This window comes from Dama dama, chromosome 27 (assembly GCF_033118175.1).
Source record: "Dama dama isolate Ldn47 chromosome 27, ASM3311817v1, whole genome shotgun sequence".
NCBI classification, from domain to species: Eukaryota; Metazoa; Chordata; class Mammalia; order Artiodactyla; family Cervidae; genus Dama; species Dama dama.
Window position 1 is genome coordinate 60370623 of NC_083707.1, and position 71160 is coordinate 60441782.

Genomic DNA, 71160 nt, shown 5'->3' on the forward strand with positions numbered 1-71160 from the left:
ATTCTCAAATATAGTCATGGATGATATTTTATAAAATAAAACCTATGGAAAATCCCTCATTTGTTCTTCTGGGTTGAGTTCTCTTCCTCTTGATTTGACAGAAGGAGCCAAGCTTCTTTCTGTTTTGTTACATGTCAGCATGAATTTTCAGTAGAGCAGAAAAGTAATTTTAGGATTCATAATGCCTTTCAGTACAATTGTGTTGATTAACTGCACGAAAAATAAATATTTAAGTCAATCTTCCCTGCAGGATTCCAAATACAGATCCTCCAATCTCTGCAGCTCCACTCAGAGAAATGTTTTGTTTCTTCAGCTTGGAGTTTTTCAAGATTAGACCCAACATGGCATTGCATTGAGAAACAAATCCAATAAATCCACAGAGCTTTATAAAGACAATTGTGATTTACAATTTATTATCTCCCAAAGCCTCACATAGACTGTAGACATGGTTATTCCAGAGAGTCTGTCAGCCATTAAAATTAAATACTAGCTTGTATGCCCTGAAACAAATATCCAGATGACACAAAACCCAAAAGAAAGTGAGGTAGCAGATGGCCAATATGTTAGATGCATTGTCTTAGCTTCTTTTTTTATTTTAATTTTAACTTCTTTAAGACTGCCCAAGGAATTTTGTATGGGCGGGGGAGAAGAAAGGGGGAAATGTAAAAGATATTTGCTATAAACAGACTAGGGTTTCTTCTACACTCAGGAGCTGTCTGTTAGAAAGCAGAAGTTAGTCGACGTAAGCTCTGAGGGCCAGACGTTGCTTTTGTAGCTTATTGATTAAGACCTGTAATAAGGCCCTGTCGGCACATGAGTGGTTTTTACAAGACTTCTAAGTACCCTGAATCAAAGCATATTCCCCAAGACACAAGCGCTGCAACAGACCTGACGCTGAATTTATGTGACCGTACCCTTTATTCCATAAATAGTTTAGAAGTCGTTCTGCTTTATTTGTTTAATGAAAACAATGAGGGTTCAAAAGCCCTATTGTTTAGAGGGAAACAAATCAATCCTGAAGGCAAAGGAGACAGAAATGTAGATAACTAGAAGTCTGTACCTCTCAAGTCGGTTACCAAAGGCCATCTGTTGCTCCATCTTCAGCAAAGAGACGAGACTGGAGGTGGTTGAAAATCACTCCATTTACTGAAAATCTGCAGCCTTATGCTGAATCCCTGCTCCCCACCCTCCCATTCCCTGGGAGATTGCTTCTGAAATACTTAAGCAGAAACATGTTTTCATCAAACTCCTACCTTATGAGGACTGCTACCAGTGATAAGAGCTGCCACCTTTGGTTTTAGAGGAAGATTGTCTTTCAGTCACTGTGTCCGGCTCTGCGACCCCATGGACTGCAGCACGCCAGGCTCCCCAGTCCTTCACTGTCTCCCAGAGCTTGCTCAAACTCATGTCCATTGCGTTGATGATGCTATCTAACCATGTCATCCCTTGTCGCTCCCTTCTCCTCCTGCCTTCATTCTTTCCCAGCATCAGGGTCTTTTCCAATGAGTCAGCTCTTCGATCAGGTGGCCAAAGTACTGGAGCTTCAGCATCAGAGGACGGAGTCAGGCCCACATTCTGAGCAGTTGGGAGGAAAGGGCCAGAGGACCAGAAGGAGCTTGACAGGCCTGAGGGCTCCCCGCTGCTGATGAGATGAGGGATGTCAGAACTAGGACCTGAAGGAAAAGGAGGGGTAAGACTGGAGGGGCTGAGGGCATCCCCTCATTCATACCAAAAAATGCCACTCTGTGGATGTGGGCCATCTGGGCAGAGGCTGGTATCCAAAAGATCCAGCTCTGACTCGCTGGAAACCAAGCCTAAGAAGGTGGGGTTTGGGGTCGTGGGAGCAGGAAAGCCAGAGGCAGAGCTGGTGTGGCCTGTAGCATCAAGGGACAGGGCCCCAAGGGATCAGTCAGGACATCCAAGGTCTAGATTTCCTACTAGTTACAAACGCGGGGACTGCGGTGCAGAGGGAGAGCCATGGGCTCCTGGACGTGGAGCTTGGGATCAGAGTGAGACCAGCACAAGATGAAGCCAGTTCTGCATGTGTGTGAGCCCCAGGGAGCCGCAGGTCTACTAAGAGGGTTCACCCTAGAGCTGCAAGTGGAGGAAAACACGGGGCTTCTCAGAGGCAAAGAGCAAAGAACAAGGGTCAAGTCAGCTCAGTTGCTCAGCTGTGTCCGACTCTGTGCGACCCCATGGACTGTAGCACGCCAGGCTTTCTTGTCCATCTCCAACTCCCGGAGCTTACTCAGTTTGATGTCCATCGAGTCAGTGATGCCATCCAACCATTTCACCCTCTGTCGTCCCCTTCTCCTCCCACCTTCAATCTTTCCCAGCATCAGGGTCTTTTCCAATGAGTCAGTTCTTTGCATCAGGTGGCCAAAGTATTCGAGTTTCAGCTTCAGCATCAGCCCTTCCAATAAATATTCAGGACTGATTTCCTTTACGATAGACTGGTTGGATCTCTTTGCAGTCCAAGGGACTCTCAAGAGTCTTCTCCAACACCATAGTTCAAAAGCGTCATTTCTTCGGGTCTCTTTATGGTCCACCTCTCACATCCATACATGACTACTGGAAAAACCATAGCTTTGACTAGGTGGACGTTTGTTGGCAAAGTAATGTCTTTGCTTTTTAATATGCTGTCTAGGTTGGTCATAACTTTTCTTTCAAGGAGCAAGCGTCTTTGAATTTCATGGCTGCAGTCACCATGAGCAGTGACTTTGGAGCCCAAGAAAATAAAGTCTCTGTTTCCATTGTTTCCCCATCTATTTGCCATGAAGTGATGGGACCAGATGCCGTGATATCAGTTTTCTGAATGTTGAGTTTTAAGCCAACTTTTTAACTCTCCTCTTTTACTTTCATCAAGGGGTTCTTTAGTTCTTCTTCACTTTCTGCCATAAGTGTGCTGTCATCTGCATATCTGAGGCTATTGATATTCCTCCTGGCAATCTTGATTCCAGCTTGTGCTTCATCCAGCTCAGCGTTTCTCATGATGTACTCTGCATATAAGTTAAATAAGCAGGGTGACAATATACAGCCTTGTCGCATTCCTTTCCCGATTTGGAATCAGTCTGTTGTTCCATGTTCAGTTCTAACTGGACCTGCACACAGATTTCTCAAGAGGCAGGTCAGATGGTCTGGTATTCCCATATCTTGAAGAATTTTCCACAGTTTGTTGTGATCCACACAGTCAAAAGCTTTGGCATAGTCAATAAAGCAGAGGTAGATGTTTTTTTGGAACTCTCTTGCTATTTTGATGATCCAGCGGATGTTGGCAATTTGATCTCTGGTTCCTCTCCCTTTTCTAAATCCAGCTTGAACGTCTGGAAGTTCATGGTTCACATACTATTGAAGCCTGGCTTGAAGAATTTTGAGCATTACTTTACTAGTGTGTGAGATGAGTGCAATTGTGCGGTAGTCTGAGGATTCTTTGGCATTGCCTTTCTTAGGGATTGGAATGAAAATGGACATTTTCCAGTCCTGTGGCCACTGCTGAGTTTTCCAAATTTTCTGGCATATTGAGTGCAGCACTTTTCACAGCATCATCTTTTAGGATTTGAAATAGCTTACCTGGAATTCCATCACCTCCACCAGCAAAGGAGGAAAAAAAGAACAAGGGAGGGAAAACAACAACAACAACAAAGTATATCTTGTCTTCTCCGGAAGGTGCAGGCCTCCTAAAGAGAGTTTTCTAGATTCTTTTTATTTACCCCCAAAGCACATTTCCTTGGGGCTTCCCTGGTGGCTCAGATGGTAAAGAATCTGCCTGCAATGCGGGAGACTGGGTTCATTCCCTGGGTCAGGAAGATCCCCTGGAGAAGGGATAGGCTACCCATTCCAGTATTCTTGCCTGGAGAATTCCATGGATAGAGGAGCCTGGCGGGCTACAGTCCTTGGGGTCGTAAAGACTCAGACATGACGGAGCAACTCACACACACACATATTTCATTAACCATATCTACGTACGCATGTTGCCTTATAAGTTGTATTATGTTGATTGTCATTTTGAAAGTCTGAAGGTGTGCTGCAAAGTATCTAATGTAACTCACGAACAAAGTAGGGATCAGTTTAAGTTCTACCTTAAATTAAATTAATACCAAAATTGTCTGCCTCACCACAGTCAAATTTCCCAGTAGCAGAATTACTGATGTAACTTGAAAGATCAGTAATCCTATAGCGGTGTGAAACAAACATGTCAGTTCTGCAGTGATGAAGATGTTCTGGAATTAGACAGCAGTGCTGGTTGCATAACTTTTTGAATATACAAAAAAAAAAAAAAAAAAAGCCCAGTGAATCATAACCTTTGAAAGGGGAAATTTCATAGTATGTGAATTATCTCTCAATATTTAAAAAAGAAGACATGTCCAGGTGTAAAGCCACAATTCACTTAGGAGACAGAGATGGATATTAAGGAACAATCTGAAAAAAAATCTGTTTAAGAGGACATCTGGTCACCTCTGGAATCACAGCTTCCCTGTTTTTGCCAGGGTTACACTCCTGGGCCAGAGGGCGGATGGGCGGAATGAATCACAGCCATGCGCCTAGACGTGTAAACAAACTGTCTACACTTTCAGGTGGCTGACGCTCACCAGGTACCGGGGTTTGGAGCCCAGCGCCCAGCCCACAGTGGCACCTGACCACTTCTGGCTGCTGCTTCAGGAGGCGCCCTTTTAGCAAATTCCCCTAAAAAGAACCTGTGTACGTGACCCAGACAAAGCCTGGCCCTATCTCACAGAGACTTGCAGTTTTCTTACGAGTCAGATGCAATCGGCCTTGATCATCTGAAATAGGGTCCAACCGCACATTTCTCTGGTCTGCTTTGTCATCAGCATGGCAGGGGCGCTCACATACCATCAGGCTTACACAGACCCTTTCTGTGAAACAGCATCTGCATTGCCGCGTCCAGCCTCACCGTCTGCCTCTGCGCATCTCTCCTCTCTGCACACGTTGCTATGCCGACCCGGAGACACGGGTTCCCATGGAAACAGGGAAAGCCCCCAGAGAGCAGAGGCGGGGCGGCTTCTGTTGCGTCATCTTTCCCAGTGTCCACGGGCTCACTGCCCTGACCCTGTGAGCCCGGTGGACGCTTGGGGAACGTCGGTCCCGATACTCGGGTCCACGGAGAGGGTCAGACGGCCTAGGAACCAAGTCCAGATACAGCCTTCCGGGCACACTGGCTCCAGAAATACATTCGACGCTCTCGTTGACCTCAGAGGAACTGTCCCCGACCGCAGCCCCCCAGAAGCTCTTTGCCTGACCCGGGGGAGGTCGGGGAGGCCCTTACTGGCTGCGTCCTGCACGCCCTACTTACTCTTAATTTTTACTTTTTGGCCATGCCTCATGGCGTGTGGGATCTTTGTTTCCTGACCGGGGATCGAACCCGGGCCCCCTGCTTTGGACGCACAGTTTTCACCACCGGACCACCAGGGAAGTCTCTCTTTTCCGGTTTTAAATTTATTTTTGGCTGTGCTGGGTCTTCGTTGCGGCATGGGTTTTCTCTACTCGCGGCCCGCGGAGGCTGCCCCAGTTGCGGCTCGCGGGCTTCTCTTGAGGAGCGCAGGCTCGGCGTGCAGCTTCGGGAGTCGTGGTTCCCGGCTCTAAAGCGCAGGCTCAGTCGCTCTGGTTCACGGGCTCAGCTGCTCCGCGGCATGTGGATCTTCCCAGGCCGGGGATCGAACCTGTGTCCCCGGCGTTGGGAGGGGGCTCTTGACCGCTGAGCCGCCCGGGAGCCCCGGCTGATCTCCGCCCTGTGAGCCCTGAGGACACCCCCAGGTCCCCGCGCGCGCAGGGAGGGCCCGCTGCCCCCCTTGCAGCCCACCCTGGAGTGCGGAGCCCTCTGAGGGCAAGGTGGTGACTGCGGACCCCGGGCCCAGCAAAGCCCTACCCCTCGGTGAGTGCCCGCCGGCGTCCGCGCCGCTGCCCCGGGCTTCCGTCTCCCCTGGGTCTGTGGCTGGACTGCCTGCCTGTCCACAGCGGTGTGTGTTGTTTTTCTCTAACAGAGACGCTGATAAGGGAAAGAGCTTTACTGCGGCAAAGTGATAAGAATCTGAGCGAATGCAGGGTACTTGGCTTTTGCTTTGTTTTGCTTAGATGAGCAAATGTGGAAATTAATATTGGTGTTAGAATCATGCAGAAAGGAGACCGAAGTTCAAAAAGCTGAAGCGGCACATGGACATTCCTCCAGCCGGCGGGCTGGCGGGAGTCCAGGCTCCAGGTCACAGGCTCCCTATAAACCCTTGCTGTCCCACTTTTAAAACTTCTCTGCATGTTTAAAACTTTTTAAAGGCAAGCAGTACTAAGCATCTTTCTAAAATCAGAAGTAGCTTGTCAGATCACATTTCCCCTGATATAACACACCGGCTTCCCAGGTGGCTCAGTGGTAAAGAATCTGCCTGTAAAAGTCAGCAGACAGATACAGGTTTGATCCCTGGGTCAGGAAGATCCCCTGGAGGAGGGCATGGTAACCCCCTCTAGTGTTCTTGCCTGGAGAATCCCATGGACAGGAAAGCGTGGCGGGATACAGTCCATAGGGTCACAAAGAGTGTAATACACGGATGAAGGGACCCCACTCTGTGCTTCTCCAGTTTTTATGACCAAAGTGGACTGACCACACTGTCCGCCACAGGATGACACAGACGTGGGGCCACTTTGTACGTGGTTGGTAGAAAGCAGTTTTCAACCTTCTGGGTACCACTTATAAATTTCCCTTCAATTCAGCCTGTTCGCATGAGCATAACTGAAATATTTTTAAATACTTAAATGGATCTTGATGCCAGGATCATTGGTTTTGTACATTCTTGGGGGGGGGGGGAATGGGCTAGAATAGGATAGTGATACCTTTGTTGGGAGGTGGGCGGTATCATGCAGAGCGGTGGCAGGACAGTTTCTGGTGGCTTCCTCTGGGAGGAACTTGTGCCTAATCTACCTGATGCACATTTTCTTTTTAGGTGACTTTTCAGATCGCCCCTCCGTGTACCAGCGAGAGGTATTATGAGCATCTTGGACAGTGCTGTAAGAAATGTGAACCAGGTTCGTGCTGCTAAACCTCCTTTTGCTGTCCTCCCCAAGTGGGCAGGGCCCGTTTTTGTTTTAACGTTAGTAAGTAGCTGATTCTGTCCTGCCAGATGAGAAAAAAACGGATAGGCTTCATATGGCAGTGGCAGGTAGTAATGTCTGTCATTCTGAAGAGAAAAATCTCACTCTCAATAGGTGAAGCAACTTAAAAACCAAGAGCAATTCAGAAACTGGAATTAAGTGCATGCTGGAGTGTCAGTTAAGGACCAGTTTCCTCAAACACTATTTCTTGAGAAGGCAAGAGGTTTTTTTAAAATGCTGTTTTAGAAGTTTGTGATTCAAACTCTCAAAATATTCAATAGAACTCTTATTTAACAGTATCATTTGGGGGTAGTTCCCTAGTTGTTCTGTGGCTTGGGCTCAGCTCTTTCACTGCCGTAGCCCAGGTTCAACCCCTGATGGGGAATTAAGATCCCACAAACAGGGACTTCCCTGGTGGTCCAGTGTCTAAGATTCCACGCTCCCAGTGCAGGGGGCCAGGGTTCAATCCCTGATCAGGGAAGTAGGTCCCACATACCACAGCTAAGACTTGAGGCAGTCAAATGAATAAACAAATAAATAAATATTAAAAAAAAAAAAAAAGATCCCACAAACCGCGAGGTAAGGCCAAAAAAAAAAAAGTATTAATTTCATAGAAATTCACCAGGGGTGGGGGTGGGGATGGGGATGGGGATGATTGTCTTTGAATCACTGCCAAAAATTGCCTAAATCCTGTTATAACTTCTCCCACAACATCTGCTGAGGAGTAGGAGGTAGACTGGTCACCATTTCCCCAAAGTTGTTTTGACAAGGAGGTGGCCAGCTACTTCTGTGGCCTGGGTAAGGCCCCAAGTCCAGAGGGTCCTCACTCACTCCTTGTTCTGGGGACGGAAGAGGAGCTTTAAGGAAAAGGAGCTTATCTTATTACAAATCCTTTAGCTATTTCAGCTACAAATATTTTTGGGGTGCACAGAGTGAAGATCCATTGATTCTCATGCATATGTGTGTGTTTCTGAGCGTGTGTATTACTCTGATCAAACAAAGTTAACCGTGAGCCCACAGTGTGCGTAGGACAAAAGAAACAAACTCTGCGGGTCGACAGTAAAGAGGCTTTGAAGACGGAGATGTGAGGCAGGAGATGAAGTTTCTCTTGCTTAGCCCCCAGGGAACCCCTCGAGTTCTGCAGGCACCAGTTTGAAAACCGCAGTTCTTTTCCTGAGTCAGCAGGGGTTGGGAGTGGAAAGGCCTAGGGTTTCACTTAGAAGGTCTGAAAGACCACGGTGACCACAGGCACAGCAAACCCCAGGGAGGTTATCTGGGCCAGCGGGGAGGCCTGAGGAGCCCCTGCTGTGAGACATGACCTCTGTCTCTGGGGGCATCCTGGGACCACATCATGTAAAGGGTTTGGTAGACTGGTGCTTTTTTTTTTTTTTCCCTTGGCTACACCGTAAGACTTGCAGGATCTTAGTTCCTCCACCAAGTATCGAACCTGGGTGCTCAGCAGTGAAAATGCAGAGTCCTAACCATTGGACTGCCAGGGAATTCCCAGACTGACTCATTTTTGTTGATTTATTGGGAGACTTCCTTTGGGAAGAATTTGTGCCTAATCTCTAGGCAAATAGAGATTGTCAGATCACATTTCCCCTGATATAACACACAGGCTTCCCAGGTGGCTCAGTGGTAAAGAATATGCATGTAAAAGTCAGCAGACAAAGAGATGCAGGTTTGACCCCTGGGTTAGGAAGATCCCCTGGAGGAGGGCATGGTAACCCACTCTAGTGTTCTTGCCTGGAGAATCCCATGGACAGGGAAGCGTGGTGGGATACAGTCCATAGGGTCACAAAGAGTATAATACACGGATGATTTTTGATGGGTGCATGTTCCCCCTTCTAATTTAAGGAACGTACATGTCTTCCAAATGCACCACTACCTCTGAAAGCGTCTGTCTGCCCTGTGGCTTGGACGAATACCTGGACACCTGGAACGAAGAAGATAAATGCCTGCTGCACAAAGTCTGCGATCCAGGTGAGTCAGCCCGTCAGGGGCAGTGTGGGAAACGACATTGTTGGATGCGGCGACGCTGTGCCTTTGGGGGCAAGGGAAGACGTCTGCCCACAGACCCCCAGAGGGTGCGCTTTAGATCCCAGGGGCACTGTGTTACGGGTTTCCGTAGGGAACTTCTGGAATGTATCTGTTTTGCTTTTATTGAAGATTTACAGTATCCTGTTTGTCTGCAGTGTACAGCAAAGTGGTTCAGGGGTGTGTGTGTGTACTTTTTCAGATTCTTTTCCCTTTTAGGTTATTACAAAGTATTGCGTGTAGTTTCCTGTGCTATACAGTTGATCCTTGTTGGCCATCTATCTTATATACATCAGTGTGTGTATGTTAATCCCAGACTCCTGATTTATACCCTCTCCTAGCTTTCCCCTTTGTTAACCATATTTGTTTCCTATGTCTGTGGGTCTATTTCTGTTTTGTAAATAAGTCCATTTGTAATATTTTTTTAGATGCCACATGTAAGTGATAATATGTGATATTTGTGTTTTCAGTCCTGGAAGGTATCTTACGCTTGACAGAAGGTTTCCACGGCATTTCCACATACACTGTGTTACTTCTCACAAAAAAACCCTGTGAGAAAGCTATGATTATCCCATTGTAAAAATGAAGAAACTAAGGGGGAGTGAGTGATTTCTCCAAGGTTACAAATGAGAAGCAGGACTCAAAACCAGGCCTTCTAACTCCCAGGTCTTCTTCCTAAACTATCCACGTCTTCCTACCTCCATAGTCTGATCTCTTTATCATACTGCTATAGGGCTTTTGACTCAGATCTTTTAAAAATTAAAGTTTATTTATAAGAATAGGATCAAAATATGTCTCCTAAGTCCCAACCCAGAAGCTCCTTTCATCCCCTTTTTTCCATTTTTCACTCAGTCTATCTGTTAAGGAAGCCACGCCATCAGTCCTGTAGAGGTTCCACTGTCAGAGCTTTGCTAGCTGCATTATCTCGGTCTCATTAAACACACGTCTTCTGTCCCCTGTATTTCCTGCAAAGGGGTTATTAGATCTAGAAGGCTGATCAGAATCTGGTTTGGGTTTTTCTGCTTTCTTTTTGGCAAAACTCCTTCAAAAGGTGATGTCAGGGGTCACAGTGTAGCTGCTTCTCTCTTTTCTGGGTGATATGAGCAGCTGTTGATGATCATGACCTAGATCCATTTTCATTTAGGGGCTGCAGAAAGGTGATGTTCTAACTCCATCATCCTTTCTTCATTTATTGGCTGGAATGCTTTCTAAAGAGAAACTTCTCTCATCAACTGGTCGCTACCCTGAAGTGCAGTCTATACAGGAAAGGCAGAATGAATGCTTATAACTTTATTTTTCCACTTTTCAATATAATGACCCCATCACCAAGTTGTCCCCAGAGGATCTGTATGAACATCACAAGCTAGCTTCCTTTCTCACTCCCTGCCATCTTGGTAGCTGCACTTGGTTGGAGGCATCCCGCACCTAAGACCGCAAAGACGACGAGAAAGTTGCTGGAGTTGATTGACTCTAGGCTCCAGTTCGTTATGAAAAGTGGAAAGTGTGTGCTGGGGTGCAAGCAGACTCTGAAAATGATCAGACAGGCAAAGTGAAACTGGTTGTCCTCGCTGACCACTGCCCAGCCCTGAGGGAGCCTGAAATTGAGTATCGTGTGACAACGGCCAGAGCAAGCGTCTGTCACCATGGCGCTCGGATGCATCCAGCTCTTTGCGACCCCATGGACTGTTGCCCACCAGGCTCCCCTGTCCTTGAAATTTTCCAGGCAATATTCTGGAGCAGGTTGCCATTTCTTACTCCAGGGGATCTTCCTGACCCAGGGATCGAACCTGCATCTCTTGTGTCCCCTGCACTGGCAGACAGATTCTTTACCACTAGTGTCTATCACTGTGGTGGCAGTACTGAATTGGGCACCACGCGTGGAAAATACTACACAGCCAGACACACCAGCTCCCTGTGAGCCAGGTGACCGACATCATGAGGGGCATGCCGGGACAGACCCGTGAAGAGTAGGTCATGCACAACTTTTCTTTAATAAAACTAGCCAGAGCTTATTTTTTAGAAAAAGGAATATTATGAACTCACACATTTACACATTGGAGGTGTTTTAATCTACTGCAGTCTTACTGGGGCTTATATGATCACTCCTCTCCCTCGGGTATCTCTAAGAGCTCTCTTTCTCCCAGGCTTATCTTGGACACTTCCTTCCCTGAAGCTGGAATGAGCCATTTTTCCAAGGATTTCTCATCGCTTCATTAGAACATCTTATTTAGTGACTTCAGTCTGGGTGCTCAGAAGGCTCATTGCTACAAGGATTGATCCTTGTATTGATATATAGGGTTTTTTTTTTTTTCAAATAGAACAAAAATACTAGGAAATAAGTATTTTTTAAAGCACTGTAATATTTCTAAAATTAGAGACAGCTGGCAGACTTTGTCTGGAGAAGGTAACATGGAAAGTCCACTGAGCGAAGCATCTGATCAAGTCCTTTTTCTTTCCCATTGCTTAGTGGTGAGTTTGACTCATCACTGTCTCTTGGAAAGAAAGATTCACTCTGTCTACTGCCAAAATTGATTAAAGCCCCAAACCTGGTGCATTATTAAAAATATGTCAAAATCATCCATCACCACACAGGGTTATATGCACTTACTTTTGAGTGGGGTTGGGGGGCTTCCCTGGTGGCTCAGCAGTAAAGAACCTGCCTTCTAAGCAGGAGACGGGGGTCCCATCCCTGAGTCAGAAAGACCCCTGAGAAGGAAGTGGCAACCCACGCCAGTGTTCTTGCCTGGGAAATCCCATGGACGGGGGAGCCTGGTGGGCTGCAGTCTGTGGGGTCACAAAGAGTCGGACACTCCTCAACAACAAACCACCACCACAGATTTTGAGCGGGAGACTGGAATTCAAGTTTTCCAAGGAGAATGACTCTTGGCCATGTGTGTTGCAGACATTAGGTCCACGTTTATGCAAGTTGGTCGTGGTGCGTCACAGCTGACCTGGGCTTTGGAGAGTGGACCCCGAAGGGAGAGGGACCTCTGGTCCCCCAGGCTCTGGTCTGGAAAGAAGGGGGACAGGAGACACTGCTTCCCTGCGGTTACAGCTCCAGACAGTGAGCTAGGACGCGCTTCTGGTTGGTTTGTTTCCTCTGGAGCTCTGCCCTTGGCAGTGCAGGCTGCTATAGCAGAATACCACAGACTCGGTGGCTTGAACGGCAGATACGTACTCCTCACAGCTCTGAAGGCTGGAAGTCCGAGATCAGGGTGCCAGCATGGTCCGCTTCTTCACGAGGGCCCTGTTGTTGGCTCCAGGGCAGCCACTTTCTTGTGTCCTCATGTGGTGGAGAGCAGAGAGAGTGAAAGCACGTTTTCTGCTGTCTCTTATTATAAAGGCACTAACCCCATTCAGGGCGGCTCCACCCTCATGACCTAATCACCTCCCAAAGCCCCCACCTCCTAATGCCATCACACTGAAGGGGATGAGGACTTCAACATAAGAATTTTCAGGGGACACAAACATCAATCCGTAACTAACACTGGTAAATATTAGGGGATATACAGAACAAGGGCTGTCTGGACAATCCAGGATAGATGAGGCTGTGTAGTGGCAGGAGGTCTGTTTTAAATAATGTTACTGTGCTGTGTGTGTGTATGTGTGTGCAGTTGGTTCCTGTTATTCACTGTGCGTGCATGCATGCGTGCGTGCTAAGTCGCTCTCCGGTTCCAGCTCTCGGTGACCCCATGGACTGTAGCCCACTCTCTCCATGGAACTCTCCAGGCAAGAATACTGGCGTGGGTTGCTATTCCCTTCTCTAAGGGATCTTCCAACCCAGGGATTGAACCCAGGTCTCCCCTATTGAAGGCAGATTCTTTTACCACCTGAGCCACTGGGGAAGTCTGTTATTCAGGACAGTTAAGTTCTATAAAGTCATCACAAACACTGAGTTAGCAAATACTTCCCCTGGGTGGGTAAACATGACCTACATTTGTGCCTGTTTTTTGTGTAAAGACACCTTATTTAAGAAATATTTTGATGCATTAACAGTGTCACAATAAACAACACTTAACACAGTTTATCTAACATATGGATTTTCTCTGGAAGACACATCACTGCCTTCCTCGAAACACTCGGCAACAGTTCAGCCCTAGGCTGGGGGGGCCGCTTTACAGAAGGAGCTCACCAACAAAACACCAACAAAACACAGCAATAAAGACCCTAAACAGAACACAAGGAGTCTGGTTTCCAGTGTGAGAGCTGAAAGGAAGGCAGCACGACCTCCTCTGCCCTCAGCTGGGGACGGACCTGTCCAGCTGGTGGCTCAAAGTTTTCACTGTTCTGCGTGTTTCTGAGAATAACTGCAAAAGCGCCAGGAGTATTGATTTGGAGGATACGATTGGATTTTAAGGAGAAGGTGAAAGTGCAAGTATGAACCAGCGAATAACGAGGATGAACTGAGCTTGTGAGCATTTACCTCTGTTGCACAAAAACTGGAAAGGGCCAGGAGGTCTGAGAAAAGGAGAGAGCTCTGTGTTGTAAGAAAAGACAGGAGGAATGCCTCATCCTGAATTTGGGGGAGAGATTAATTTCCAAGTATGTCGCCAGGCCCAGCCTATGTGCTTCTCCCACTTATCTGCTCACACAGGGAGGTCTGTTTTCAAGGAGGCCCTACAGGACCCCAGATGAACCCCCGTCTCCAGAAAACCTATGGGTTTAGATCCCGTTAGCCCTGGTGTTAAGAATGCGTGTCACATCTGAATTTACTAAAAATCAAGGAGCTGTTAAGTCCAGTTTTGCATGAGTCAAAATCGTCAGTACTTAGCAGCTCCCTGGGCCTTAATCTTCCTACTAACGTGAAAATTGACTTCTGAAAACGCACAGGTCTCCTAATTATTGAGAGAGAGAGAGAAAAAAAAAAAAAACAAACAGCCCCACCCCGAGCGGGATGTGTTGGTCCCAGCACCAGAGCTGTGCGGGGGAACCTGAGGGTTCCCGGATCCTGGCCTCGTGACTCACCGCGCGCGCCCGCGGGCGGGCGCCGGGGGCCGGGGGGTCGGACGGGCCCAGGGCGGGGGCGGCGGGCGCGAATGGCACGAGGCGGACGGTGTGTCTTTCTCTCCCGCAGGCAAGGCCCTGAGGGCCGTGGAGCCCGGCAACCGGACGGCGTCGCGGCGCTGCGCCTGCATCTCCGGCTACCACTGGAGCGAGGACTGCCACTGCTGCAGCCGCAACGCCGAGTGCGCGCGCGGCTTCGGCGCCCGCCCCGGTACGCGCGGCCGGGCGGGGCCTCCCGGGGCGCTCCCCCGTGTGCGGGCGGGCCCCGCGCCTGAGGCTTCTCGGGGCGCTCCCCTGCGCCGTCACGCTCGGCCGGCGCGGGGGCGCGGGAGACGAGGGTCCCGGGAGGCCGAGGGTCCCGCGGGAGGAGGCGAGGGTCCCCGGAGGCCGAGGGTCCCGCGGGAGGAGGCGAGGGTCCCCGGAGGCCGAGGGTCCCGCGGGAGGAGGCGAGGGTCCCCGGAGGCCGATGAGGGTCCCCGGAGGCCGAGCGCAGGGTGAGCGCCCAACCCCAGGCTCCTCCTCCTGCGAAACCTTCCCATCCCCATTTAGGGGGAAACAGGATCAGGCAGGGGTCCCCTCAGTTTTTTTTTTTTTAGAACTTGTGCACCCTGTTACAAGAATTTTGCAAAGCCGTGTGCGTCCAGTCAAAATTTTTAATCGACAGCTAAGCATTTTTATTACAAATTTCAAGAGTTGCTAAGGACTTAGTTTCCAGGGAATTAGTCCGTAACACTTTATAACATTTTCAGTGGGTTCTGAACCCCTAGCAGTTGGATACCCATCATCATCCGTGTAAAAAGGTAGCTATCAGAGGCCATCCCTGGAGGTGCAGTGGTTAAGACTCCGCATCCAGCGCACGGGACGTGGGTTTGACCCCTGGTCGGGGAACTAAGGTCCTACATGTCCCAGGGTGTGGCCAAAATTTTTTTTAATGAAAAAATAAAATTGCAATGATCGTCTCTAACTGTTGGAAACTCTATGTGGCTCTTTTTCTCTCGTTTGATTTGTATCCATTTCACCTTCCCCACAGAGTTTCATCATAATATATTTTTAGGCTCAGAGGGTTTTTACTAATTACCTTTTCATACTCTTTTCACGTTTTAAAAATGCACCTATTTGAAATTTTAATTTTCTTTTCTTTTTGGTTGCACCAGGCTCCTTGCAGGGCCTTGGTTCCCCCACCCCAGGAACGAACCACCCCGCGCCCCACTTCACCCCCTCTATCCCCTCCCCCTGCAGTGAAAGCTCTGAGTTCTAACCAATCACTAGACTGCCAGGGAATTCCATGAAATTTTAATTTTTAAAAATTTCTTGTGACTCAAGCTTTTAAGGTTAAAAACACTTCTTCTGGACTGACTTGTTCTACAGTGGTTATTACACAGTTGGTCCAAAAGATGAATGACTATATTATATTTTGCTATACTAATAGTTATAAAAGTAAAGCCTGAGTTGGGAGAATTAAAATATTATTCATTTCATTTCATATTGAGGAAAATCTGCATCACAGAGTCTGACTAAGTCAGCCCTGATTATCAGTTAAACCAGACAGGCTTTCTCTTGGGAAAAGTCGGACTTGACTTTTTGTTTGCTAAAACAAATCTCAGGACAGCCTACTCCCTTCTGAATCCTGGTTCTAAGATATAGGTGAGACTCAGGGCCTCTCATGCAGCTTGTTAAATTGCATGGAAGAAGGTGCTGGTCCCTTTCTGCTTTTTTCTTTTCTGGTCCTTGTCTTCTCTGCTTTGCCCCTTTGGAATGCAATAGGTGAAGAAGGGTAGAGAGGGTGACATGGATGCATGAAAATCTCACCCCTGCATCACAATATATTTGAACTCAGAACAAGTCAACCTGATTCCAGTTACCACTTTTATGTTGTCCCTTGCCCTTAATGGATGTTAGTCACTCAGTTGTGTCTGACTGTTTGTGACCCCGTGGACTGTAGCCCGCCAGGCTCCTCTGTCCATGCAATTCTCCAGGCAAGAATACTGGAGTGAGTAGCCATTCCCTTTTCCAGGGAATCTTCCTGACCCAGGGATCGAACTGGGATCTCCTGCATTGCCTGTGATTTCTTTATGTTTGAGCCGTGGGGGAAGCCCTGATAGATGGACAGCGAGAGACAAGCTGTTCTGAGGTGCTCTGAACGAAAGCGCTTTCTGTCACTGATCTTTTTGACTTGTTGCTTTGTTTGGCACCTCAGAAGTTTGGCTCCACGGTAGGATTTGGAGTAGGTATGAAGTGTGCCTTCTTTTGTAAGTGGGAGTAGTGTGATTGTGAAAGAGAGAAAAAAGGAGAAACTGCAGATGCCCCAGCAGTTCAGGGCAGACGTGAGAGTCAAGTGTACAGAAGTCAGCGCCTGTCAAGCTCTTTGTGCCTTGCAGCCCCTAGGGAAGTCATTTTGTTTTTAAGGGTTACTCTTCTAGAGTGTGATTATCATTTTAAAAGCTGTTTGAATTCATCTGAGTGACTAGATGTTAACTGTACCTTTGCTGATATCGTTTCAAGGCAAATCTAGTTGCTAGAGTAAGGAATGAGTACGCTACTTATTGGGGCTTCCCCGGGGGCTCACACAGCGAAGAATCCACCTGCAACGCAGCAGATCCAGGTTTGGTCTCTGGGTCGAGAATATCCCCTGGAGGAGGGCTTGGCAACCCACTCCACTACTCTTGCCTAGAGAATCCCAAGACAGGAGCCTGGCGGGCTACAGTCCACGGGGTCTCAAAGAGTTGGACACAACTGAAATGACTTGGCACACATGCACACCTGCTATGTATTGAGCAATTGCAAAAACCAAGAGTGTACTTCCCACTTGACTTTGGACAGAGAAAATGTAATTCCTTATTTTTGCATTTTATTCATGAAGATAAACCACAGAAGTGCTACTAATTTCAAGAGTAATTTGTGGTTTTGGCACAAGACAGTTGCTTATTATGATAGCACATGGTAGCCAGTGTCCTTCTTTATCGGAACCACCAAAGGGTCCCCGTGTGTCGGCTGCAGTAAAAGGAACAGACAGAGGAAATCTGAGACATTTCCTAGTTTGATAATATAGTTTATGAGGAATATGAGAGAGGCGAAGATAGCTTACTAACCAGGATTAATTCCTGCTTTGAGTGCTCTGGGTCCAAAATCCATCCCATCACTTGTGTTTTTGTAAGTAGGGTTTTATTGGAACACAGCCAATGTGTTTTTATACACTGTCTGTGACAGCTGTCACGCTGCAAGTAATTTGCAGAGAGCAGAGGGCCTCATAAGCTTAAGATATTTATCATATGGCCCTTTAGAGAAAACAACTGTTATTGCCAACCCTTGGTTTAAGAGGAGACCCATAGTGTAGCGTGGGTTTTGTTTTTGAAGTTGGTCAATACTCTGATACTTAGACTGGTAAGATTATTGATCAGAAGGGGTCAGGGCAAGAAGTTTCCTTTCAAAGTAGTTAATGGGCTACCATTCTCTGTACCGAAGCTGGGTGAGGGAGACAGGAGAGAACAGACTTGGCTGAAAGGAAACAGACAGCAGCTCTCTAGCCGGGAAACGAAGGATGGGTGCCTAGGACAGCAGCTCTGACGGCAGAGGCCGTGGACCGGAGAGCTGGAACGGATTCAGGTCCGGCCTTCGCGTCCCGACTCTGCGCCTGGGACCCCTGGACGTGCTGCTGTCTCGTGCTGCGGGATCTCGGGCCCCCTGAAGCCTGGGGGGCTTCCGCCAGCGGCTGCAGGGGGCCAGGGCAGCGGGGAGATGCCGGGGGGGCCCCTCCTGGCCGATCTCTAAGTGTCCCCGTCTGTCCTGTGTCCTCTTGTCCGTCGGTCTTTCTGACAGTGCAGCTCAACAAGGACACGGTGTGTGAGCCCTGCCCCGCAGGCTACTTCTCCAACACCACTTCCGCCACGGACACGTGCAGGCCCTGGACCAAGTGAGTGAGGGCGAGGGAATCAAGGGCGTCTTGATTTGGAAGAACTCCACCTCCGCTGTCTCGTCTGTTGTGAAAACAGAGTGATGCAATTTGGGGAGGCTTCCTCGGGAAGCGAGCTTCACAGCAGACACAGTCTGTCAGCTGGGTGTGAGGGAGAGAAACCCCTGCAGCCTGTCCTGGGACGGCTGGCAGGGGCCTGTACCACTGCAGAGTCAGTCTGACTGGAGCTTTGATTACAGCTGCAGCTGCTTTCCCCCTTCTCTAACTTTATTCAGTTGCTCATGATGCTTATTATCACTCACGAGTCTCTGTTTGCCCAGCTTCCCAGCATCACTGGTTTATTTGTGCAAAGATGTGTGTGTGTGTGTGTGCGCATTGTATATGTGCATATAGAAGCCTCCTGCTTAAATAAATGTTTACACACTTGGGTTTTTTCCCCACATAATATATCCTGAAGAAAACGCACTCCGCATTAACTGACTTACGTCTTTGTGGCTTCTTCTAACTACGTGGTGTGTTGTCATAGAGATGTACCATAATTTATTTAACAAGTTCCCTTGTTGTTCAGTTGCTCATTCATGTCAGACTTTGCGACCCCATGGACTGCAGCACGTCAGGCTTCACTATCTCCTGGAGCTTGCTCAAACTCATGTCCGTTGAGTCGGTGATGTCATCCAGCCATCTTGTCCTCTGTGGTCTCCTTCTCATGCCTTCAGTCTTTCCCAGCATCAGGGTCTTTTCCAATCAGTCAGTTCTTCTCATCAGGTGGCCAAAGTATTGGAGCTTCAGCTTCAGCACCAGTCCTTCCAATGAATATTCAGGGTTGATCTCCTTTAGGATGGACTGGTTTGATTTCCTTGCGGTCCAAGGGACTCTGGAGTCTTTTCTAGCACCACAGCTTGAAAGCATCAATTCTTCAGCCCTAAGCCTTATTTATGGTCCAACTCTCACAAGCTCCCTATTCTAGTCATTTAAGTGGTTTCCAGTTTTTTCCAGTGATAAATAAACCTGTAATGTATCATCTCGCCTGTATACTATCTCACACTTATGTGAGCAAAGTTGTAGTGAAATTCCTGGATCCTTTCACTGCATGCCTGTTGTTGAACACTCATAATCAATGTCATGATTCTTTCAGTTCCCAATAAGTTAATTCTCGTTAAATGTTTATTGTCAGATCCACCTATCCAGGTTTTATTTTGAAAAAGATTTTCTGTGTTTTCAACTTCAAAAGGGTATTCATTTCAACTTCAAAAGTTTATCACTTAGCCGTGGTAACTGGATTTGGAATCTTCTTTACGAAACACACCGGTCGCCGTCTGGGACCACGCTCCAGGAGCAGATGTCAGAATGGCAGTAGTCACTTTGGCTCGTCTCTCTGCCCACCTTAGTGTGTGTGCACAGGCACCAGGGATTCAAACGTGCAGGAAGACCTTGGTTCCTATCCTGAATGAGCTTGTAGTCTAATGGGGTAGAATCTTTTATAGCTTTTTTTTTTTAAAATAAGGATATGAAACCAAAGGACTTACGTACCTTTCTCTTCACAGCTGCACCATTCTCGGAGAGAGAGAAGTGCGTCGTGGAACCGATGAATCAGATGTGGTTTGTAGTCCTCTCCCACCTGCAGATCCACCAAGTGGTATGTTTAATAGAAAAGGTTGGTTGGGTAGGTGTGCCCCAGTCTAGTCAGTTCTAGATTTCTCTCGAATTACATGCTGTATCCAGAGGCAGCCGTCTCTCCCTTTTCATCTCATCCTATCGTGGTCCCTGGAGAAGGGAATGGCAACCCACTCCAGTATCCTTGCTTGGAAATTCCCATGGACAGAGGACCCTGGCGGGCTACAGTTCATGGGGTTTCAAAGAGTTGGAGACGACTGAGCAACTTCTCTATCCATGCTCAGCTCAGTATTTCATTTTATCAGTGTTGTTTAGTTGATGATTTTCTACTGTGGAATGGATAACCAATAGTTTATTCATATATACCCCCCGAAAAAGAAAGAAAATTGAGGTGCAAATATAAATTAAAATGCCCAAATATGGTAAGGTAATGGTTATCACAGCAGGATATCTATGGGAGATTTTGGTCACCAACCAGAGTCAGCAACTAGGTAGAATACAATTACCATTGTTTCTGGAACATTTGGAGGATCCAGTCAACCTCAAGTACAGTTTCAGTGACCAACAGAAAGCAGGCGGTTATTGTGGAAGCTGCTTGCCCGGGGGAGTGAGATGCTGTGGAGGTGGGTCCAGGTATCTTAGCCAGGAGGAGCTTCCCAACGAGGAAGGAGCACCCTGGCTGCAGAGCTATGTTGGTGAACGCGGACTAAGAAAAGCAAGGCTGTAGCTCAGACATTTTAGCAAACAGGAGGGCATCAGAGGTTCTGGATAAGAAATTACATAGAGCAACACTTTTTTTTCCATTTATTTTTATTATTTGGAGGCTAATTACAACATTATAGTGGTTTTTGCCATACATTGACATGAATCAGCCATGAATTTACATGTGTTCCCCATCCTAAACCCCCCTCCCACCTTCCTCCCCATTCCATCCCACTGGGTCATCCCAGTGCACCAGCCCCGAGCACTTGTCTCATGCATCCAACCTGGACTGGAGATCTGTTTCACACTTGATAATATACATGTCTCAATGCTATTCTCTCAGATCATCCCACCCTCGCCTTCTCCCATAGAGTGCAAAAGTCTGTTCTATACATCTGTGTCTCTTTTTCTGTCTTGCATATAGGGTTATCGTTACCATCCTTCTAAATTCCATATATATGTATTAGTATACTGTATTGGTGTTTATCTTTCTGGCTTACTTCACTCTGTATAATGGGCTCCAGTTTCATCCACCTCATTAGAACTGATTCAAATGAATTCTCTTTAATGGCTGAGCAATATTCCATTGTGTCTATGTACCACAGCTTCCTTATCCATTCGTCTGCTGATGGGCATCTAGGGTGCTTCCATGTCCTGGCTATTATAAACAGAGAGCAGCATTTTAAAAAGACCATTCTGAAGAGATCGTTAAAGATAACCAAGGGAATTAAAAATTGTCTTAAAAAAGACAGAAGGAAAAGAAAGGCCAGAGCCTCAGAAACCAGGTCGTGTAAACCGAGAGTTTATAATATAAAGGTACTAGCATTTAAGTGAGCAGGAGGGATGAACAAGACGGTTGAGCCCACACGTGTTGTGGATGAAGTGCCTGAAACACTCTGCGGGGTGGCTGTGGTTCTGTTCTCCTGGCCAGCAAAACCCTGGTGCCATGTGGTTATTTGGAAGGAGCTATGATAAGAGGCTCCCTTTTGCCTCCAGAGCCCATCCACCTGGAGAGTGAAGTGTTCTGTAGGTGAGCAGAGGTGGAGCTGGATGGTGCGGTCAGGCCGATTAGGGTTGTTCTAGAGTGCAAGCATCTAAAGGCGGTCCTGGGCTGGCCCCGCTCAGGGCGAAGGCAGTCGGGCCGGCTTGGGCTATGTTTTTGACCTCACCCTTTCCGATGGGAGCTCCCCTCCACAAACCCACAGTCGGCCTTGGGTCCCTTCCTGCTTCTTTTATTCCATACCAACATCCTTGATTCCAGGATTTAGTTGAATCCTGTTATGTTTTTGAGAAAGAGTAAACATGAACAGTAGCCAATGCCATTTTTCCTGTTTTCTTCCCACACAGAACCGCAGATTTATTTGCCCAGTTTAATTATTCTGCTCCTCTTCATGTCTGTGGCTTTAGTAGCTGCCGTCATCTTCGGTGTTTACTACAGGAAGAAAGGGAAAGCACTGACAGGTACCGTGTCCGTGGTGGGTTTTGAACATGAGTCTTAAAGCAAACTGATGCATCTCCAGGTGTATGCTTTGGAGATACGAATATTGCCCTCTGACTGCCTCTTTTGATCTGTTTAAACTAAGGTGAAACACACCTTATACCTAATTCATTGTTCTCTAGCAAAACAAACAAAAATCCGTTGTTCTTGTTTATGAATAAGAAATATATTTATTTATCCTAGGTGCAGGAAACTGATAAATATTGTAAAGATTATGCATATCAGATATACAGGGGTTGCATGTAACCTAGAATACATTTTTAATTACATAATTAATTAAAACAATATGTTCAGGTAAATGGCAGATGGAAAGTTTTGACTGAGGGGTTACCTTGAGAAGTGAATTTAAAATTCTGAAAATAAGTTGTCTTATATTCAGTAAGATGCAGGTGCTCATTCTTAGATGAATAATCAAGTGTCATCTTGTTTATTGGGAATGGTTTTCCACCAAAATATTGTTTGATAGTATCTTTTAACATCATATCCTGTTTGACTTTTATACTCCAAAGCTAAAACAGTATGATTTTTAAGAAAGGTTTCTTAAACCTTAAACCATCACTAGGTTTCCTAAAACTAGTGCCCCTGATTTGTTTACCTTTTTGTTTTGTACTGGAGAACAGCCTATTAACAATGCTGTGATAATTACCGGGGGGCAGCAAAGGGGCTCAGCCACACGTGTACTTTTGAAGCACCTGTGGTCTCACCGTCCTTCTCCATTTTCAGCTGCTCGCTTGTTTATTGCATCCGCCTTTGCTGTGGTTCCATCAGTTCTCCCACCGTCACATCCATGGACTTCACAAAACCCTGCATGTCTTACTGTTCCCATTAACATTCCAATACCTAACGTAACCCTGGGCAATCAAAAGACTAACAGAAGAGGGCAGATGTGATTGAAGATGCCAAGCGTTAAGCAGAGAGTGAAGGGGAGACATTGAACTTCCCTTTTTTAAAAGTCTCTTCCCTGTTGAATATTGTTATTCAATGCAGCTTCACCTCCGCAGCATCGGACCTGGAGATTTGAATAATGCATGTTCAGAGATGCTGACGGATTGCTGGCTCATCGAATCATGTTTTCATGAGATAAACAGACTTCTGATGTTTAATTCTTTAGTTTTTGTCTCTGTCATAATCTCTTCTGGCCATAGCTTACGAATGCCAAGGGCAGTGGGACTGCCAATCAGTGAGTCGGGATGTGTGACTGTCTGCTTCCTCTTCATCCCTTCATTCAACACGTGTTTATTGGTCACCAGTGGCTGGACAGGCACTTGTCCTCATGGAGGAGGCTTCGCAGTGGGCAAGGCAGGCGTTTTGCCCAGAGTGAGGCTGAGTGTGGAAAGGGGGGTACAGAGCTTCAGGTGACAGTTGTTTGTCCAGCTTTGTGGCCAGCCAGGGCCTCCCAGGGGAGCTAAGATCTGAAAGACAAGTTGGATTGCACTAGCCCTAGGGGAGACAAGAGAATTGCATCTTTGGAGGGAGCAGGGCGAGCTGGAGGGGTTGGAAAGTTAGTGCAGCTGGAGCAGAGAGTGAGAACCAGGGTGAAATGAACCTGGAAAGGGAGGCACGCCCTGGTGGTGCAGCCTTGCAGGTGCAAAGGAGGGTGCTCCCATCCTGAGCAGAGGGAAGGAAACCAGTCCTGTGGGGTTAGTACTTTGCTATTTGATTAATTAAAACAAACTTAGGGGTACAGTAGGAGTGGATGCAGACCCACCAGTAAGGAGGGCTTTTGCAATCCTCTAAGAGAGAGATTATCATGAGTTATTAGTAATCACTGCAGATGGTGACTGCAGCCATGAAATTAAAAGACGCTTACTCCTTGGAAGGAAAGTTAGGACCAACCTAGACAGCCTAGTAAAAAGCAGAGATGTTACTTTGTCAACAAAGGTCCATGTAGTCAAGGCTATGGTTTTTCCAGTAGTCATGTATGGATGTGAGAGTTGGACTATAAAGAAAGCTGAGCAGTGAAGAATTGATGCTTTTGAACTGTGGTGTTGGAGAAGACTCTTGAGAGTCCCTTGAACTACAAGGAGATCCAACCGGTCCATCCTAAAGGAGATCAGTCCTGGGTGTTCATTGGAAGGACTAATGCTGAAGCTGAAACTCCAATACTTTGGCCACCAGATGCGAAGAGCTGACTCATTTGAAAAGACTCTGGCGCTTGGAAAGATTGAGGGCAGGAGGAGAAGGGGACAACAGAGGACGAGATGGTTGGATGGCATCAACGACTCAATGGACATGAGTTTGTGTAAACTCCAGGAGTTGGTAATGGACAGGGAGGCCTGGTGTGCTGCAGTTCATGGGATCGCAAAGAGTTGGACACAACTGAGCAACAGAGCTGAAGACTAAACGAACTTTTTGGCCAACCCAATTGTTCAGCTTTACATAGATCAAAAAGTTATTTTTTGATAAGAAGAGGAAGATGCCTTCATAGTCTTTAAATTGATTTTCTTTATGTTTTCACTCTCAGGATCTTTTACTCACAGATTTGCGGACAAGTGTGTTTAAAGATAGTATTGAACTGACATAGAGGTCAATAATACTGAATTAGAATTGGGAAATAATAATATGAAGCCCTTATCTTTACTTTGTTTTTCTAGCTAATTTGTGGCACTGGGTCAATGAGGCTTGCGGCCGCCTAAATGGAAATAAGGTAAATTTAAAAAAGTCTAAAGTGCCTCCTTTAAATACTGTTAATAATTTGGGGAAATTCCCTGGTGGTCCAGTGGTTGGGACTCTGTGCTTCCACTGCAGGAGGCTTGGGTTTGATCCCTGGTCGGGAATTAAGAGCCTACCCATGGAGGGTGTAGGTTGCTATAGCTATTATTAGTCAAATATTGAGCCAAATTGTGACTGAGTAAGGGGGTGGGATCTTGCATCCCAGGACTGATCCCAATCCTAAATGCTGTTTTCTTTGCATTTCATTCTGTTTCGGTCATCTCTGTGCCCTTGTATTATTTACATTATTATTTTAGTACCAACCTCGACTGCCCGGGACAGACCCCTCGGAGAGAAGAGTGGTCACATTCCTTTCCTTTGTAGTTATTTTGGTGGCTTTTAATTTGGGTGTGACTTCAACATTGTAGGAGAGCAGCGAGAGTAGTATAAAAAACCTCATCATGCCCTCTACTCAGAGCCAGCAACTGTCTATATTTTCACAATGATTTATTATTTGCCCTCCATATGTGTGTCTGGGCTTCCCAGGTGCTGCTAATGGTAAAGACCCTGCCTGCCAGTGCAGGAGGCTTAGGAGATGCGGGTTCAGTCCCTGGGTCAGGAAGATCCCCTGGAGGAGGGCACGGCAACCCACTCCAGTATTCTTGCCTGGAGAATCCCATGGACAGAGGAGCCTGGCGGGCCACAGTCCACGGGATCACAAAGAGTCGGACACGGCTGAGCGACTGAACACAGCAGCGGCACGTGTGTCTATGCGTGTGTATATCTTTTTCTCTGGAATCTTTTCAGAGGGGCAGACATCATGCTCCTCCATCCTTAAATACTCCCATGTGAGTTTCATCAGAACAAGGACACTCTCTTATGTAATTATAGTACATTTATCACAATCAGAAAACTTAGCAGTGGTGCAACAGTATTATATAATTTACATTTGATCTTACATTTCAGGAATTATCCCATTATATGCTTTTTAGAATCTAGTTTCTTAGGTATTCTGTTATGTTAGTCGCTCAGTCATGTTTGACTCTTTTCCACGCCATGGACTGTAACCATCCATGGGATTCTCCAGGCAAGAGTACTGGACTGGGTTGCCATTCCCTTCTCCAGGGAATCTTCCCAAACTCGGTTCTCCTGCATTGCTGCTGGATTCTTTACTAGCTGAGTCACCACCCTGAATTCATACTGTTGCTCTAATTCCGGTCCTAGCACACAGGATTCACTGTAGTCTTTCCTCATCTATGCTTCAATCTTCCCTTCTCCAGTAGCAGGAAACCCCGTTATTCTCAATATATTTACTCATTTACTCAATCCCAGAATAAACAAACAGTAGTTTGTTTGTAGTACTAAGCCATACCACAGCAAAAAACAAAGTTGCTAACTAGAATTCATTATTTGTTTATGGGTCTTTTAAAAAATGGAGATTGCGAGCACAGGCGAGATCCAGGGTTCTGAAATTACTTGGGTTAGCTCCCTCCCTTGCTTGGATGTAAACACGCCGCCCTCTTGGAAATGCAATTCGATTCATCTGTTTCTGGTTGGGCTCTATTTGAGGGTTCCCCCCACCCCCTAATCTTCAATAACCCAAATAAAGCGCAGCAGTGAGCATTCCATCTGTACTTACTATGGTGGAAATGATTACCATAAACACCGTTTTCAGCCGCGTTTAGCAGAACCATGTTCTAACGCTGGTATTAATGCTCTGCCTTCTGAATTTAAATCAGCAGGAGTCCGCAGGCAACAGTTTCAGCTGCACTCACGCGGAGGCCGGCAGCGCACGCGAAGTCTGTGAGGGTGTCTTCCTGCTGACCCTGGAACAGAAGGTGTTTCCTGAAGACACGTGCCGTCCGGAGGCGGGGGGCGCGTGCGCAGCGGCCTGTCCACCCCGGGGAGACGCCGAGATGCTCTCCTTGGTCAGCGAGATCGAGGGGGACCCCTTCAGGCCAGTGCCCACGGAGGACGAATACACGGACAGGCCCCCCCGGACCGCAGACTCCATGGTGGTCCTCACCCCGCCTGGAGGCCGGTCGCCCTTCCCTGAGCCCCTGGAGGTGGGCGAGAACGACAGCTTCAGCCAGTGCTTCACGGCGACGGACAGCCTGGGGGGCTCCGAGAGCCCCCGCCTCCCCGCGCCCCCCTGCAGGACTGCGTGGAGGCCCGCGTCCCCCGAGAAGTCCTTGCACGGAGAAGCCGGGGGTGGCCGGTGCCCACACTGGGCGGCCGGCGCCCGCTCTGCCGAAGGCTGTATAGGCTGCGGGGACCCGGCTGGGGGGGACCCGGCGGCCGGACTGGGGACCCCCCCGAGTGGACCCTTGCCCCAGTGCGCCTACGGCATGGGCCTCCCGCCCGCAGCAGACCCGGCCGAGGCGGGGGGCCAGCCCCCGGACGGGGCTGCCGCCGAGCTTCCCGGCCCCGCGAGGGGGGGCCCGGGTGACCAGCCGCCTGCCTCAGGTGAGTGACCGCAGGCTTCTCCCTCCGGCACAAAGGCCTGGCTCCGTCCAGGCTCGGTGAGCAGGGATGCACAGTGGGAAACATCCGCTCCTGCTTTCTCCTGAGAACCCTCTGCTGGGTGGGTTTCCGTTCACTCCGCACGTCGGGTTTGTGGACTGTGCCCTCTCTCTCCCTGTGGGCTATCTCTCTTGGTTTTCACGTGTCTCATGCCCTTTTGCCCTCGGGCTCCTCACGATGGGGTTAGACCTCAAATCTCAGCATTGAGCCCTGAAGACAGTGTCAACATTGACCTCGGGACTGGCTGAAGTCAAGGCATTCCCTCAGATTTCTGGATTTGGGTGTTGTTTTTTTTTTTTTTTTTTCCTAAAGCAACCTAGGCCTCAAATCCCACCCCCCAAAAATCATAAATTTCAGGACAACAGACAAAATTGTCTAGTTAATCCTTTAGTAATGAGTGTTTATTGAGGGTAGTTCGTTGATTCTGGACCAAATTAATGAGGCAGTAGCTATCCTTTGATGCTTTTTAGAAGCCTCTTTTATAGTCACTGCATAGGATGTATTTATGGAACCAGGAGGATGATTTTACAATTTAAAATCATGATGGAGATTTACTGCTGCACCACTGCTTGAGCACGAATGACCCATCAGTTGTAATATTATAGCTTCTTTCTACTAAGGTAAAACACGCTATGTTTTATTATGTAGTTACAAGGAACTTTGTCACTGATGCTGAGGGCTTCCCCTGGCTCTGGAGATCATTTGCTGTGTTATGGGAAGCGGGGAGGTCAGGGATCTCTTCCAGAAATTTCTAAAAGCTCTAGACACTCTGGCCAAAAAAATAAATATATGAAAAGTGAAGTGAAAGTGTTAGTTGCTCAGTCGTGTCTGACTCTTTGCAACCCTATGGACTGTAGGCCGCCAGGCTCCCCTGTCCATGGAATTCTCCAGGCAAGAATACTGGAGTGGGTTGCCATTTCCTTCTCCAGGGGATCTTCCCAACCCAGGGATCAAACCCGGGTCTCCTGAATTGCAGGCAGATTCTTTATCATCTGCGCCACCGGGGAAGCCCTATGAATATATGAAAGTGAAAGTGTTAGTTGCTCAGTCCTGTCCACCTCTGCAACCCCATGGACTGTAGCCTCGCAGGCTCCTCTGTCCATGGGATTCTCCAGGCAAGGATACTGGAGTGGGTTGCCATTCCCTCCTCCAGGGGATCTTCCCAGAACATCGCAGGCAGACTGTTCACCATCTGAACCATACGCACGTGTACTATTTAAAGGGCTTCACAGCCTCCTTCCCTCTGCAAAACCACAAAGCCCAGTCAGGGACACCTTTATCCTGGATGCTTTTGCTGTCCTGCCACTTTTAGACCGCCAGCAGGTCTAGCAGCCGCTCTCGGAATTGTTTATAACCGTGAGGCAGCCCCATGGGGGCCTGAGCGGGGACCGCTTTGTCTCATGCTGGTGGTGACGCCTGGCTTATTGAGTAGATGAATTTGAATCTGTTTTGCGGTTTGGCTGTACCTACCCAGATTCACTGCTGTGTCAATGCTCGATCAGCTCTCAGTCAAACTGAAAGAGGGAGATAAGCTGGGGGTATTTTTCAAAGAACCCTGATGTGTTTTTCCTTCCAAAGACCTCAGCTTTTTTCTTTTTTCAAAGATTTTAAGTGATTTCCATATCTAAAAGTTTGGCTCTGTGGTTCGTTTGTGTGGTTCTCTTTCTTTTTTGGAGGTGACTTTTCTTTGCACTGGTTGGACACACACAGAAAGCCCGAGGACTTGGGCTGCGGGGAAGGGAGGGCGGAGCCTGCGCGGGGCGGGGCCGCGTCCGTGACGTGCGGGACAGAGCGCTTCCTCAGTTGCTGACGTCACGAAGGTGACGTTGCTGCCGTGTGAAAGGCGGATGCGGTTTCTAGAACAATGTTAGCCAAAGAGACAGGGATCATTTATTTTCCCTTAGTGTCGTGACACCAAAATGGCAGATCTGAACTTTCCTGTAAAGAGTTAAAACAGTGGCTATCTCTGGTTTTATCCTTTATTTTCTCCAGCACTAAACATCTAAGCATGGAAAAAGAAAAAAAAATGTAGCATCCACTAAGTGGTGTTAATTTGCAAGAAGTTGACACTGCTTTTTCTGTCTAAATCTGGTGCTCAGCCATATAAAACATCCGTAGAGCGTTGCCAGCAAGCGGGCCAGATTCATGTTCGCCTGAGGAGCAGCCAGGCTGAGTTTTGAGGCTGTGCTGTTGCCTCTGTAATTACTTCTACATGGAATGGCCTCCTGGTTCCTGGTCCAAATAGCGCTTTCTCATTGTTGCTTTTTTCCCCCCAGCTGTGCCAGGTCTTAGCTGTGGAATGCAGGATCTTTAGTTGTTTCTTGGTCCCCCTGCATTGAGATCAGGGAGCCTTAGCCGCTAAACCACCAGGGAAGTTGCTCATTATTGCTGTGCTGGGCTTAGTCATCGGTCAGTCGCGTCCGACTCTTTGTGGCCCCAAGGACTGTAGCTCACCAGGCTCCTGTGTCCATGGGTATTCTCCAGGCGGAAACACTGGAGTGGGTTGCCATGCCCTCCTCCCGGGGATCTTCCCGACCCAGGGATCAAACCCAGGTCTCCCACATTGCAGGCGGGTTCTTTACTGTCTGAGCCACCAGGGAAGCCTATTATTACTTTTCTTGAAAAAAAAAAAAAAAAAAGAAAATTCACTTGCCTGTTCCACCAGGGAAGCCTATTACTACTTTTCTTAAAAAAAAAAAAGAAAGAAAATTCACTTGCCTGTTCCAGGTCTTAGTTGTGGCTTGTGGGATCTAGCTCCCTAACCATGGATCAAACCTGAGCCCCCCCACATGGGCAGCAAGGTGTCTTAGCCACTGGACCACCAGGGAAGTGCTTCTTTACTGCTTTTTAAAAATTGTCATGATTTATGTTCTATAAAAATGTGTGAAAGAGGGTGGTGCTTGGGTGAAAGTTATGAGTGGGCTTAATCCTAAAAGGCACCATCTTCTCAGGACTTGAGGGAGGTAACCTTTTTATTGGCTTTTGGATTTGTTTGTGTGAGTATTTAAAAAGAAAAAAAAAAAAAAACTTGCAACCAAATCAAGTGGTTTGTGCCGAAATGACAGGTCTGAACACTTCCTCAGTGGGAAAAGTACCTTCTTGGCACCCAACTGCCTTTTGCAGATGATGATAGCTCTTCAGACAGCTCCATAAGCATATCTTTCAAAAACAATACCTGATGGTAAGTCTGTTTTAACTGTGTTACAACTCTTAAAGAACAGGGAGGATTATCAGCCAAAACTAGTGAGGGGGGAAAACACACAGTGGTCGCATTTTGTGTCACCATGTCCTAATTTACGTCTTAAAGTCTCCTGATGACATGATGGTGGTTACCTTGCTGACAAGCTCTTTCACCTGGAGTTTGGAGGGTTCTGTGTCTAGAAAATCATTCCACGTGGAAGAAAGAACGGCTTCTGGTGATGCAAGTGTCACCAGTTGGCCAGTGACTTGATTCTGGCTCCTGAGATGACGTAATTGGTTCAGACACTTCTCTGCTGGAGGGAGGTGTTTCTTCACGGGGCTCACAATTCTTCATGAGCACAATTAACAATTCTTCATGAGCACAATTAACAATTCTTCATGAGCACCAGCTACACAATTCTCTATCTGAGTCTTTTACTGAGGTCCTACCGAGACATGGAGACTTGGAAAAGCTTGGTAGTAGGGATGGGCGCCAGGGAGTGGACAACATGAAAAGAATCAATAATCTGAGGAAGCGCGGCCCCCCGCGTGGGCCCCTTCGCCGGCTCGCCCACCTCTGCCTGGCCCACGCCGCCCAGCCCCTTTGGTGGGAACCTCTCCCCTTCCTGCTCGTGCCCACCCGCTTCCCTTCCTGTGGCCACCTCTTCCCTGCCCTGGGCCCTTTCCAGAGCACCCAGTGCCTCCCGACCTTCAAGTCTCTGCTCAGATTGTGTCCGACTCTTTGTGACCCCCTGGACTGTAGCCCACCAGGCTCCTCTGTCCATGGTTTTCCCGGCAAGAAAACTGGACTGGGTTGCTATTTCCTCCTCCAGGGGGTCTTCCCCAACCAAGGGCTAAACTCGAGTCTCTTGCACCTCCTGCATTGCAGGCGGATTCTTTAGCACTGAGCCACTAGGGAAGCTCAAATGCTGCTTCCTAAAAGCGGGCAACTCCCTGTCTGTGCCCCCGGCAGCCCCTGGTAATAACCCAGCATCTTTCTTACTGAGCCCAGGATACCCACACCTTTAACAACAACCATCTCGAGGTGGCCACGGCCAGCTAGTTGGTAGAAGTTCCCATGACCGTCACCATGCCTGATCTTCCTAGTCTCTCCCGAGGCAGCTTACTCACCGTATAAATGAATACATGTCCATAAGCTCACTCATTCATTTATCCAGTCGTGAATAACTAGAGGAATGAGAACCCGTAGCTCCAGTTTGTTCCCTGACTTCCTCTCAGTCCCCCACATCTCCCGTCTGTCCTGGGGGTTGGGGACTGGGCAGGGGATGGCGGGACTGCCACCAGCTGTCCTGGGCAGGCTTGGGTGTCCTGGGTGGAGGACACAGATGTGGCAGAAGTAAGGATGCTGGTCCATCGGAGTGGTGCAGACACACCCAGGCTCAGGCCTGGGAGCCTGGCACACTGGAGGATGAGGGCCCCCCCCCCCCCGACTCCCGGGCCCCACTCCGTCCTGAAACGACTGTTTTTGACCATCCACTTCCATCCTGTGACACAGATAAGGTCTTCTTACTCCAGTTTTCTTCCCCTTTTCTCCCCTCCCCTCAAGCAAAGAACACTTCTCTGTTTCTAGCTTGCTTCTCTTTCCTGCTGAAATGCCATCCACTAACTTGTATTGATGTTGGAAAAGTGAAAAGTGTTAGTCACTCAGTCGTGTCCCACTTTTTTGCAACCCCATGGGCTGCAGCCCACCAGGCTCCTCTGTCCATGGGATTCTCCAGGCAAGGATACTGGAATGGGTTGCCATGCCCTCCTCCAGGGGATCTTCCCGACCGGGGGATTGAACCCTGGTCTCCTGCACTGCAGGCATATTCTTTGCTATCTGAGCCACGAGGGAAACATTGTTTACCTGAGCCGCATGTTTGACATTTAGCTAAGTATTGTAGGAGCAGGTATTAGCTCAATGACTCTATAAGTTAAAAATACTTTATAGTTCAGTTATTTGGTAATAAAATTCAGCATTCATTGGTGCTAAAAGTCAACACATTGTTTCAAAATATATGAAAATTTTGTTCATTATATGCTCTCATTTAGCCCTGCTTGCCTTCTTTGGGTTCTAAAGAGGCTCATTTTGGAAAAGGTTTCATTTATGAGCCATTCTAAGTAATTTTCAAGCATGATTCAGAATGGAACTATTAAATCCTGCTTCCCTTCCCGTATCATCATAGACCCAGTTTCTTCCAAATGCCTGAAACAGATCTTGCATTTCCATAAAAAGGAAAATCACATGAGAAGCATATGGGTTAAATATAAAATATGTTTTTAAAAAATTCCAGAATAACCCAATATAGCTTGGGTAATTTGAATGTGTTTGTGTATATTTTTAGTTCTTTTCCTTGGAAGAAAATCTACATGACAATTAGGTGATAATATTTGCTATAGTTCTTCTGGTTTAATATTCATACATCATGCATTTTAAACAACATAATAAGCCTTTGAGGAGACACGTGTGCATTACCTTGCTTTAAAATGTAAATTCTCTCAGGGATTGGGTTCTTACAAGGAAGCTTATTCTCTCTGCCTGAGAAATAGTGATTCCATGGAGCTTGCTATGCAAAACAGGGAGTTCACAAAGCATAAACATCTTTCTGGTCGTGATAAGACACTTTATTTGTTCATTGTTTCTGTTGACTTAAAATGCTATTTTTAACTCTCTCAAGTGACCTGAAAATTTTTCTAGCTAAGTCACATTAAATATTAATGTTAAGCCAACCAACCAGTTTTAAATGTTAGAAACTTCAGATTTTCTAATTTAATGAAAACCCTTAAGACTTCCCTGTGTGGTCCAGTGGTTAAGACTCCATGCTTCCAATGCAGGGGGCCGGGGCTCAATCCCTGGTCAGGGAACTGTACACCACATGCTACAATGAAGACCAGGTGCAGCCAAATAAACAAATAAATATCCAGAAAATTAAAAGTCAAAACTCTCATGTCATGCTGGTTCTCAAAGCATCCTTTTAGATAGCCTTCACATAGAAGTCTAACAGTCGCCTTGTGTTAAGAGACATATTAAGACTGTTCTGACATCCTAAAGGTTGCATTTTTATCAGTGGTATCAGAGGTATGAAAGTTGGACCATAAAGAAGGCTGAGCACCAAAGAATTGATGCTTTTGAATTGTGGTGCTGGAAAAGACTCTGGAGAGTCCCTTGGACAGCAAGGAGATCAAACCAGTCAATCCTAAAGGAAATCCAACCCTGAATATTCATTGGAAGGACTGATGCTGAAAGTGAAGCTCCAATCCTTTGGTCACCTGATGTGAAGAACCAACTCATTGGAAAAGACCCTGATGCTGGGAGAGATTGAGAGCAAGAAGAGAAGGGGATGACAGAGGAGGAGATGTTGGATGGCATCATTGGCTCCATGGAGATGAATTTGAGCAAACTGGGAAACGAGAACAGAGGAGCCTAGCATGCTGCAGTCCATGGGGTCTCAAAGAATTGGAAGTGACTTAGCAACTGAACAACAAAATCAGAGGTATGTGTTACCAGGTGCTGGCTAAGTTTGGCTTCCCTGGTGGCTCAGACCGTTAAGAATCTGCCTGTAATGTGGGAGCACCAAGTTCGATCCCTGGGTGGGGAAGATCCCCTGGGGAAGGGAATGGCAACCCACTCCAGTATTCTTGCCTGGAGAATTTCATAGACAGAGGAGCCTGGAGGGCTACAGTCCATGGGGTCGCTGAGAGTTGGACCTAGATGAGCAACTAATGCTTACCTTCTTAGTTCCTCACAGAAATCCTATGGGCACATTCCTCATCCAGGACCACACAGCGAGTCAGCAATGAAACCACAACTCACACATATGATTCTGAAGCCTGTGCCTTGAACCATGGCACTGTCTCCCTATAAATCAGTGCCAATGATACTGATTTCATTTGTTTATTGTGCACTGGAAAATCCTCAGTGAGCCGTAGAATACAGGCAAACTTGGGCCAGGATCACTGGCTACTCAGGTTGAGCGAGGGGCAGTGGCCAGGCCAGGCCCAGAAGTTTCCATGGGAAGAGACGCTAGTGTCTGTGTGAAGAGGTGAAGGCTCCCCTGGCCTGAGTCCCCTCTGTTGCAGTTACCGATTCTTTGGTGAGGAAAGCTCGCTCTTCCACATGCCTCCAACCTCATCCTGTTTTGCAAGTAAAATAAAGTTAAAATAAATGCCAGGGGCCGCTTTGATGGGGGGAAAGCTGGCAGAAAGACAGCTTCAGACAGGAAGAGGGAAGCGACTGGCCTGGTTAAGCTTGTATTCCCAGAGGTCTGTGGCTTGTACGTGTGTGCTCAGTCACTTTAGTCGTGTTCCACTCTTTGTGACCCCATGGACTGTAGCCTACCAGGCTCCTTTGTCCATGGGATTTCCCAGACCCCTCCTCCAGGGGGTCTTCCTGACCCAGGGATCAAACCCACGTCTCCTGCAACTCTTGCATTGCAGGTGGATTCTTTACCTGCTGAGCCACCGAGGAAGCCCCTGTGGACAACTGGGACCTATAAAGACCTCAAGTCTTCTTAAGGCATCTTGGACAAGTCTCATGCACCCCATTCCTTCTTCACATCCCCTCCTTACCAGCCACCAGAAAGGGAAAAGTCTCCCCGAACATCAGAACAGCCTGTCGCACTTGGTTCTCAGTGGAGAGAGCTACCCCTTCCAGGGCTTGCACCAACTGCAGAAACCACGGCAACCATGCAGCACCCACCATGTGGATATGGAGTCCTATTGCCTCGCCCTCTCAGGGGCCGTTCGCATGACCGTGTAAAACCCGCCGAATGGTAGAAAGCAGATCTTAAGGGATGATTACTTATAGGCAAGGACAATTCTGGACTGAGACATAACACAAGATAAGGATATCCCAACTCAGTCAAAACCTTGACCTACTCTCAGACTTCCTTGGTGGTCCAGTGGTTAAGACTCTGAGTTTCCAATGCAGGTGGTGCAGGTTCAATCTCTGGTCTGAGAACTAAGATCCCATATGTTGCGTGGTCCAGCCAGAAAAAGAAAGAAAGAAAGGAACCTTGACCCACTGTAGTGTGACATCCAACTCACAGAAGACCTGCATGATGAAAAACGAGATAGTGTGGTAATTTGTGCAGAATTCCTCAGATGAGTGTTCAAACCAGAGATGGTTAGAGTGATGGATCACTTCAGCAAAGAAAACAAAAGTTGGTTAGACATCTAGAGGTAAGTGCCCTTTCAGACTTCAAGATCAGTTGAAATCCTTCAACAAGACAGCAGTGGAAAAATAACATGACTGCTCGAGACATTTCCCAGTTCCCTTTTTTCCTTGAGGGTACCATGAGCACAGCTATTAGATTCTGGGAGTAGTAATGCCAGCCTTGTACCTGCAAAAAATTCTGTTATTTCCCAAGCGTTTTCCAAGCCACCATCTCATTCGACCCTCTGCCGTCCTGCCTGGTATTCACGCATTCCTATATTCATTCATTTCACATTTATCATATGCCTGCTCTGGCGGCTGCACCTTGCCAGGCTAGCTGGGCTTGAATATTGATGCTTGTTTCATAAAGGAGCAGACCACGCTGTTAGGTGGTTTGTCCCAGATTCCACAGCAAGTTGGGGCCAAGCTGAGGGAGGACCAGGGCTTTCAGAGCCTGTCCGCTCCTCCGTCCCAGCCCCGTTTCTGGCCCTCCTTGACTCGGGCAGCCACTGAAACCAGCGCCCCGCTAGTCACCTCATGTGCTCTCTGCTCTTCAGGGAGTGAGACACCACTCTAAACGGCCCAAATCTTTTTGCTATTGAAGTTGAGAGGCTGAGACTAGCACGCCATTGAAGTTAGTAGATTACTTATTGTTAAACATGGTATATTTTAAATTGGAATGGAATGTTTATGGCATACATGTATCACTTTTGATTTCTCACTTTGACTTTTGTGTTAACTACACTAGTGATCCCTCAAGTAGGAAGACTTCTCTTACTTTAGTTATCATGTTCATTCATTCTGCTGCTGCTATGCTATGGTAGGAGCCCTTGTGTCAGGCTTGGTTAGTTACTGAGTTACTTGAAAAGTCATTTACAAGTTCATATCTTAAACATCTTTAACTTAAAACATAACTTATATTCACACATCGACTTTTTTTAGTACAAGGACATATGTGTTGGTTGATTATAGTTTCCTGAGCCTTTTTCACATTAACCACACCATCATAATTTCCAATTTCTGTTTCTTTAGTGGGGAATGAGAAATTATAGATCTTTGCAGAACAAATTTGAGTGTAAACTCCTTCATTTTTAAAGACTCGTTTTCTTTTTATAATAGATGCCTTGTCCAGTTCAGCAGCTTGTTGATATCTTTTGTGTTTTGTGGCTCACATTTATTTGGGTCACTGCAAAGCATTCACTTTAGTTTTCTTAGAAACATTTGCCTTTTTTCACACTTACATTTCACAACTTTACACAAAGAGACAGACAGACCTTGGGTATATTATAGGTTCAGTTCGAGACCACCGCAATAAAGCACACATCACAGTAAAGTGAGTCACATGAACTTTTTGGTTCCCCAGTGCATATGAAGTTGTGTTTACACCATAATGCAGTCTATTAAATGCGATAGCATGTCTAAAAAACAAGGTAGATACCTTAAAAATACTTTATTGCCAAGAAAATGCTGACATTATCTGACATTGCAGGGTTGCCACAAACCTTCAATTTATACAAAACCCAGTGTGTTCAAAGCAGTATATACTCAAGCAAGAAAATAAGGTATGCTTGTATTTAATTAGATTTCATGAGTTCAACTAGTTAAAAACAGACCTGAGAACTTGGTAACTGGTGGGAGCAGAAAGACATCAGCATACTGGAGAGTAGACCCCTAGCTTAGGGTGTGCTGGATTATAAGAACATCAGTTTATTTCTTAATTTTTATTTATTGGAGTTTCATTTTATTTACAATGTTGTGTTAGTTTCAGGTGGGCAGCAAAGTGATTCAATTATATGTGTACCTATTCTTTTCCAAATTTTGTCCCTTTTAGGTTATTGCAGAATATTGAGTAGGATTCCCTGTGTTCTGCAGCAGGTCTTTGTACAGCAGTGTTTATATGTCAGTTCCAAGTCCCCAGTTATGCCCTCCTTCACGGTCCCCTCTGCTGTTTTCTGTGAGTCTGCTTCTATTTTGTAAACAAGTTCATTTGTATCCTTTAAGATTCCTCATATAAGTGGTATCATATATCTTTCTCTGACTTGCTTACTATGATAATCTCTAGGTCCATCCATGTTGCTGCAAATAACATTATTTCATCTTTTTGAATGGCTGAGTAATATGCCATTGTATGTATGTACCACTTTTCTTTATCCATTCCTCTGTTGATGGACATTTAGGCTGCTCCCATGTTTTGGTTATTGTAAACAGCACTGCAATGAACATTGGGCTGCATTATCCTTTTCAACTATAGTTTTCTCTGGATACATGCCCAGGAGTGGGGTTGCTGGATCATGTCTGTATGTTTTAGAGGGAATGGAGAACGTGGGTCAATCTGGCTAGTTGGTGACTGGAATACTAGCTGGCCTTGCCTAAGTTGCTTGGGGAATTAATAAATAAATCCCCACCACCACCCATGTAGGGGCACACGCAACACAGCTACCCACGGGAAAAACAGCGTGAGTTATAAATCCTCAATTGTGACTTCCAATTTGTGGCTCATATATTTGAAATCTGTTTTCATTGAAATCCCTGTAATGGGCCATGGGGCCTGTCTCAGCATCTCTGCAGGTGCCCTTTGGGTGGATGGAAGGCTCCTGCAATTCCCTGGATGCTGTTGGTTCTTCAGTCAGACCATCCAAAATATGCCTTCCATATTGGAGGAAATCTCTTCGTGGAGAGTAATGACAAAAACAGTTTTACTTGTGTAAATTTTTATTAAGCTTTGTCATAACAGAAAAGGAACAAAAAAGATGAAGTTAATAGTGAGGCACTGTTCTGCTGTTCACCTTCGCTGGTCAGACTAAAAGATTCTGCTTGTGTTGTTGACGGTTGGGGCTTTTCTGCTTCTGCTTGGTTTCTGGCACTGATTTTCGCCCGGGTCATTTCTAGAGCAATCAGTCTTTAAAATAGGAGAAGAAGAGGCAGTAGGTGTCCTAACATTCATTGAACTTTCTATTTGGTTTTCAAAAGCCCCACTAATTAAAAACTGACTAAATCCAGTCACCCACAAAAGGTCATGATAGAACACCCTGGGGACAAAACAACCCCCCACCTCAGGATTCAGAAGGAACAGTGATTTGTAGGATTGTTTCTGTTTGATTTTTTTTTTCCTTTCCATGTTAGTCTTATGACTCTTTTTCTAGGAATTAAAAAAAAAAAAGTTAAGGAAGTTAATTTCTGCTGGATACTGAGCCCACGTGGCCCCAGGGCCGTCCAGGGCTGAGCTCAGGGACCTCTCGGGAAGGTAAAAAGATTAGAGTCCGCTGGGTGAGAAGGCTGGGCTGAGGCGGGCCCCAGGGTCCGGTTAGGCGGCAGCCTTCCCTCCAGCCTCAGCATCTTTCCTGGTACACGGACCACTGCTGCGCCCTCGGCCGTGTTTGCGGCGCATCCGTCACACGCGCGCGCCCGTCGGCAACACCTGAACCCATCTGTGGGTCTGCGATCCTGCCCGCGTGTCGCCCATGCGGCCAGCGACGACGCCTGAGGTGTCTCGTCTTCACGCCCTTCCTCTCTCGGTCAGGCCGGGTGAGGTGACGAAGCCCGTCAGGAGCCGGGGGTGGGTCCACTGGGGCCCCGTCCCTCACAAGGCTGGCTTCCCGCCCAGATCCCTGACTCACTCTGCGCTTCCCTCTTCCTCTCCCCTGCAGGCAGTGTGACTGGAAACAGTAACTCCACGTTTATTTCCAGCGGGCAGGTGATGAACTTCAAGGGCGACATCATCGTGGTCTACGTCAGTCAGAACTCGCAGGAGGGCCCGGCGGCGCCAGGCGGCGGCGCGGGGGAGCCGGCGGGCCACCCGGTGCAGGAGGAGAGCCCGCCGCGCCACGACTCGTTCGCCGGCCTCGGGCCGCGCTTCCCGGACACGTGCACTGGCCTAGACGTGGGCCCAGGACTGCAGGAGCGCGGTGCCCCGGCTGCAGACAAGGCCTCGCGGCCGGTGCAGGAGCAGGGGGCGGCCGAGACGCGGCGATGAGCGGCGAACACCCGCCGCACTTCACGGCGCCGCTCGGAACCGCGGGGCCTCCACACGCGGGCCGCGCACGTCGGAAGCCGCGTCGCAGCCTGGCGGCGTGGCGTGGCGTGGCGGGGGGCGTGGTCTCGGGGCGTGGTCTCGGAGGGGCGGGGCCATGGGCCAGGGCCTGCGCCTTCATGCTTCTGCATTCGGTACAGCTGCGTGAAATGACCGGGCGTCCTTCGTCCACCTTGCTTAAATGGAATCGAGGACTTTCTGGGGGAAAAAAATGTACGTTTGTTATTACTACTCTGCCGTCCACAGTCAGGTGTCAACGCATTGCACAGGTACATGTTGCTGTCTTCAGTCGCTCCGCTTTTTACCTCCTTTTATAGTTTTTCTTCTCCTTTAACTTCCTATTATCAGCTCATCAATAGTTTGTCTCTTCATGGCATCTGTTTCTATGCCTGTCCCGTTCCATTTGGGTCTGTAGCCTCCCCCCCTCCTCCATATTTGATATTTGTATTTCACTGTCTTTCATAAAGTTTTTCTTGATACTGTCTCCTCACCCCACCCGTTTCTTTCTTTTTACTATTCAACGATTTTCTTGAAAATTCTCCTACGGGTGACGGTCTTCTTTATATTTCTTTGACCCTTTCTCACAAGTAGGTGCCTGTGTGTAGTGATGGAGGGGGAGGGGGCGAGGAGTCTGTACTAAGCACTTTTGGGAAAAGACTAGGAATGTGAAACCTGGCGGGAAACTTGGGGAACAAGAAGAGAGACTTTGAGCTTTTGAAAACTTTTCTGAGTTCTCAATTTTCTAAAGGAAGGGAAAATCCTCCTAAATATTTTTTAAGTGTGTGTCAACTTTGAGGCAGCCCAAAGCTGCAATTTGTGTCTGACTCCTTTAATCCATCTCAAAATGGTTCATCCCCATCCATATGCCAAGATGAATGTGCATACCCATCCCAGCAGAGGCAGCAAAACTTGGGTAACTAAATCTCTAAAACTCCAGCTTGCTGCACTTGGCATTCTCATTCTTGAGAATGAGAAAAACGTGTGGAAAATGAGTAGCTATGGGATGGTCTCAGTGAAAAAAAAAGGTGCTGCAAAAGTTCAAGAAAGGAAGAATAAAGATGTTAATGTGCATTTTTTTCTTTCTAAACAAGAATAGCATAAATGTGTTTAGGCAATAGGCCCCATTTGCTTCCTAAATGTGTGTCTATAGTTTAGCCTTATAGAAGTGGAAAACTTTCCTGTTATTTTCCATGCATCTGAATTAAAAACCAAATCCTTACATTGTGAACTTAAGAGAATTTATCACAGAGATGCTTTCTCTCAGCATCAGTGCTCTTGTGAGGAAACATACAGTGTGAGTAGGTTGAAAGAAGTTGCCTGAGGTGTTTCATCTGTTGTGGCCAGTTAGCATTTGTTTTCCTCAAATACCAAAGTTACAATGCCTACTGCTGCTGCTGCTAAGTCGCTTCAGTCATGTCTGACTCTGTGCGACCCCATAGACGGCAGCCCACCAGGTTCCCCCGTCCCTGGGATTCTCCAGGCAAGAACACTGGAGTGGGTTGCCATTTCCTTCTCCAATGCAGGAAAATGAAACATGAAAGTGAAGTTGCTCAGTCGTGTCCGACTCTTCGAGACCCCATGGACTGCAGCCTACCAGACTCCTCTGTCCATGGGATTTTCCAGGCAAGAGTACTGGAGTGGGGTGCCATTGCCTTCTCCGTACAATGCCTGAGCATATTAAAATTGATTTTGTGTATCTGGTAGGTTTTGAAAGCGCTGATAGTAGTCACTGTCCAGACTTGAATGACCTCAAATGCCCAGCTGAAGGGAATGACCATTGATCAGGGGTTTCTCCCTGTTGACTGCAGGTCTGTTGGAAATGCTAGAATAGTAGCTGTCAATTATGATTTTTAATGGAGAAGCAGAGGTGGCTCTATAATTTCTGTGGCTCCTTAGCAGGCATGAAAAATGGCAGAAAATAAGCTTATTGCCGGAATGATCCCTTGGTGAGAATTTACTGTCTGCACTGCCCTTTTCCCATCCATCCAAAGAGAGATGTTATAAAGTGGAAGTAACTATCATACCTTTTGTTATATTGTAGTTCACTAAGGAGAAGGCAGAGCTAAAGACCCAAGTTTCTCCTGTGACTGTCACCATCTCACTGATACTTTACCTTTCTCTGCTTTTTTAAAAAAAATTTTTCCTACAAAAAGGCACTAATGGTAATTTTTGACACTTTCCCTACTTGGAAATAACAAAAGAATGCTACAGTGAATGTTAAAGTATCTTGAGCTCCTTAAATAAAAGGTGCTAAATAAACACATAAGAATCTACTTTCAGGAAAAGGTAGTATTCTTTCCCATGCTGATTCCTGCTAAGTCTATATTGATCCAAAGACAATTAAATGATAGGAAATGGATAGCAAATATAGCTCTGTGTCTGTGTATTATAGAGTTGTGTATGACAGATGTAAACAGGGTGAAATGAAGACAGTAATGAAAAACTGGGGAATGTGATAAAGAGATTATTAAACGTATATTTGACAACAAACTTTTTTCTTGGCTTGTTTAAGCAAATCTTTTTGTGAAATAATGACCTGACTTCTTTCTGATCTGTGTGGTGTGCTGTGGTATTAAATGTTGGTTATATTGTGTCGTTGGTGGAAACCTTGGCAAGAGCTGGGACATAAAGTGCCTTGTTTTAATAGTAAAGTGTGGGTTGGCTCTGCAGTGGAGGAGTTGAAAGGGAAATGGAGTCTGGTGTTTTCTACCCACACCTAGTTCAACTCTCAGAAAGGATTAATTTCTTCACTCCCCTTATAAGGAAAAGAACAGTTTGAGTGTGAGATATTGGAGCCTTCGTAGGGCAGGAGGAGAGAGGGCCCTGCATGTGTAACAAGGTACCCCAAAACCCCATGCTTTAAAACAACCACCATTGACTTAGCTCCCACCCCTGTGAGTTGGCTCAACTTGGTTGGTTCATTAGGCCTGGGTGCGCCTGGCTGGACTTGCTGACCCAAGTGCAGATTGCCAGCTGGTTGGCTTGGGGTCGGCCGCCTGGATGCTGGACTGAACCCTCTCCCTGTGGTCCCCTCACTCTCCCAGCAGGCTGCCCTGGCCTGCTTGTCCTGGTGGTGGCTGGGTTCCCAGAGAGCAAGCAAAACCATCCGTGCTTTTTGAGACTAAGCTTGAACCAGCAGGCTGGCACTGCTGCCTCATTCTTTGAGCAGAGCAAGACACGGGACCACTCAGGTTGAAGGGGAGGGGATGCAGAGCTGCAGGGAACCCTGAGGGGTTGGTGGACGGCAAATGGGGCATGGGGACCGCTCAGGTTGAAGGGGAGGGGATGCAGAGCTGCGGGAACCCTGAGGGGTTGGTGGACGGCGAATGGGGCGTGGGGCCCTTTTGCCATCTTTCTACTGCGGGCACATGGTTGGTTATCAGATGGTGTGGGGAGGGTGCAGCAGGATCAGGGGAGAAGCTTTTCCCAGCCCTGATCAGGTCTTCCTTCTGCGGTGAGCAAGTTCCCTTGCTGCAGAGTACAGTGAATTCCTGCAAATGAGAGACTTGCATTCATGTTTCAGTACTGAAATTCCTTCCAAAGCCGGATACCCATGATCACTGTACTGAGTCTACAGTGGGACATTGTGGGAAAGTGATAATTTATAGAATCAAGGAAATTGGTGACAGCCTTTGGGTAGAGGAACCTGTTCCATAAACAGATGAACGATGTTGTGTTCACCGTTTAGGCGATTTAATGAACAGACTCTTGATGGCGAGGTACTGGGCGAAAGGGTGAATCTGAGCCCAAGTGCTGGCTCTGGTGGAAGAGATATAATTTTGAAGTTTTTTCTCTTTGACAGTCTCTGTTGGCACGTGACTCCCTTTGGCCATCTGCTTCGAGGGGCTCTGGGTATGAGCTGCATAACGTCCTTTTGTGAGAAAGGATAAATCATTCAAAGGCCCAAACGTTTGGTTGGTGAGTCTGAATCATTTTTATTCAGTGTGTTTTCAATGTTTGGGCTACGAGCATCCCTGAAAAAGAGGATGAGGATAACTAGAGAGTTCCAGGGGTGTTCTAGCTTGCTGGGGAGGACTGTGAACATTGTTCTGCTGCAGTTCTGGGGAGGGGTTGTCTGTGCAATTTCTGACTCCCCAGGGCTATGCTGGTGAACAGACTACCTTGCACCTACTACAGCCTTGCCAAAAATAGATGGGGGCCTGGAATTGGGCCGTGATGGAGCCAGCAGGGGGCACAAGCATGTCAGGTGGTGTCACTGGAAGGTATCAACAAAGGTACGAGGGGCACAGAGGCTGGAAACCCTGGACCAGCACTTCCTGGTGGCCCCTGAGGAGGAACTGCCTCCGTTGGTAGAACAGCCCCACGTGGCCCAAGGTTTGAAGTTAATAAATTTTCAAGTATGGAGGGACCCCTCAGTGATTCTGATGTGACCCTCTGTGAGTCACAGCACCATGGTTTCTTGTGGCTCTTGCGAGTCTGACTTTATGTCTGTTTGTCCACGTTACTACTCCAGCTATCTTGACCCCAGGGTGAGGTTGAAACTCACACTTAGCCAGTATCTCTTCCCCCCATTACCTTAGTATTAATAAAACTAGCATGTACAAACACTTTCCAAAAATCCTTCGTTGAAGAATAGTATGTCCTTTCGCCGCTGCGGCCGCGGCCATGAGTATGTTCAGGCTTCAGAAGAGGCTTGCCTTCAGCGTCCTTCGCTGTGGCAAAAAGAAGGTCTGGTTGGACCCCAATGAGACTAATGAAATCGCCAATGCCAACTCCTGCCAGCAGATCCGGAAGCTGATCAAAGATGGGCTGATCATCCGGAAGCCTGTGACTGTCCATTCCCGGGCTTGATGCCGGAAAAACACCTTGGCTCGCCGGAAGGGCAGGCATATGGGTATAGGTAAGCGAAAGGGTACTGCCAATGCTCGAATGCCCGAGAAGGTAACCTGGAAGAGGAGGATGAGAATTCTGCGCCGGCTGCTCAGACGATACCGTGAATCTAAGAAGATTGACCGCCACATGTATCACAGCCTGTACCTGAAGGTGAAGGGTAACGTGTTCAAAAACAAGCGGATTCTCATGGAACATATCCACAAGCTGAAGGCAGACAAGGCTCGCAAGAAGCTTCTAGCGGACCAGGCTGAGGCCCGCAGGTCTAAGACCAGGGAAGCCCGAAAGCGCCGGGAAGAGCGGCTCCAGGCCAAGAAGGAGGAAATCATCAAGACTTTGTCCAAGGAGGAAGAGACCAAGAAATAAAGTTCTCCCCCTCCTCTCTGTACATAGTGGCCTCGGCAATTGCATAGATCACTCATTCAATAAAAGACAAGCCTTTATCTGCCAAAAAAAAAAGAATAGTATGTCTAACAGCATAAAAGTTAAAATGCCAAATTTCAGGTCTGGTCTGGTAACTTCATTCTACCATGAGAGGCTGATGAAGTTACCCTTTTCCCGTATCTGATGGAACAAGAGAAGGTTTGCAATCAGACCTGGCATCAAAACTCAGCCCCACCACCAACTGACCTACCTTGTGCAGTCACTTCATTTCTGAGCCTTATTTCCACCTGGGTAAACGGAAGGTACTGTTAGTTTCTAGGGCTGGTGTGAGGGCGAAAGGGGGTGAGGAGCTTCCGAGCACCAGCGGAGCTCCTGAAAGTTCCCAGCAGTGGAGACCCAACTTGTTCGTCACTCTCCACTCTGCCTCACACCGTCCCTTTCTGGACACAGAAGTGATCTCAGACACCATGTTTTCTTCCTGTCATATAGACCACATAGCACTAAAAGCTAACTCTGCCACCTCCCTCAGACAGCTTCCTGCTCTCTGAAGCTAGCTCTGGGGGATGTGCCTTCTCCACAATCAGCTGACAAGACTGTGGCTGATCCAAAGTTCCCATTGTCTGACGTCACTCATTGAGGAAAGTGGGCTTGTGCCAGCTAGTCCCCAGATGCCCTCACTGCCTTCCTGGGGCCGCACAGTTAGAATGGGCCCTCGTGGGTCCTTCATAGCGCTGACACTTGGGTGGAGTGAAGGACACTGGAATGTGTGGGTTGGAATGCCACGTTTGTCTTTCTCCTAGAGTCCTGGATTTCTCTCCCAGCGTGGGGAGGACAATAAATTGGCCGCCAGCACAGAAGAAGTTGTGGTGTGGGTCCAAATCCCTTTGGGCAGGAACTGGAGCCCTGTGAAAGCTTTCACTGTGACCAAGGCGCTTGATTTCTCACGAGAAGGTGTAGCCCTGGAAACAAGGCTACACAGACTGTAGAGTCACGAGAACAACTGCATTCTTATGATGAGACTCCTATGTGTTACCTTAGTCTAGGCAGAGGCAGTAAATCATCCTACTGAAATGGAAAAGCAAGTTCATTTTTATTGGCTTTTATGGCCTCTCTATTTCAATGGCAAAAAACCATGAAGAAAAGATGCATATTTAAAGCTCTTAGAACTTTTCAAAAATACTCTGTCATGAGAAAAAAGCAAGTTTTTGTTTACATCAGGTTTATCGAGTTTGTAATTTGTATCCACTACAATTCACTCTTTTTAGGTGTATAGTCTTGTGAGTTCTGACAAAACTATGCAGTTGTATGACCACCACTGCAGTCAGGACGTAGGCTGTGTTTCGTGCCCCTCACTGTTCCCATTTCTCTTTGTGGTCAGTTTCCTCCTCACTTCCCTTCATATTCCCAGTAATCACCATCTGTCCTGTCTCTGTGGTGTTGCCTTTTACAGAATGTCATCCAGATGGAATCATACAGCTGAGTTTATCTTCCTTCAGCATAATACCCTTGGGAGCCATCTGTGTTATTGGGTACATTGGTGGTTAGTTCATTTCTTATTGCTGACTAGTATTCCATTGTATGGATGTACCACCATTTATTCACCTACACTTGTATTTTTTCCAGCTTAGGGCAATTACAGATAAAGCTGCTATAATAATTTGAGTGGACATGTGTTTTCATTTCTCTTGGGTGAATACCCAGGTGTGGAATTGTGGGATCATAGTGACAGTGAAAGTCGCTCAGTCGTGTCTGACTCTTTGCGACCCCATGGACTATACAGTTCATGGAACTCTCCCAGCCAGCATACTGGAGTGGGTAGCCTTTCCCTTCTCCAGGGGATCTTCCCAACCCAGGGATCAAACCCAGATCTGCTGCATTGCAGGTGGATTCTCTACCAGCTGAGCCACCAGGGAAGCCCAAGAATACTGGAGTGGAGAGCCTGTCCCTTCTCCAGCGGATCTTCCTGACCCAGGAATCGAACTGGGGTCTCCCACATCGCAGGTGGGTTGTTTACCAGCTGAGCTATCAGGGAAGTCCGTGGGATCATATGGCAAATATATATATTTAACACTGTAAGAAACTGGAATTGTTTTCTGAAGTGCCAGTACCACTTTGTATCCCCAGTCACTCCACATCCTCACCAGCACTCAGTAGTGTCAGTTGCTTGTTTATTTTAGTTTTAGCCATTCTAAAAGATGTCATTGTGGCTTTAATTTAATTGACATTTGCAGCCCCTGACTGAGCATCATTTCATATGCTTATTTGGCCATCTTAACCTCTTGTTTGGTGAAGTGTGTGTTCATATTTTTTGCCTATTTTTTAATTGGTTTGTTTATTTTCTCATTGTGTTTTGCAAATTCTTTATATAATCTGGATATGAGAATATATAGGTTTTAAGACCTTTAATTTCAGTGACAAAGAAACCATGGAAAAACACATATTTAAAGCTTTTAGAGCATTCTTTATTTACTACTAGTGAAAAAAAATAAAGATCAGAAATTTTCATTTTATTATAAAATCAAGTGTCATGGAATGTAAACCAGTAGCATTTATTCAGAGTAAATATGTCTCCAATAGGACCTCTTTTCACAGCGGGACTCCTGGTTGAAGGGCCCCGAGCTGCCGCTTGCTCTGTGGGCTGCTCTGGCTTCTGGGACGTTGTGGAATGCTGCCGTCTGGCTTCTAGAGAACACGTTCACCCATGAAACTGTGAGTCTTGTGTTTTACTTGTTGGCATACATGTCTTTATGTGGTTAGAAACATGGAATGTTTTCTATCGATGTTTTCTGTTTTCGTTACTTTATGTACTAATAATACTATTGGGCTTCTCAGGTGGCTCAGTGGTAGAGAATCCACCTGCAATGCAGGAGACACCCAAGACGCGGGTTCAATCCTTGGGTTCAATCCCCCTGGAGAAGGAAATGGCAACTCACCCCAGTATTCTTGCCTGGAAAATCCCATGGACAAAGGAGCCTGGTGGGCTCCAATCTGTGGGTTCGCAAAAGAGTCATACATGACTTAGTGACTAAACAACAAAACAACAACAAAAATAATATTATAATAAAGAGGTGCTGGGAGAGGGAAACCATGAAAACAGACTGCAAATGCCACACTTGCCAGTGTCTGGAAACAAGGGGAGCTGGTAGCCTTGAGGTAGATTTTGTGATCACGGGAGTGGTTGTTCAGTCACACGAAGGTAAAGCCAATTGGTGTCTGTTGGCTGGAGATTCGTTATAATGGGGTCCTTCATGCCCTGACAGAATCACTCCATGGTTGCCCTTGGTCTGCAGAGCCGATGTGGGGGGACAGGGCAGGCTGGGCTGCATGGAGGCGCAGCAGCCTCCTGAGACCTTCTGCCCTCAGGAGCTTCAGGAAGGATTGGGGGCATCCATGAGAGGCCCAGTGGGAGAAAGGCGCTGAGGGTTCCCAGTTGGGCTGGTGCTGAAGAGCTGCCACTGACAGGTGGACGCTCCCAAGGCCGGCCGCTTCCACCTCAGCTCTGGGGACAGTGACTGAGCGTGAGCCAGGTAAGTGCAGCGTTATTCCTGGAGGCTCCCCCCCTGCAGCAGCACACAAGTGTCTGCCGTAAATAAATCCGCTGTGCCTGCCTCCGGGGAGGAGCAACAGCAGTGACCACTGCCGGTCCTGTTACAGGAAGACAAGAGCGTGGGTCGGACTCCAGGGGAAGAGAGAGCCTCACCTCCCGTGGGCTGTAAATGACAGGTGGGCAAGTAACTACTAATTGTTGAAAGTGAAAGTGTCAGTTGCTGAGTCGCGTCCAGCTCTTTGTGACTCCATGGACTGTGGCCCGCCAGGCTGCTCTGTCCATGGGGATTCTTCAGGCAAGAATACTGGAGTGGGGCTTCTTCCCCACCCAGGGATTGAACCTGGACCTCCTGTATTGCAGGCAGATTCTTTACCGTCTGAACCACCTGGGAACCGTTTGTTGAAGAACCTGCAAAACTCTTCACATATATGGTATCCCATTTAATCATCACAGCAAACATGTCAAGAGACATTTGTTATCTTTACAGAAGAGAGAATAGGGCCAGTGGGGTTAATGAACTTCACAAGCTCACAAAGCTAGTATGTGGGTTTTGCACCTAAGTCCCAAGGTTTGCATGCCTACCCACTGTTACAGTGACTTTTCGGATGGTGGTCATGACTGTGTCTACTATGTTTTGCTTTCACCAAAGTATCATCAAGTATTCTGTTTTGGGCTATAACAAAGTAGTGTACACTAGAGTTGAACTGATGTGGGTAGAATAAATCAATGATGGAAATTTTTTTTAAAGCCCCAGACCCTCTTAAAATCAAACTTAGAATCTCCCAGATTCAGTAGTGAGCCCTAAAACTTCACATTAGACACTTTATATCCTAAGCATACAATCTGTTGGCCCTCTGTCCCCAAAGAGATTCCATTCTCTGAATTAAGATGATGCTGGTTATCCTTTCTTGGCACCTAGAACAATAGTAGATTCACGTACAATGACAGAAGGATGAGCACGTCCACTCACGGCTGCTCCTGGACACTGGTCTGCACTTGCCTCTGCTGGGTGAAGGCTGCAGGGCTCTAGACTTCTGTCCATGACTGTGTATTCATTAGAGCATTTATGATAAATAATGAAACAGCCTCCATAGTGTGGTTGAGAGATCGTCAAAGCTGAGCAAATACAATCTCAGCAGTTACCTGACACTTCATATCTGGGCATCCATGGATGGTGTGGATGGTGAGCAGGTGTCCGTGGCATGGAGGACATCTTCCAGGAGGGACGATAGTGGCCACTGTTCTCCAGGAGCAGTTCGGTCAGTCACGGGCCCTACCTGCCTAAAAAAGTCTGTCTTCTCAGACAGAACAAGGCAGCTACAACAGAACATCTGGACTAGTGATTTGAAAGACAGAGGACCTGCCCACCTTCCCCACACTGGTTTGCATCGAGTGTTAATGAAAGCTTATTCAACATCAGCATTACAGTTAGGAAATCACAAAATGATTGATTTTTAAGTCAGTTTTATTGAGTCAGTATAATTTAGTACAAGCCATAAAATTCACCTTTTCTAGGATTGCAGTTCTGTGCATTCTAACAAGTGCCTGTGGTTACGGCTTTCCAGGTGGCATTGCTGCTGCTGCTGCCAAGTCACTTCAGTCGTGTCTGACTCTGTGCGACCCCATAGACGGCAGCCCACCAGGCTCCGCGGTCCCTGGGATTCTCCAGGCAAGAATGCTGGAGTGGGTTGCCATTTCCTTGTCCAGTGCATGAAAGAGAAAAGTGGGGCAGGCATCTGGTGAGTGAGGACTAGTTCGGGGTCATTGTAGGGGGTGGGGGAGTTAATGGGGCTGCCGAGACGTGGGTTTGAGCCGGTGGGTTAGGGTACGAAGTAAAAGAAGTATCCGTGGAGTTTTGCAAGCCTGGTCCAGGGGAGGGGGCACAGGACACCTTGGCCAGGGCAGCAGGTGGGGCGTGAAGGGCAGCGAGGCAGGGCCCGGGAGGGGTCAGTGCGGCTCCTCCAGCCTGGTAGGCGGCACAGGGACGGTGGGGGCCAGCCTGAGAGAGGTGCACGGAGACACCGGTGCGACCCGCCGGCCCCGGAGGAGGAGGAAGAGGAGTCCGCGTGGACAGGGTGGCGAGGCTGCGTGCAGATGCGCAGTGCCCACAGCCGGACAAGGCACGGGGCACGCCTGCCCCAGAGGGGTGGGGAGGATGCCGGCCAGCGTCCTCCGGGTCCAGGGCGGAAAGCGGGTGGGAAAGGCGACTGGTCCGGCTGCTGGCCTGAGACTGGCTCCTCACACCTCGGCACCCAGCAGGGGCTCCTGGTTCTGCCGGCCCTGCTGTGCTGACTCCTGGGTCCTGCGGATCCACAGGTTGAGCTGCGACGTCACCACCCTTGAGAGCTGCAAGTTCTTCTTGCGGCTGGAGGCTGGGCCCTCTCGGCTCTGGCCCACCAGCTCTTTCTCGAAGAGGTGGCGCTTGCTGGTGACATCCACGGGAGCCACGAGGAACTCAGCGCGGGGGGCTTGCACACTTGACGGACTCTGATTTCCATATGGCCGAGTGGTATCGCTCCAGCTTCGGGCCTAATTTGACCGAGCTGGCTGGGAGCCTCACGCTGGCACTGCAGGTTAAGGCCACCTCTGAGCTGTCTCTCCAGGGTCTCATCCGGAAGGAGGTGGTGCAGGGGCTGGAGCGCTGCAGGGCGCTGCTGAAGGTGGGCGAGGCCCGTGTTGGCGAGGGGACCTTGGCCTCAGCATCCGTGCTGGGGGTCCTCCCCTGCAGAGTGACGGGCGGGAGGCCGCCATCCCGGGGCAGAGGCCCCGCCGAGGACTCGGGCTCCTTCACAGGTCCAGGGCCCCGCTCCGCCCCCCCGCCCCGGGGCTGGACGGGCGCTCCGCTGAGGCTGGGTGCTCCTGGGCCTGGGGCCACGCTGGGGTCATGGCCCTTCCTGGGGCCGGCTGCATCTCGGGGGCCGGGGTCTCCTTGAAGACGGTGGCTTTCTCAGACACCATTCTCTTCTCCGAGATGCTGGCTTTGTCTGGAACCGCCCTCTTTCCTGAGACGGCTCTCTCCAGCACAGCGATCTTCTGGGACACGGAGCATTTACTGGGGCTGGGGGTCTCAGGGTCCAGGCTCGCTTCAGGCTCAAGTGTCTTCGCAGCAGACGGCTTCTCGGAGCCAGCAGGCGCCCTGCCCGCCAGGCCCGCCTCCTCCGTGGAGCCGCGCTCTGGGCTCAGTCTCCGGCCGGACGGCGACTGCACCTGCTCCTCGGGCGCGGGGGGCGGCTGCCTGGCCTCCGGCGGCTCCGGGAAGGGGGCCTCCCGGCGCCTCTGCCTCCTCTCCTGCCGCATCCTCAGGACAGCCCAGACATCCTCCTCATCTCTGGGGTCTGGGGCCGGTGGCCGGGGCCCCTCTGCTTCCTCCACGCTCAGCAGTCTCTCGGGGGCTGGCAGGTCCTCGTCGTCCGTGGCGAAGCTCAGGTTCCGGTGTCGCCGCCGGCGTTCTCGCTCCTGTTCCTCCTGGTCCTCCAAGGTCCACTGCCGGGCCAGGCTAGACAGAGCGGCCCAGATCTTCCTGCTGACCGACATGCCGCCGGACCGCCGCGCGTCCAGTCCGCTCCACCCCAGGACGTATCCGTGGCCGTTTTGCGAGCCTGGCCTGGGCTGCTGCAGGCATTTGGCCAGCCTGTATTTACTGAGCTCCACCTACCTGCCAGACACTTCGGGACACTGGTTTACGAGAGACTGTGGCTTTGTGCTCAAGTAGTTGACAGCTTAGTGGAGGAACCCGACCGTAAACAAGTTTACAAGCAAACACGGTTATCTAAGATGGTAGTGAGTGCTTTAAAGAAAATCAAGCAGAACAAAGTGATGGAACAAAGCGAGGGGCAAATCTTATGAAGAGCTGCTGAAGAGTGTTAGGAGCAGAAGGAATAGCAACTGCAAAGGCCTTGTGGAAACATAAGCTGGCTTAAGAAGGCAAAGGGCCACTGTGAGTGGAGCGAAAAGAGGAAGATGAGACCAGGAACTTAAACTGGCCAGATTTTGTAGGGTCTGTGAGCCAAGATGAGAGTTTTGACTTTTATTTGAAAAGCAATGGAAAGGCATTTGAAGGCTTCTGTGCTGAAGAGTAACATGCTGTTCTTTATGACTTTAGATTACCCCTGACCCCTCATCAGAAAGATGTACCTCTTCAGTTGCTCTTGGGCAATGAGAATGCGTGAAACCCAAACTGATAGCCAGAAAAACGTTAGAGACACCCTCGTTGTACAGATGTACAGGTGTGAAAAATTAAGTCCCAGAGAGGTGAAGGCACCTGGCCTTTTAAGAACCCTCACTGTCCCTTCCTAAAACCCTTCAGATGGTTTATTTGCTTTAATGGTGGTCCTCTAAATTTAGGGGCATCAGTATCACCTGGGAACATGTTAAAAATGTGTATTCCCCCCAAACTAAAAACACTATAAGTATAAAATAGGTATTTTATTCTGATCTTCTATTGTAATGGAAAGTGCATAGAATTTGGAGTTTAAGAATAGAAATTTGGTAAACCGCTTAACGTATCTTTAAAATACTGTTGATAATAATTGTAGTGAAAAGTGTTCCAATTTTTTGGTCTCAAGAATCTCTTGAGACTTTTAAAACTTTTTGAGACTATCAAGAGGTTTTGTTTGTGTGGCTTGTATCTATCATTATGCCATTTTAGATGTCAAAACAATTTTCAAAAAGTTATTTATTTAAAATAATTAAATTGATTACATGTTAACATAAAAAGCATGTCTATGAAGAATAGTTTGCCCGCAAAAAAATTTTTTGAGAAAAATGGCAAAAAAAGAAAAGTGAAAGTGAAGTCGCCCAGTCGTGTCCGACTCTTCGAGACCCCCTGGACTGCAGCCCACCAGGCTCCTCCGTCCATGGGGTTTTCCAGGCAAGAGCACTGGAGTGGGGTGCCATTGCCTTCTCCGCAGGTGGCGCTTGTAGTATACTAAAGAACCTGACTGCTAATGCGTTGAGATGTGTGTTTGATCCCTGGATGGGGAAGATCCCCTGGAAGAGGCCGTGGCAAGCCACTCCAGGGATTGCCTGGGAAATCCCATGGACAGAGGACCCTGGCAGGCTATGGTCCATGGGGTTTCAAAGGGTCAGACAGGACTGAAGCAATTTAGCATACAACACATGTAGTTGTGTAGCTCCACCATAATGAAGACCGAGCATTTCCATCTTTGCAGAATTCCCTGTTGGTCCTTCACAGTGAATCACGCCACTCCCCTTTCAGCAGCCCCTGGCCCCACAGACCCTAGAGCGGTGCCTTTTCCACAGTGAATGGAGTCCAGTGTGTGGCTACTGGAGTCTGGCCTCTTTCACTTAGCAAGGTGCCCCTTTCTGCTTGTGTCAATGGTTTGTTCCTTTTTATTGCTGAGTAATATTCTTTTGAATATTTTGAGTTGACTCACTGGAAAAGACTGATGCTGGGAGGGATTGGGGGCAGGAGGAGAAGGGGACGACAGAGGATGAGATGGCTGGATGGCATCACCGACTCAATGGACATGCGTTTGAGTAAACTCCGGGAGTTGGTGATGGACAGGGAGGCCTGGCGTGCTGCGATTCATGGGGTCGCGAAGAGTCAGACACGACTGAGCGACTGAACTGAACTGAATATTCTTCTGCATGAATATAGTTTGCTCATCCATTTACCAGTTGAGTGACATTTGGGGTATTTACAGTTTGGGGTAATTATGAATAAAACTGCTGTAAATCTTCACATACACGTTTTTGTGGGGACACAGTTTTCATTTCTCTTGAGTAAATACCCAGGAGTGGGGTTGCTGGACTGTCTGATAAGTGTATGTTTGCAATACAGCAAAGTATGAGAGCCAATTGCCTCCATCTTCCTCACCAGCACTTGACATTGTCCACAAACTGACTCCAAATGCAGTTGGGCAGCTTGTTTTGTTTCCTAAAAGCAAGGCTTCTGTGAGCTTTAGATCTATCCAAAGAAGTTAATAATGAGATAAATTCTTCTGGGTAATTGCACTCTTAAATTATGGCTTTTTCCCTCTTATTATGTAATTAAAACTTTACAGCCAACATCTTCAATACTGAAGCAGTAAGTAGGCTAGCAATTGATCCTGTGCTCAAGGGGTATTTTTAAACATACAAATGAGGTTATATTTTCATTAAAAGGAAACTTTCAACTTCCTTAATGTTGTTTTGAAAAGAATGTGAAGATTCCTGGGCTCTGGGGAAAACCGAAACCAAAATTAGAACAATGGTAACCTTGGACTGCTCTCATTTCTCTTGTAGGAAATGGTTGATTTTTAAAGTTAGCTCTCTATAGGATGCATATGGATTGTCTGCTTCCAGAATTCTGCACAACCAGCTTAGAATACATCCTGAGTTTGCCCTCATCTACTGCAGGTCCACACTGCCAGCTCCAGCACCCTGTATCATCAGGGTGACCTCTCCCTTGGCCCCCAGTCTGGCTCCACACTGCATGGCCTGTAGCTCACACCCACTTCTCCCACCTCCACCCCAAGCAGAGGAAGGCACTTGGAACCATCTTTGCTCTATCTAGAATCCAGGCTCCTCCACTTCCCCCAGAAGCAATTTGCAGGTTGGTGAAGACAGATTTTTACACTATCACAGAAGTCCTTTTATCTTGAGCCACTCTTTTCAGGGGGCTTCCCAGGTGGCACTAGTGGTAAAAACCCGCCTGCCAATGCAGGAGACAAGAGACGTGGATTCAATCCCTGGGTCAGGAGGATCCCCTGCAGGAGAGCATGGCAACCCACTCCAGTATTCTTGTCTGGAGATTCCCACGGACAGAGGAGCCTGGCTGGCATAGGGTCGCAGAGTCGGACACGACTGAAGTGACTTAGCACACACGCACCCTTTTTCAGTACGGGTGTTTGTTTTACTTTGCACAAAGGGGCAATCAATGTATTTTTCCCAAAGCAAAAGAATCATCTGCCCCCAAAGATGACTTCTGGCCCCCAGCTGGAAGTCAGCACAATGGAGAACCACTGAAGCTTTGGAGTTTGGGGGTCACTTTCCTCCCCTAGTGTATCAGGGACAAGAGAACCCATTTTAGATGGAGACCTGAGTCTTTGACTCAGGTATCACTGGAAGAAAGATGTTTCCCATATAGCTGGGCCAGCGGGGTGTTGTAGGTTGAATTGTGTCTCCCCCTCCCCCCCCCAAAAAAAATGGAAGTTCTAACCCCTGAAACCTGTAATGTGATCTTATTTGAGGAGTGCGAGGTTCCTGCCTCCTGCCTTAACTGCTGTGGACGGCATTGCTCCCAAGAATTTAGAATCCCGCACAGGACTACACAGATCCCTCTGCATAATCAACCCCTGGGTAGCTCTGTCCTGGTCTTAACTTATCCCCACCTCCTTTTTAAGACTCTTTTTTTAAAAACTATGGATTTATTTATTTTTTAGCTGCACTGGGTCTGTATTGCCGCACATGGACTTTCTCTGGTTGCAGCGCCTGGGTCTCTCTCACTGCGGTGGCCCCTCTTGTTGGGAGCACGGGCTCTGGAACACAGGCTCAGCAGTTAGGGTGCACGGGCTGAGTTGTTCCACCACATGTGGAATCTTCCCAGACCAGGGATTGAACCCGTGTCTCCTGCATTGGCAGGTGGATTCTTATCCACTGTGCCACCAGGAAAGTCCATCTTTACGTATCCTTGGTGTGTAACCCATGCATGTGAACTCACCTCCACTCCATAGGCTTGTCATCAGCCACGGACAGCCTGCACCCCCTCCAGACCCGCCAGTGCCTCCCAAATAAATCACTCCCCAAATGCGGCCTCAGAGTTCTGGACCTCTCAGGATTTGAAATAGTTTTACCTCAGAAAGTCTTAGTTGGTTGTTGTCTCAGCAGATGTTATATAAATATTTGATTATTAAAGATATTCTCAATTTGCATAAATGTTTATACCATGTTAAAGATGAGAAGGGAAGTGCTATAGTTACTGCAAACTAATTTTACTAATTACACAGAGCACGACATGATCAGTGGTTTCAAACGAGTGGAGAGAGAGAATGCCCTGGCGGCCCAGTGGTTCAGACTCCGAGATTTCCTTAGATTCCAGATTCCCGTAGGTCAGAGAAGTAAGGTCCCACAAACTATGCAGGTGGCTAAAAATAAATAAATAAAGAGCAGAGAGAGGCCCTGAGTCCTGAGGATTCAGTGCTGAGTGCTGAGAAGTCGGGGTGCGCCAGGCACCAAACACGGGGTGTGTAAGGTGGGGAGCAGCCAGCACCCTCATCAATGAACTCAGGACCGGCGGTGTGGCTGAGATGCCCCTGGTCCCAGCTCCAGGCCTGGCCCCTCAGCACAGCCTCCTGCCCATCGCACAGGGGTCCCTGCACCCAGCTAGATGGCTGGGCCCACGGCCCCCAGATCCTGCACTGGCCTCAGCTCAGAGGAGGTCATTTTCCAGAAGCTGTTAGCTCTTTCCATATATTGCATTTCAGTTGTTGTTTTTCAATTGCTTATTCATGTCCAATTCTTTGTGAGCCCATGGACTGCAGCATGCCAGGCTTCCCTGTCCTTCACCATCTCCCAGAATTTGCTCAGACTCATGTCCATTGAGTCGGTGATGCCATCCAACCATCTCTTCTGTCATCCCCTTCTCCTCCTGCCTTCAATCTTTCACAGTATCAGGGTCTTTTCCAATGAGTCAGTTCTTCGAATCAGGTGGCCAAAGTATTGGAGCTTCAGTATCAGTCCTTCCAATGAACATTCAGGATTGATTTCCTTCAGGATGGACTGGTTGTATCTCCTTGCAGTCCAAGGGACTCTCAAGAGTCTTCTCCAAAACCACAGTTCAAAAGCATCAATTCTTCCACGCTCAGCCTTCTTTATGGTGTAACTTTCACATCCATGGCTTTTACTATCCAGACCTTTGTCAACAAAGTGATGTCTCTGCTTTTTAATATGCTGTCTAGGTTTGTCATAGCTTTTTTTCAAGGATCAAACATCTTTTAATTTCACTGCTGCAGTCTCTGTCCCCAGTGATTTTGGAGCCCAAGAAAATAAATTCTGTCACTGTTTCAATTTGAGTATTATGTCTCACATTCTTTTTATTCTCTTTATTTTAGACTTAAAAAAAATAATGCCATTGATTTGTTGGAAAAATGGATCATTTATCCTGTAGAATGCTGCACATGCTGGCTTTAACTGATTCCTTGCACAGGCTGTCATTTAACTAGTTCTTCCTACTGTTTCTTCTGTAAAATAATGTTTATATCAAGACTCACAATTAGATTCAGGTTTAATTATTTTAGGCAAAAAGCTTCCTGGGTGGTGGCATGTCCTACTTTTTCATCTTGTCATGAGGTCCATTTGTCTGACAGTCTCACATTTCCAATGCCTGTGTCCTAGATGGAGCATCGGATTCAACTGGTCTGATGACCACTCCATTAGAAAGTTCTAGTTTTATTTCTGTTTTATGGGAATGTTTTATTATCTTTTCATTATAGTCAGCAACCAATATTTCAAAGGAGGTAAATACCTCAAAGAAAAAGTAATCTGCATTTTGCTTTTCACAACTCTTAAGTACTCTGTGATCTTTTTACTGTTTTTTAATTGAAGTACAGTTGATGTACAATATTGTATGTTATAGGTATACAGTATAATGACTCATAATTTTTAAAGATGATACTCCATTTATAGTTTTTGTAAAATATTGGCTGTATTCCTCATGCTGTAAACTATATCCTTGTGGCTTATTTTATCCCTACTGGTTTGTACCTCTTACTCCCCTCCCCCGAGATTGCCCCTCCCTCCCCCCCCATTGTTGTTCTCTGTATCTGTGAGTCTCCTTCTTTTTTGTTAGATTCAGTAGTTTGTTGCATTTTTTTAGATTCCATATATAAGTGATATAACAGTATCTGTATTTTTCTGACATTTCATTTTCATCCATGTTGTTGCAAATGGAAAGAGTCCATTCTTTTTTATGGCTAAATAGTATTCCATTGTATGTATATACACCACATCTTCTTTCTCTATTCATCTGTTAACAGACACTTAAATTGCTTCCCTGTTTTGGCAATTGTAAATAAGGCTGCTATGAACATGGGTACATGTACCTTTGCAAATTAGGGTCTTTGTTTTTAGAAAGTTTTTATCTTCATGAAGTTCTTTCCTAAGAGTGTCATCTCCTCCTGCCCCCAAAGTTTCTCCTGATGGCCGCAGCATCCACCAGTGAGTGCTGCTTCGTTCTATTGTCCAAAGTGGCGAAATGGCAGTTTTTAAGTTATAGCCCTGGTGACTCAGGCAGTAAGAATCCCCCTGCAATACAAGAGACACAGGTTCGATCCCTGGGTCAGGAAGATCCCCTGGAAAAGGGAATGGCAACCCACTCCAGTATCCTTGCCTGGAGAATCCCATGGACAGAGGAGCCTGGCGGGCTACAATCCATGGGGTCGCAAAGAGTCAGTCAGGACTGAGTGACTGAGCACACATACACATTCCCTCTAAAGGTGTTGGCTGGAAGTCTTTTGTTAAAACAAAAACCAAAAACTCCCCTCATTACCTCTTGGGCAGGAATCCATTTTAGTGCTGTGGTTAGGTGTGTGATGTTCAGTCATGTCCAACTCTTTACAACCCTGTGGACTGTAGTCCGCCAGGCTTCTTTGTCCATGGGATTTTCCAGGCAACCGTATTGGAGTAGGTTGCCATTTCCTACTGCAGAGGTGTGTGCTATTGCTTGTTTAATGTTTACCAAGGTTCCCCTAAAGAAAAGCATGATTTAAGCATCCAGAATGGCAGAGCTGGGGGAGAACCTGGTCTCTGTGACCATCTGCGGTTCTTCTACCACGGTCTTTCTGAGGTAACTTCAGTCGCTCAGTTGTGTCCGACTCTTTGCGACCCCAGGGACTGCAGCACGCCAGGCTTCCCTGTCCTTCACCAACTCCCGGAGCTTACTCAAACTCTTGTCCTTTGAGTCAGTGACATGAAGTCTGAGGTTAATGCTTTGATCCTCATTTCCTGCTGTATCACCTTGAACCTTGCTAGAGCAGTTGTACTATTTGAGCTTTGTTTTTAAACTGTCTTGATAGTTTCTGTCCTCTGCCTAAAAATATGCAGTAGTTTTCCTTATTCTGGGAAAAAAAATTCTTCTCTTATGCCATAGCACTGAATTCCTCAGCCTGGTGTGTGGATTCCTTCTGACATGAGCGTACGCATGTCTCCAGCATGGCCACCCTTCATCTCCTTACACCCATGGCTTGGCCCAAACAAATCCTATTATCCTCCCAAAATGGCCTGTGCATTCTTTCCATAGCTCTTCTATTTATACCTCTTTCTACCAATAACATTCTTCCCAGTGTTTGTCAAACCTGACCCGTCCCCAAAGGCTTGGTTCAAATGCCAAGTCTTCATGAAACTGTTCTTGATGATCCTGCAGAAGAAAAACATCCTGACTTCAATCGCCCCAAGAAGTATGTAACTCTTCAGGTATAATCTATTAAACTTTTAAGAGAACCAACTAAGTAAAAAAAAAAAAAAAAAAAGGATTCAAAGAAACAATCATAGATGTATACAAAATGTAATGAAATAGGAAATAAAGATTAAGGAATAAAGAGAATGCAAGTAGACCAACTATTCTGGTGAACTGAGTTGCCATGTCTGGGTTATGGATCCACTTCTGAGCTTCCTAATAGCCTGAGAAATTGAGGGAAATGCTTAAATTATGTGCATTTATAAATAAAAACAAACTTTTCAGATGGCTTTACATGAATGGTGTAGTTTACATGAATGGTGTAGTGGAGAATATTTTATGGCAACTGCAGAAGTAAATTTCATGTGACCATTTCTTATAGCAACACTTGAGAAAAACTAAGGCAATTAAGGCAATCGGGTCTCCCAGGTGTCTCAGTGGTAAAGAATCTGCTTGCCAAAGCAGAAGACGCAGGTTTGATCCCTGGGTTAGGAAGATCCCCTGGAGAAGAAAGTGGTAACCCACTTCAGTATTCTCGCCTGGAAAATCCCACGGACAGAGGAGCCTGGTGGGCTGCAGTCCACGGGTTACAAAGAGTCAGACAAGACTTAGTGACTGAGTGTAGCACACATACATCCAATTATTCAACTCTGAATTTTGGAGAGTATCTAATAAAGATTGTTTACTTTAATTTATTCTAAAAAGTTTTTTTTTTTTTTGAGATACCCAAATGTAGAACTAATATAACAAATTCCTAGTTTCAACAATTATCTACATTTTAATTTATTTATTTTTAATTACAACAGTATTAAGCACACATAAAAAATTAGAGAATACCAAAACGCATTAAATTCAAAATCCCTTCTACCTTTTACCCCAAGGTAACCACTTTCACAATTTCTTTTGAGTATCCTTTCAGAAATGTTCTATGTACATATTATGTATGTTTGTCCTTTTGAAAGTGTGATCATACTGTTTTTTTATGTTTCCTACATACTGTTTTTCACCCTTAAAGCTAGTAATATACCTTGGAGAGTCATATCTTCATTTATAAATGCACTTCATTATTTTATTAACAAGAGTAGTCACTCTTGTGTACACCTAACTATGTTCCTGCAGTTGTTCCTCTTTCTTTACAAATAACTTTTTTAATCCTCTCAACAGTTCTACATGGATTAAAGTGTTATCCCATTTTACAGATAGGCAAACTGGAGGGGGAGGTAAAGTAACGCGCCTGAAGTTCCACAGCGGCTGAGTGTCAATATCTGTGTTCTTCGCCACCGTACCCACCCGCCTCTATGGAACACAGGGCGGTACAGCTGTGTGGTACCCACTGCACGGACCTAACTGCTCTATTTCTGTGGGTGGATGTTCAGGTTTCCAGTTTATCTTGCTGTCATACGCCATGCTGCTGCGACTTCTACTTAAATACAGAGATTTGGACTTGTATTTATTGCCTCTCCCCCTGAGACCTACCATGGTGACAGTCAAAGTTTGTGTGCATGTGTGCTTACACACACACCCCCACACCCACCACACACACCCACACCCACGCGTGCACACACACACACCCCCACACACACATGCATGTGTGCATGTGCATGCACACACACACCCCACACACACACGCACACACCCACACACACGCACCCCACACACACCTACACCCACACCCATGTGCGCGCACGCACACACACACACACGCACACACACACGCGCGCGCGTGCACACACACACACACCCCACACACGCGCGCACGTGTGCATGCACGCGCGCACACCCACACACGCACACACCCACACACACGCATGCACACACACGCACCCCACACACACCCACACCCATGTGCGCACACACACGCGCACACGCACACACACACACGCACACACGCGTGCACACACACACGCACGCACACACACACACTCCCCCCCCCCCCACACACACACGCAACAGGTGACGCAGATGAAAGCATCAACATTCAGAAGCTGAAAAGTGTGTGACTGGCTGCAGATGGTGGGTGACTGGCAGCAGATCAGAAAAAGCTGAGACCTTTGTTGGTGGTGAGGGAAACCAAGAGGCAGGCCTGTCGGTGTTTTGTGGGGAAACCCACAAAAGCTCAGGCACTACAAAATCTAAGGATTTTGGTTATCTCAGGGGTCCTCAAACTGATCCCCCCAAGGATTCTGAGGGATGACTACACTGCCGTGATTGGAGGGAAGGATTCATGAGGAAGATACAAAAGGCATTAATCATTAAAAAAAAAAAAAAAAAAATGGCGAATTCAACTGCACTGAAAGAATGCCTCTTCATCAAAAGACATCATAAAAACAGTTCAAATGAAAACCAGATGGGAAAAAAATATTTGAAATACATGTAGCTAATGAAGAACTAGCATTCAAAATATGTAAAGGATTTCTGGCAATAAAAAAAAAAAATCTAGTAAACAAAACAGGTACTTTAAAAGGAGAAAATCCAAAGAGTTGATAAATACGTAAAAAGCGACACAATGTCGCTTTTTATGAAGAAAACACAAAGCTAAGGTGGGAGATTGTTGCATCCCCAACAGATGGGCAGAATTTGAACAGTTCTAACAGTCTCAGTTGTCCATGACAGGGTGCGGGTACTATTTACGTTGTGCTGGGGACGAGAGTCAGGGATCCCACCGAGGAGAGCAGTTTGGTGTCAGGACAAAGGTCGAGGGATGGTTCCCTGGGACCCAGGGTTCACCATCAGCTGCCCACCTAGAGACACCTTTGCAGACCTGCACCAGGGCACACATGCAAAGAGGCTCTAAGCACCATTCCTCAAAACAGTCCCAAAGTGCAAACAACCCAAATGTTCATTAACAATAAAGGACTGGCATAGTCCTTCCGTGGGACACCATGACGGTGAAATTGAATATACACTTCATTCAATAACATGTGTGAACTGCAGAACAGGGTTGAACACAAGAAACAAGACACAAAAATGCAATATGATGCCTCACAGATTCTTTTAAAACAGCTGATAAGAGCTGAAAAACATTCTGGTAACTTTTGGGTTCTTTTGGGCGGGGCTGTGCAGTGGAGAGATAAGAGCTCTGGGAAGCAGCCAGATCTGCAGGACCAGCCTGGGAGCAGGGGGCCGGGAGACCTCCTGAGACTGGGGATTCCCAGACATCCTGGGAAAGGCCCATGGGACCTAATGTGCAACTTGGGCTCCATGCATTGCAGTATTGGACTGTACTGGACTGTAGCCCGCCAGGCTCCTCGGTCCATGGGATTCTCCAGGCAAGAACACAGGAGCGGGTTGCCACGCCCTCCTCCGAGGGCTCTTCCCCCACCCAGGGATGGAACTCCATCTCTTAGGTCTCCTGCACTGGCAGCTGGGTTCTTCACCAACAGCGCGGTGTGGGAAGCCCATACACCTAATAGTATTACCAGCACCTGCAGAGTACAAATACCTAAGTGAACGGAACCCGGGCCTCCGAAGCGGGCTTCCCCCGGGGCAGACTCCTCCGCAGCCTCTCTGTCTTTCCGGTCCCTGCATGGCCTCCCCCGCCCCGGCCAATCGTCTCTCCAGGCCGAGCCTTTCCATCTCTGGACTTGCTTTGCCTCTGCCGTCGCCTCGGTCCCGTTGCTCCTCAGCGCGGTGCAGCCCCCCAGCCCCGGGCGGCGCAGCAGGTCCGGGCCCCCTCGGCGCACAAGGCCGCCCCCGCTGAGCACAGACGGCGAGGCCGCTCCGGCCCCGCGCGCACCTCCCGGCCCTCTGCGTGGACCGAGCGGGGGAGGGTTTATTTTCCCGTGGAAATGAGTGATGCCACTGCCTTCGGAGAGAGGCCACCGTCCCCCGAGTTCTAAATAAAGTGCGCTCTTGCTTACAAACGAGCCCGTCCAGGTCCTGCTTGACGGGACCCACTGTCTTTTCAGCTACCCCGCCCCGCAGGGGCGGTGTCGATTCCCTCCTTCTGCTTCTGCGTTTCTAGCTCCCACCCCTCAGGGCCTTGGGAGGAGGAGGCACTCAGGCCTGAAAACCGGCTCCGGGTGGCGCTCGCACCTGACCCGAAGGCACAGCATCCCTCTCTCTCCGGAGGGCCTGGATCTCCTCTCCCAGGAGCCTGGGCGTTCCCACCCGGCCCACCGGATCTTGTGATTAACGGGCCAAACCACAGGCATGTCTCCGCATGATTTTTTGGACCTTTTTCCCCCTCTGTAAACCAGAAAAGGACCTCGAGCCTGGGAGATAAGAGAATTCATTTTGTAAACAGCAGGCCTCTGGGAGCAGATAATGATGGCGTGACGGGAAAATCGACAAGTCAGAATACTTGCTTGAGAAGCCAACAGGCGGTGTCTCCGAGCAGGTGTGGGTTTGCTCCACGTTCGGGAGCAAAACGTGTCCTGTTACTGCATCGCTTTTTCTAAATCAAATTAAACGTGACCCTGAGCCTCCGCTTGACAAGGGCCGTGAGGAATTCACTGCCAGCCCGGGTGTGGGCCGCCTGTGTGCCCCCCCAAGGGGCTGGGAGTCTGTCCGGAAAAGGTGGGGAGAGGCCTTTGCTTTTCAGCCCGCCGTGATGGTGCCCTGGACGCTCCCTGCCTGCTGTCCCAGCCGGGGGGGGGGGGGGGGGGGGGGTTCCTTAGAGGGGCCACCGAATCCTTCCTGACCAGAGCTGCGTGCAGAGGTCTTCAGCCTCAGGGCCCAGGGCCTTCTGGGTGTCCTACTGGAACATCTCCCTGGGTGCTGCGTGGGGAGGGGCTGGGAGAAGAGTGCACCCCATTCAGGCTCGGGAAATCTAACTCCAGGGGTCACGGCCACTGCTCATTTCCTCAGCACCCTCAGTCCCTGGACCGACGGAGTAACGGTCCCCAGGGCTTCCCAGGTGGCGCTCGTGGTAAAGAACCCACCTGCCAATCGGGTAGATGGAAGAGACACAGGTTTGATCCCCGGGCTGGGAAGATCCCCTGGAGGAGGGCCCGGCAACCCACTCCAGCATTCCTGCCTGGAGGATGCCACCGGCAGAGGAGCCTGGCGGGCCACAGTCCATGCGGGCATGAAGTGTCGGACACGACTGAAGTGACTTAGCATGCACACAAGGTGCCCATGTCCTGCTCTTGACCTGGGAGTCCTCCACGTGCGTCCACTCCTGACGCCCACACCCGGGTAGAGGAGAACCCCGCTTACTCTCCAGGGTGACTCCTCGAGATACTTGGGCCTGACCCTTGTTTCATTGCTCAGCGCCGAGTTCAGAAACACACCTGGACCAGGCTGTGCTAGCCTGGATCTGAAGATGCTGCGTGAACTCTGAGACGGGTCAGGGCCCCCGGGCACAGGTAGGCCAGTCTCCAGACATACCCAGGTTAGGCTCCGTGCACGCCTGCCGTAGCCATATGTAAATGGTTAGGGTGCCACAAGGTCTCACGTGACCCTCATTCTCTCAGACCAAACGTGCACACCTTTCCCCCGTGAGGCCCTAATGCTCTAGAGCTGGTCTGGCCATTTAAATCTGAATGATGTGAAATTAAGTTTAGGATTCATCTGCTGCATGGCACTGGCTGCATTTCAGGTGCTCAGCAGTCACGTGTGGGTGGTGGTGCCGTATGCTCACGGGCACAATCCATCATCTCCACCTTCTGCGGGATGGTGTTGATCTCGAAGGCTGTACCTCTGTCTTTGATGTTGTTCAGTTGCAAAGTCATGTCTGACTCTGTGACCACATGGACTGCAGCACGCCAGGCTCCCTGGTCTTCTGCTGTCTCCTGGAGCTTGCTCAGATTCATGTCCATTGAGTTCGTGATGCTGCCTAACCATCTTATCCTCTGTGTCCCTCTTCTCTTCCTGCCCTCAGTCTTTCCCAGCATCAGGGTCTTTTCCAATGAGTGGGCTCTTTGCATCAGGTGGTCAAAGTATTGGAGCTTCAACTTCAGCATCAGTCCTTCCAATGAATATTCAGGGCTGATTTCCTTTAGGATGGATTGGTTGGATCTCCTTGCCATCCGAGGGACTCTCAAGAGTCTTCTCCAACACCACAGTTCAAAAGCATCAATTCTTTGGCATTTAGCCTTCATGCTTCAACTGTCACATCCGTACATGACTGCTGGAAAGACCATAGCTTTAACTAGACAGACCTTTGTCAGCAAAGTAATGTCTCTGCCTTTTAATATGCTTTTCTACCAAGGAGCACATGTCTTTTAATTTTGTGTCTTTGACAGCATACCTGATTTCCCACAGGTCTCCTAGCTGGGTTGACCTCCTTGATCCTTTAGAGATAAAATCCTGTTGCGATCGTACAACCATCTCTGTATCTGCTGTTGTCTGAGGTCTGTGAGCCTGTGTTAACATTTGCCACCAAAGCATCATGCTTCATTTTTTGAGCGCTGGCTCTTCTGACATTTTTGCCAAGTTTATATTTTATGCATTGTATTTCCTTTCTCAGTCACAGTGATAAATGAAAATTTGTCAAAATTGGAAGAAAAATGTACAAAAACTAAAAGAAAGCTGTTAGAGAGATGCATTAGCTCGAGGTGTGGGTGCTGACTGGGTGACCTGCTGGCCACTAGACAGCCATGGGGATGAGTTTGGTTACTAACGAGGGTATCGTTTATGATAAAGGGGTTGTGACAGCAAGCGTTACAAGCAGTCATTATATGCCAGCATTGGCTAGACACACGTTAATCGCTGCAGCCAACGTAACTGATCTCAATGTCTTCACAGCTTGATGCTCAAATAAATTGGTAGTTGATGAAGCCATAGGCTTTGAAGATTTCAATCTAGAGTGAAAAATCTATAGTCCTGGTAGAAGGTGGTCATACTGGGTATTTTTTCCTTTTTCCTACCTATGCTAGAGGACTCATCAAAGCGTCTCAGATTATAGAAGTTGCCTTTTCCAGGTGATTTTCAGGGAGGCAGCCTCTGTTCTAAAAGACTACTTTCAGCTATTCAATTAAATCCTCCTTGAAATGTATTCTTGTTAGTCAAGTAGCAACGTCGTTATTGCACAGGCAGTTCCCCAAGAATCCCCATTAAGGATATTTCTGGGAGTCAATTCCTTGAAAAGGTAGCTCTTTAAAAGTTATGCTCAGGCACCTAGAATTTCCCTGAAAAATCACAGGAGCGTATTCCTGGCAGGGGTTTGACATTACAGCACGTGATAGTCAGGGTAACTAATAGTTACCACCTGTCATCTTATGCAGACAAGTGCTAGCATGCTATATAAATTTAAATTGAAATTCAGAAATATGGCTGGTGTGATAATGAAAAGATTTTGACAGAAGCAATGTGGAGCCCTTGACGATTACAGTTGAGAAAATCTACTGAGGTGGCTGAAACATCAATTATGAAATAACCTTACAACTTGACATTTTTGGAATTTCCTATTTTCCAGCCTTCCAAAAGGGAAGACAGATTGCTCTAGTCATCAAACTTATCTCTTAGTACGTTCAGTATATTGAGAAGGCAAAGTTAAGGCAAAAACATGGTGCATCCCAGACAGAGAGGAGCAAGCAGGTATGGGTACTAGTCAACCTCTGCTGTGAAAGCAAACTCTTCTGGTTCAAGTTTCCAGCCTTTTATGAGGTATGAGATGGAGGTTAAATACATTGGATTGATCATTTATTCCTGCATTCGTTCAATTATTTATTCAGTTGATTCTCTGTTTGTGGGAGAGTGGCGTTTTCCCTCCCCGACAGCCTGCCTCCCTCTGCTCCTGTCCTCATGAGAAGCATCACTGTTTTTAAACTTTTTAAATGGAATGTCTAGGAAGCAAGTTTTTAAAAGATATTGTACATTCTGAGTTCATACTGATATTTGCAATTCAGAATTAGGCTTATAGAGTTTTTGCTTCTTTGATTTTTCATGTTCTTTTCTCTTATACTGAAAATCTTGGTTCCTAATGACATTAGTATAATTCCTTATTTGCTTTATTCTACAAATACATTCAAAGTATTGGTTCAAAGTAACAATACCATGTCATTACCAACAATATGATTACTGAAAATACTTTCAAGATTTCTTTGGAGGTTTTTTCTGGTTTCTGTTGATGTTTAGGAGATCATAGATATATGTATGGAGCTTCCCTGATGGCCCAGATGGTAAATAATCTGCCTGCAATGCAGGAGACGTGGGTTTGATCCCTGGTAGAGAAGATCCCCTCAAGGAAGAATTGGCACCCCACTCCAGTGTTCTTACCTGGGAAATGCCATGGACAGAGGAGCCTGGAGGGCTCAGCCCATGGGGTTGCAAAGAATCGGACACAAGTGAAGGGAATGAGTACACACGTGTATGTGTATATGTGTGTACTTGTGTGTGTATGTATGCACGCTGCTGCTGCTAAGGCACTTCAGTCGTGTCCGACTCTATGCGGCCCTATGGACAGCAGCCCACCGGGCTCCTCTGTCCACAGGATTGTCTAGGCAAGAATACAGCAGTGGGCTGCCATTCCCTTCTCCAGTATATATGTATACATATCATAATATAATAATCAGTGTTTTAAAGTCAGTTGCAAAGACGATTCTCCGTGTGATTAAACATACCGTCAGATTCAGTTGTTTCCTTTTGCTTTTGAGTTTGTTTCTTCCCCCATTTTGGTTTAATTTTGCTTTTGTATTGTTAGATATATACCTAGGTAAAGGTCATAACTATTAAACAGCGGGTCTTTTTAAATTTAATTTTTACGTTTTGATTGGAGGGTAACTGGTTTATGTTGCGTGGCTTCTGCCACATACTGCGATGTGAATCAGCCGTGGGACGCGTGTGCCCTCCCCCGTGAGCCCCCTCCCGCCCACCGCCCCGTCCTACTGCTGTGCCTGCCACAGAGCCCCGAGCCGGGCTCCCGCCATAAAGCAGCTCCCCCGGCTGTCTGTTCACGCGCGGCCATGTGCGCGATCCAGTGCCACGCTCTCAATCCATCCCCCCCTCCTTCCCCCGCTGGGCCCACAAGTCTTGAAACAAGGTCCAGCTGTCACTCCTGTTCCTTCTCTTGTATCCCTTTTCCTATCATAATATATTCTCGGGGGCTTTGATTTGCCCTTCAGTTTTTTAATATAAGAAAACATGTATGGCAAAAACCACTACAATATTGTAAAGTAGTTAGCCTTCAAACTAATAAAAATAAATGAAAAAAAAAAAAGAAAACATGTACCTGAATATATATGAATATATTTTTCATTATTTTCCCTCTTAGAAAAAAGATAATCCATTACATACATTTCTGCACCTCAGCTGCATCTAAAAATCGCTCCCTCTCCTTGTCAGTAGAGAACCTCCATTCTTTTATAGCTGCCCAGTATTCTAACATGTGGACATGCTTTAGCTTTCTCATCTCTGTCCCTATTGATGAACATTTGGGCTATTTCCAGTCTTTTGCTTTTATAAATAGTATTATAGTGAAAAGTCTTGTGCATATTCATATCTTATTTTTGAGAGCAGATCTTTGAAATAGATTCTATAAGCTGAATCAAAAGGTAAATGCATATGGTTTTGCCAGCTATTGCTAAATGTTCATCTATAGAGACTGTACCGCTTAGCATTTCCACTAGCAATGAGTTTGTTCTCCCCTCTCCTTTTGGGTTTTTGCCAAAGGGAGTGGACAAATAGTCTATCGGTGTGGCTAAATTTTTATTTCTTTTTCTATAATCTATATACTAAGAATTTAATTCCAAAGCAACAGAACTTCTTTTGGACAGTAGCACCTTTGAGGTTGTCAAAGCAGAAAAATTGCCCCCTGTCTACATTATACGCTATTGAATAAAGAAGTTTTTCCTACAGATGGGCTTGAACTGCCAGGCTCTCATTCAGAGCAGCTCAGCCACAGGGCATGTATGTAAGTGGAATAGCCAAAAACCACGATTCACGAAGCTCCAAAGAGCTCTTTTGATCAGCAGGTGCCATTGAATATCTTTGGAGACATTTATACCCAGCAGATAATCCATGGACACTTACTGAGAAGACTGGGCTTGCTCTGGAGTTACAAGTTCCTGGCTCAATAAAGAAAACAATGGTTGATACTGAAGGATTAACTGGGCAAAGAACATGGTGACTTCAGCCAAAACTTGATGAATTTCTTACTCTTAAAAGCTCCATCTCATCTTCTGTATACAAAAGAACTCCAGGAGGAATATTCACAGCATATTACATGTATTACCTATTTGGATTTCAAGACTGAATAAATGCTAGCAAAAATATAGATTTGTCTTTGTCTTTCTTTTTGTTTATTTTTGACCAGTTTGGGCACGCAGTGCTATAAAGTGGGTCTTGTAAGTGGGGAATTGACTTTATAGAAAGGGACAATATCACATGTTTACAAAGAAGCACTCACTGAGCACGTAACTTCACCAGGTTGCCAGTTCGCGTGCTGCCAGTTTACTGAGCATTCAGCGTTTAGTGCTGGGCTTCTGTGGCATGAAGCCATGCTAGAAGCTAGGCAGACAAAGATGACTAATGCATGGTTCCTTCCCTAGAGGAATTGACCGTGTGATAGGGGGACTGACAGGTAATTCCTATTATAAATTAATAGAACCTCTGACATGGGACCGTTCAGAATGTGTAGTCATTTTTTACATAGATTTCCACTAATAGAGTCTCCTCTTTTTCTTAGACACAGCTTTCTGGCATTAAAATTCACACACCATAGAACATACCCATTAGGAGTGTGCAGTTCGGTGTTATGTGCCTTTGTGTGCCTACACAGAATGGGGCAGTCATCCCCACAGTCGATTTTAGGACATTTTCATCACCACAAAAAAGAAGCTCAGCATCTTGGAGCAGTCACTCCTCATTTCCCTCCAACCAACTCCCCAGCCCTAGGTAACCACTAATCTTTCCGTCTCTAAAGATGTGCCTTTCTGAATATTTCAGAGAAGTCAATGAAAATGAGATCATACGATATGCAGTCTTTTGTGACTTCCTTCTTTCACTTATCAACAGCATGTTTTCAAAGTTCATCAATGTTGTAGTATGTATTAGTACTTCAGTCTTCTTTTGGCCAAATAATATTCCACTGATGGATATACCACACTTGTTGTTGTTATTTACCACTCTTTTATTAGGGTGAGATTTATATACAATGAAATGTACAAATCTTGTGTGGCTATACCACATTTTGTTTATTTGCTTAGCAGCCAATGAATATTTAGGGTGTTTCTGCTTTGGGGCTATATATAATGCTTTAGGGCTTCCCTGCTGGCCAAGCAATAAAGAACCCACGTGCCAATGCAAGAGACACGGGTTCCACCCCTGGGTCGAGAAGATCCCTTGATCTCCTGGAGAAGGAACTGGCAACCCACCCCAGTATTCTTGCCTGGGAAATCCAGGGACAGAGGAGCCTGGTGGGCTACAGTCCTTGAGGTCACAGAGGAGTTGGACACAACTTAGCGACTAAACAACAAGTGATGCTGGTAAGAATGTTCATGTGCAGGTTTCTGAGTGGACACCTGGTGGAATTTGGCTTCCCCGGTGGCTCAGATGGTAAACAATCTGCCTGCAGTGCAGAAGACCCAGGTTCGATCCCTGGGTTGGGAAGATCCCCTGGAGAAGGGGATGGCGACCCACTCCAGTATTCTTACCTGGAGAATCCCATGGACAGAGGAGCCTGGCGGGTACAGTCCACGG

At 47.3% G+C, this 71160-nt stretch overlaps 1 protein-coding gene and 2 pseudogenes across 3 annotated transcripts; 2 read left to right on the forward strand and 1 right to left on the reverse strand.

Moving 5' to 3' along the window:
* The first annotated feature begins 1506 nt into the window (after positions 1-1506).
* TNFRSF11A (TNF receptor superfamily member 11a) lies at positions 1507-41560 on the forward strand. Of its 3 annotated transcripts, none has more exons than XM_061131168.1 (10): positions 1507-1690; positions 6948-7029; positions 8953-9078; positions 14207-14347; positions 17953-18046; positions 19591-19682; positions 21710-21823; positions 24455-24507; positions 26255-26978; positions 39018-41560. In XM_061131168.1, exons 1-10 carry the CDS (start codon positions 1658-1660, stop codon positions 39341-39343), a joined length of 1785 nt encoding a protein of 594 aa, XP_060987151.1. In that variant the 5' UTR covers positions 1507-1657; the 3' UTR covers positions 39344-41560. The 3 variants fall into 3 exon arrangements, with proteins under 3 accessions (XP_060987151.1, XP_060987150.1, XP_060987152.1); XM_061131167.1 differs by having other exon boundaries at positions 1511-1690; positions 26252-26978; XM_061131169.1 differs by lacking the exons at positions 1507-1690; positions 17953-18046 and having other exon boundaries at positions 26252-26978.
* Positions 41561-44011: 2451 nt separating this feature from the next.
* LOC133047497 (large ribosomal subunit protein eL19-like) lies at positions 44012-44694 on the forward strand (annotated as a pseudogene).
* Positions 44695-50308: 5614 nt separating this feature from the next.
* LOC133047496 (ladinin-1-like) lies at positions 50309-51716 on the reverse strand (annotated as a pseudogene).
* Positions 51717-71160: the final 19444 nt, after the last annotated feature.

Bases quoted from the DNA above. Each gene is read 5' to 3' on its own strand.
- TNFRSF11A (XM_061131167.1), top strand. From the start codon at position 1,658: ATGTCAGAACTAGGACCTGAAGGAAAAGGAGGG. The intron at 19,683-21,709 runs GTATGTTTAATA...CTTCCCACACAG, and splicing joins ACCTGCAGATCCACCAAGTG to AACCGCAGATTTATTTGCCC. The intron at 24,508-26,251 runs GTAAATTTAAAA...AATTTAAATCAG, and splicing joins GCCGCCTAAATGGAAATAAG to CAGGAGTCCGCAGGCAACAG.